The sequence below is a fragment of the Balaenoptera physalus genome, assembly GCF_965194825.1.
Source record: "Balaenoptera physalus genome assembly, chromosome: 11".
NCBI lineage: Eukaryota > Metazoa > Chordata > Mammalia > Artiodactyla > Balaenopteridae > Balaenoptera > Balaenoptera physalus.
In genome coordinates, this window is record NC_138896.1 from 72886228 (window position 1) to 72948292 (window position 62065).

General features: G+C 51.0%; 4 protein-coding genes across 18 annotated transcripts; 1 reads left to right on the forward strand and 3 right to left on the reverse strand.

The window, feature by feature from the left end:
• Window positions 1-18001: 18001 nt before the first annotated feature.
• LSMEM2 (leucine rich single-pass membrane protein 2) lies at window positions 18002-23872 on the forward strand. 4 transcript variants are annotated; one of them, XM_082413151.1, is made up of 4 exons: window positions 18002-19828; window positions 22353-22579; window positions 22672-22857; window positions 22979-23872. In XM_082413151.1, exons 2-4 carry the CDS (start codon window positions 22378-22380, stop codon window positions 23110-23112), a joined length of 522 nt encoding a protein of 173 aa, XP_082269277.1. In that variant the 5' UTR covers window positions 18002-19828; window positions 22353-22377; the 3' UTR covers window positions 23113-23872. The 4 variants fall into 4 exon arrangements, with proteins under 4 accessions (XP_082269277.1, XP_082269276.1, XP_082269278.1 ...); XM_082413150.1 differs by having other exon boundaries at window positions 22363-22579; XM_082413152.1 differs by having other exon boundaries at window positions 22401-22579.
• Window positions 20521-42835, reverse strand: IFRD2 (interferon related developmental regulator 2). 12 transcript variants are annotated; one of them, XR_014250844.1, is made up of 13 exons: window positions 42602-42833; window positions 26321-26440; window positions 26151-26235; window positions 25920-26044; window positions 25678-25835; window positions 25465-25518; window positions 25201-25379; window positions 25008-25113; window positions 24535-24723; window positions 24321-24449; window positions 24146-24241; window positions 23650-24028; window positions 23527-23608 (listed from the first exon to the last, which is right to left on the reverse strand). XR_014250844.1 is itself a non-coding variant. In XM_082413130.1 (12 exons), the coding sequence occupies exons 1-12, from the start codon at window positions 42657-42659 to the stop codon at window positions 20769-20771; spliced, it is 1443 nt and encodes a 480-aa protein (XP_082269256.1). In that variant the 5' UTR covers window positions 42660-42835; the 3' UTR covers window positions 20521-20768. The 12 variants fall into 12 exon arrangements, 11 of the variants coding, with proteins under 11 accessions (XP_082269256.1, XP_082269260.1, XP_082269262.1 ...); XM_082413130.1 differs by lacking the exons at window positions 23527-23608; window positions 23650-24028 and adding an exon at window positions 20521-20912 and having other exon boundaries at window positions 42602-42835; XM_082413134.1 differs by lacking the exons at window positions 23527-23608; window positions 23650-24028 and adding an exon at window positions 20521-20912 and having other exon boundaries at window positions 25465-25515; window positions 42602-42834.
• Window positions 42836-43208: 373 nt separating this feature from the next.
• LOC309638730 (uncharacterized protein) lies at window positions 43209-60673 on the reverse strand. The gene is made up of 12 exons (XM_082415025.1): window positions 60526-60673; window positions 57432-58411; window positions 56850-56939; window positions 51079-52002; window positions 50632-50721; window positions 50137-50450; window positions 49204-49267; window positions 48799-48899; window positions 48388-48419; window positions 44325-45235; window positions 44025-44114; window positions 43209-43908 (listed from the first exon to the last, which is right to left on the reverse strand). The coding sequence occupies exons 2-12, from the start codon at window positions 58359-58361 to the stop codon at window positions 43633-43635; spliced, it is 3822 nt and encodes a 1273-aa protein (XP_082271151.1). The 5' UTR covers window positions 58362-58411; window positions 60526-60673; the 3' UTR covers window positions 43209-43632.
• Window positions 45965-47236, reverse strand: NAA80 (N-alpha-acetyltransferase 80, NatH catalytic subunit). Its single transcript, XM_082413165.1, is given in 2 exon segments — window positions 45965-47200; window positions 47202-47236. Coding segments are annotated over 2 exon segments (1056 nt in total). The 5' UTR covers window positions 47222-47236; the 3' UTR covers window positions 45965-46164.
• Window positions 60674-62065: the final 1392 nt, after the last annotated feature.

Consider the following 62065-nt stretch of genomic DNA (forward strand, 5'->3'; position numbering starts at 1 on the left):
AGAAAGCGGTGTTCCCGGGTTGTAAGTTGGAGGGGCACGTGCCAGAACCAGCACCCAAGGGCTTGTGTCTCCTTCCTTTCTGCCTGTTACCCTTCACCCCCACACATGTCGCAACCCTTGCCAAAGTGCTACACTGAGGGAGGGTGCCGAGGGTACTGTAGTTGGTACGACAGGAAGGCAGGAGGCTGGAGGTGGGAACCCCAGCAGCAGGAGATGTGGAGATCAGGTGACGTTTCAAAGCTCTTGCAGCCCAGAGGATCCACCCTCCTTTGGGTGCACTAGGCTTGGTTGAGCTATAGGAGGGCCTGCCTGGATCTGGAGATTGTGGTCCCATTTCGAGTGGACCAGACACTGCAGGTCCCAGGGGGACTCATTTGCTGGCACATCCTCCCCAGTCCCCTCAGCCCCACGACAACCAGCCTTGAGACACAGCCTGCTGAGGCTCCAGGGATATGACACCAGCCCAGGTCCCCGAGGCTGCCAAAAATCGAGTACACGTCTTTTATTTTCTTTCTTTCTTTTTCTTTAACTGCATTTTTCTTTCATTTTCAGGCAACTTGATGGACCATGTTGTGTCTCTTGCAGGTGTAAAGCGTTGTGATTTAGTCGTACATATGCATATGTCTATTTTTTTAGGATCCTTTTCTTATATAGGTTGTGACAAACTGTTGAACAGAGTCCCCTGTGTTGTAGAGTAGGTCTTTGTGGAGTATGTATTGTATATATGTCCATGTGTACATGGTAATGCCAACCTCCTAAGGTATCCCTCTCCCCCATCTTTCCCCTTTGGTACGCATAAGTTTGTTTTCTAAGTCTCTGAGTCTGTCGCTGTTTTGTGAATCAGTTGATTTGTATCGGTTTTTAGATTCCACATGTAAGTCATATCCCATGCTATTTATCGACCTCCATCTGATTTAATTCACTTAGTTAGATCATCTCGAGGTCCTTCCGTGTTGCTGCAAATGGCAGTATTTCCGTCTTTTGTATGGCTGAGTAGTATTCCATCGTAGATATGTACCACATCTTCTGTATCCAGTCATCTGTCGGGGGACATTTTGCCTGCTTCGGTGTCTCGGTTGTTGTATAGAGTGCTGTCATGCATGTTTGGGTGCGTGTACGTTCTTGAACTATGCTTTTCTCTGGGTGTTTGCCCAGAAGTGTGATTGGGGATCAGATGGTAGTTCTATGTTTCGTTTTTGAAGGAACCTCCCAAGTGTACATCCCAGTGGCTGTACCAGTTACATTCCCCCCAGCAGTGGAGGAGGGTTTGATTTCTCCATGCCCTCTCTGGAATTAATTGTTTGGAGACATTTTCATGATGGCCATTCTGGCTGGTGTCAGGTGATAGATACCTCTTTGCTCTTTTGATTTGCAATTCTCAAGTAATTGGTGATCTTCAGCATCTTTTCATGTTGTTTTTCTTTTTCTTCTTTCCCAACAGTGTGAGTGAAATGTACCTCTTGAAATTGTCTTCTGACAAATCCGGCCTGTTCTGATGTCTTTTCAATTACGTATCCTAGGACATTTCTTGAGCGCAGGTGTTATTTTTTTAAAGCCCTGCAGGCCTTGTGAATGGTAGTGCCCAGAAACACCGGTTTCCAAGTTGTTGTTCCAGGAATCGTCCACAAGGCGGCAGGCTTCTTCGTGCCTATCTCTGGTCCCTCTGGCAACCAGAGCCTTAGCGAAAGAAAGCGGTGTTCCCGGGTTGTAAGTTGGAGGGGCACGTGCCAGAACCAGCACCCAAGGGGTTGTGTCTCCTTCCTTTCTGCCTGTTACCCTTCACCCCCACACATGTCGCAACCCTTGCCAAAGTGCTACACTGAGGGAGGGTGCCGAGGGTACTGTAGTTGGTACGACAGGAAGGCAGGAGGCTGGAGGTGGGAACCCCAGCAGCAGGAGATGTGGAGATCAGGTGACGTTTCAAAGCTCTTGCAGCCCAGAGGATCCACCCTCCTTTGGGTGCACTAGGCTTGGTTGAGCTATAGGAGGGCCTGCCTGGATCTGGAGATTGTGGTCCCATTTCGAGTGGACCAGACACTGCAGGTCCCAGGGGGACTCATTTGCTGGCACATCCTCCCCAGTCCCCTCAGCCCCACGACAACCAGCCTTGAGACACAGCCTGCTGAGGCTCCAGGGATATGACACCAGCCCAGGTCCCCGAGGCTGCCAAAAATCGAGTACACGTCTTTTATTTTCTTTCTTTCTTTTTCTTTAACTGCATTTGTCTTTCATTTTCAAGCAACTTGATGGACCATGTTGTGTCTCTTGCAGGTGTAAAGCGTTGTGATTTAGTCGTACATATGCATATGTCTATTTTTTTAGGATCCTTTTCTTATATAGGTTGTGACAAAGTATTGAACACAGTCCCCTGTGTTGTAGAGTAGGTCTTTGTGGAGTATGTATTGTATATATGTCCATGCATACATGTTAATGCCAACCTCCTAAGGTATCCCTCTCCCCCATCTTTCCCCTTTGGTAAGCATAAGTTTGTTTTCTAAGTCTCTGAGTCTGTCGCTGTTTTGTGAATCAGTTGATTTGTATCAGTTTTTAGATTCCACATGTAAGTCATATCCCATGCTATTTATCGACCTCCATCTGATTTAATTCACTTAGATCATCTCGAGGTCCTTCCGTGTTGCTGCAAATGGCAGTATTTTCGTCTTTTGTATGGCTGAGTAGTATTCCTTCGTAGATATGTACCACATATTCTGTATCCAGTCATCTGTCGGGGGACATTTTGCCGGCTTCGGTGTCTCAGTTGTTGTATAGAGTGCTGTCATGCACGTTTGGGTGCGTGTACGTTCTTGAACTGTGCTTTTCTCTGAGTGTTTGCCCAGAAGTGTGATTGGGGATCAGATGGTAGTTGTATGTTTCGTTTTTGAAGGAACCTCCCAAGTGTACTTCCCAGTGGCTGTACCAGTTACATTCCCCCCAGCAGTGGAGGAGGGTTTGATTTCTCCATGCCCTCTCTGGAATTTATTGTTTGGAGACATTTTCATGATGGGCATTCTGACTGGTGTCAGATGATACCTCTTTGCTCTTTTGATTTGCAATTCTCAAGTAATTGGTGATCTTCAGCATCTTTTCATGTTCTTTTTCTTTTTCTTCTTTCCCAACAGTGTGAGTGAAATGTACCTCTTGAAATTGTCTTCTGACAAATCCGGCCTGTTCTGATGTCTTTTCAATTACGTATCCTAGGACATTTCTTGAGCGCAGGTGTTATTTTTTTAAAGCCCTGCAGGCCTTGTGAATGGTAGTGCCCAGAAACACTGGTTTCCAAGTTGTTGTTCCAGGAATCGTCCACAAGGCGGCAGGCTTCTTCGTGCCTATCTCTGGTCCCTCTGGCAACCAGAGCCTTAGCGAAAGAAAGCGGTGTTCCCGGGTTGTAAGTTGGAGGGGCACGTGCCAGAACCAGCACCCAAGGGCTTGTGTCTCCTTCCTTTCTGCCTGTTACCCTTCACCCCCACACATGTCGCAACCCTTGCCAAAGTGCTACACTGAGGGAGGGTGCCGAGGGTACTGTAGTTGTTACGACAGGAAGGCAGGAGGCTGGAGGTGGGAACCCCAGCAGCAGGAGATGTGGAGATCAGGTGACGTTTCAAAGCTCTTGCAGCCCAGAGGATCCACCCTCCTTTGGGTGCACTAGGCTTGGTTGAGCTATAGGAGGGCCTGCCTGGATCTGGAGATTGTGGTCCCATTTCGAGTGGACCAGACACTGCAGGTCCCAGGGGGACTCATTTGCTGGCACATCCTCCCCAGTCCCCTCAGCCCCACGACAACCAGCCTTGAGACACAGCCTGCTGAGGCTCCAGGGATATGACACCAGCCCAGGTCCCCGAGGCTGCCAAAAATCGAGTACACGTCTTTTATTTTCTTTCTTTCTTTTTCTTTAACTGCATTTGTCTTTCATTTTCAGGCAACTTGATGGACCATGTTGTGTCTCTTGCAGGTGTAAAGCGTTGTGATTTAGTCGTACATATGCATATGTCTATTTTTTTAGGATCCTTTTCTCATATAGGTTGTGACAAAGTGTTGAACAGAGTCCCCTGTGTTGTAGAGTAGGTCTTTGTGGAGTATGTATTGTATATATGTCCATGTATACATGTTAATGCCAACCTCCTAAGGTATCCCTCTCCCCCATCTTTCCCCTTTGGTAAGCATAAGTTTGTTTTCTAAGTCTCTGAGTCTGTCGCTGTTTTGTGAATCAGTTGATTTGTATCAGTTTTTAGATTCCACATGTAAGTCATATCCCATGCTATTTATCGACCTCCATCTGATTTAATTCACTTAGTTAGATCATCTCGAGGTCCTTCCGTGTTGCTGCAAATGGCAGTATTTCCGTCTTTTGTATGGCTGAGTAGTATTCCATCGTAGATATATACCACATCTTCTGTATCCAGTCATCTGTCGGGGGACATTTTGCCTGCTTCGGTGTCTCGGTTGTTGTATAGAGTGCTGTCATGCACGTTTGGGTGCATGTACGTTCTTGAACTATGCTTTTCTCTGGGTGTTTGCCCAGAAGTGTGATTGGGGATCAGATGGTAGTTCTATGTTTCATTTTTGAAGGAACCTCCCAAGTGTACTTCCCAGTGGCTGTACCAGTTACATTCCCCCCAGCAGTGGAGGAGGGTTTGACTTCTCCATGCCCTCTCTGGAATTAATTGTTTGGAGACATTTTCATGATGGCCATTCTGGCTGGTGTCAGGTGATAGATACCTCTTTGCTCTTTTGATTTGCAATTCTCAAGTAATTGGTGATCTTCAGCATCTTTTCATGTTGTTTTTCTTTTTCTTCTTTCCCAACAGTGTGAGTGAAATGTACCTCTTGAAATTGTCTTCTGACAAATCCGGCCTGTTCTGATGTCTTTTCAATTACGTATCCTAGGACATTTCTTGAGCGCAGGTGTTATTTTTTTAAAGCCCTGCAGGCCTTGTGAATGGTAGTGCCCAGAAACACCGGTTTCCAAGTTGTTGTTCCAGGAATCGTCCACAAGGCGGCAGGCTTCTTCGTGCCTATCTCTGGTCCCTCTGGCAACCACAGCCTTAGGAAAGAAAGCGGTGTTCCCGGGTTGTAACTTGGAGGGGCACGTGCCAGAACCAGCACCCAAGGGCTTGTGTCTCCTTCCTTTCTGCCTGTTACCCTTCACCCCCACACATGTCACAACCCTTGCCAAAGTGCTACACTGAGGGAGGGTGCCGAGGGTACTGTAGTTGGTACGACAGGAAGGCAGGAGGCTGGAGGTGGGAACCCCAGCAGCAGGAGATGTGGAGATCAGGTGACGTTTCAAAGCTCTTGCAGCCCAGAGGATCCACCCTCCTTTGGGTGCACTAGGCTTGGTTGAGCTATAGGAGGGCCTGCCTGGATCTGGAGATTGTGGTCCCATTTCGAGTGGACCAGACACTGCAGGTCCCAGGGGGACTCATTTGCTGGCACATCCTCCCCAGTCCCCTCAGCCCCACGACAACCAGCCTTGAGACACAGCCTGCTGAGGCTCCAGGGATATGACACCAGCCCAGGTCCCCGAGGCTGCCAAAAATCGAGTACACGTCTTTTATTTTCTTTCTTTCTTTTTCTTTAACTGCATTTGTCTTTCATTTTCAGGCAACTTGATGGACCATGTTGTGTCTCTTGCAGGTGTAAAGCGTTGTGATTTAGTCGTACATATGCATATGTCTATTTTTTTAGGATCCTTTTCTCATATAGGTTGTGACAAAGTGTTGAACACAGTCCCCTGTGTTGTAGAGTAGGTCTTTGTGGAGTATGTATTGTATATATGTCCATGTATACATGTTAATGCCAACCTCCTAAGGTATCCCTCTCCCCCATCTTTCCCCTTTGGTACGCATAAGTTTGTTTTCTAAGTCTCTGAGTCTGTCGCTGTTTTGTGAATCAGTTGATTTGTATCAGTTTTTAGATTCCACATGTAAGTCATATCCCATGCTATTTATCGACCTCCATCTGATTTAATTCACTTAGTTAGATCATCTCGAGGTCCTTCCGTGTTGCTGCAAATGGCAGTATTTCCGTCTTTTGTATGGCTGAGTAGTATTCCGTCGTAGATATGTACCACATCTTCTGTATCCAGTCATCTGTCGGGGGACATTTTGCCTGCTTCGGTGTCTCGGTTGTTGTATAGAGTGCTGTCATGCACGTTTGGGTGCGTGTACGTTCTTGAACTATGCTTTTCTCTGGGTGTTTGCCCAGAAGTGTGATTGGGGATCAGATGGTAGTTCTATGTTTCGTTTTTGAAGGAACCTCCCAAGTGTACTTCCCAGTGGCTGTACCAGTTACATTCCCCCCAGCAGTGGAGGAGGGTTTGATTTCTCCATGCCCTCTCTGGAATTAATTGTTTGGAGACATTTTCATGATGGCCATTCTGGCTGGTGTCAGGTGATAGATACCTCTTTGCTCTTTTGATTTGCAATTCTCAAGTAATTGGTGATCTTCAGCATCTTTTCATGTTGTTTTTCTTTTTCTTCTTTCCCAACAGTGTGAGTGAAATGTACCTCTTGAAATTGTCTTCTGACAAATCCGGCCTGTTCTGATGTCTTTTCAATTACGTATCCTAGGACATTTCTTGAGCGCAGGTGTTATTTTTTTAAAGCCCTGCAGGCCTTGTGAATGGTAGTGCCCAGAAACACCGGTTTCCAAGTTGTTGTTCCAGGAATCGTCCACAAGGCGGCAGGCTTCTTCGTGCCTGTCTCTGGTCCCTCTGGCAACCAGAGCCTTAGCGAAAGAAAGCGGTGTTCCCGGGTTGTAACTTGGAGGGGCACGTGCCAGAACCAGCACCCAAGGGCTTGTGTCTCCTTCCTTTCTGCCTGTTACCCTTCACCCCCACACATGTTGCAACCCTTGCCAAAGTGCTACACTGAGGGAGGGTGCCGAGGGTACTGTAGTTGGTACGACAGGAAGGCAGGAGGCTGGAGGTGGGAACCCCAGCAGCAGGAGATGTGGAGATCAGGTGACGTTTCAAAGCTTTTGCAGCCCAGAGGATCCACCCTCCTTTGGGTGCACTAGGCTTGGTTGAGCTATAGGGGGGCCTGCCTAGATCTGGAGATTGTGGTCCCATTTCGAGTGGACCAGACACTGCAGGTCCCAGGGGGACTCATTTGCTGGCACATCCTCCCCAGTCCCCTCAGCCCCACGACAACCAGCCTTGAGACACAGCGTGCTGAGGCTCCAGGGATATGACACCAGCCCAGGTCCCCGAGGCTGCCAAAAATCGAGTACACGTCTTTTATTTTCTTTCTTTCTTTTTCTTTAACTGCATTTGTCTTTCATTTTCAGGCAACTTGATGGACCATGTTGTGTCTCTTGCAGGTGTAAAGCGTTGTGATTTAGTCGTACATATGCATATGTCTATTTTTTTAGGATCCTTTTCTCATATAGGTTGTGACAAAGTGTTGAACAGAGTCCCCTGTGTTGTAGAATAGGTCTTTGTGGAGTATGTATTGTATATATGTCCATGTATACATGTTAATGCCAACCTCCTAAGGTATCCCTCTCCCCCATCTTTCCCCTTTGGTAAGCATAAGTTTGTTTTCTAAGTCTCTGAGTCTGTCGCTGTTTTGTGAATCAGTTGATTTGTATCAGTTTTTAGATTCCACATGTAAGTCATATCCCATGCTATTTATCGACCTCCATCTGATTTAATTCACTTAGTTAGATCATCTCGAGGTCCTTCCGTGTTGCTGCAAATGGCAGTATTTCCGTCTTTTGTATGGCTGAGTAGTATTCCATCGTAGATATGTACCACATCTTCTGTATCCAGTCATCTGTCAGGGGACATTTTGCCTGCTTCGGTGTCTCGGTTGTTGTATAGAGTGCTGTCATGCACGTTTGGGTGCGTGTACGTTCTTGAACTATGCTTTTCTCTGGGTGTTTGCCCAGAAGTGTGATTGGGGATCAGATGGTAGTTCTATGTTTCGTTTTTGAAGGAACCTCCCAAGTGTCCTTCTCAGTGGCTGTACCAGTTACATTCCCCCCAGCAGTGTAGGAGGGTTGATTTCTCCATGCCCTCTCTGGAATTAATTGTTTGGAGACATTTTCATGATGGCCATTCTGGCTGGTGTCAGGTGATACCTCTTTGCTCTTTTGATTTGCAATTCTCAAGTAATTGGTGATCTTCAGCATCTTTTCATGTTGTTTTTCTTTTTCTTCTTTCCCAACAGTGTGAGTGAAATGTACCTCTTGAAATTTTCTTCTTACAAATCCGCCCTGTTCTGATGTCTTTTCAATTACGTATCCTAGGACATTTCTTGAGCGCAGGTGTTATTTTTTTAAAGCCCTGCAGGCCTTGTGAATGGTAGTGCCCACAAACACTGGTTTCCAAGTTGTTGTTCCAGGAATCGTCCACAAGGCGGCAGGCTTCTTCGTGCCTATCTCTGGTCCCTCTGGCAACCAGAGCCTTAGCGAAAGAAAGCGGTGTTCCCGGGTTGTAACTTGGAGGGGCACGTGCCAGAACCGGCACCCAAGGGCTTGTGTCTCCTTCCTTTCTGCCTGTTACCCTTCACCGCCACACATGTCACAACCCTTGCCAAAGTGCTACACTGAGGGAGGGTGCCGAGGGTACTGTAGTTGGTACGACAGGAAGGCAGGAGGCTGGAGGTGGGAACCCCAGCAGCAGGAGATGTGGAGATCAGGTGACGTTTCAAAGCTCTTGCAGCCCAGAGGATCCACCCTCCTTTGGGTGCACTAGGCTTGGTTGAGCTATAGGAGGGCCTGCCTGGATCTGGAGATTGTGGTCCCATTTCGAGTGGACCAGACACTGCAGGTCCCAGGGGGACTCATTTGCTGGCACATCCTCCCCAGTCCCCTCAGCCCCACGACAACCAGCCTTGAGACACAGCCTGCTGAGGCTCCAGGGATATGACACCAGCCCAGGTCCCCGAGGCTGCCAAAAATCGAGTACACGTCTTTTATTTTCTTTCTTTCTTTTTCTTTAACTGCATTTGTCTTTCATTTTCAGGCAACTTGATGGACCATGTTGTGTCTCTTGCAGGTGTAAAGCGTTGTGATTTAGTCGTACATATGCATATGTCTATTTTTTTAGGATCCTTTTCTTATATAGGTTGTGACAAAGTGTTGAACAGAGTCCCCTGTGTTGTAGAGTAGGTCTTTGTGGAGTATGTATTGTATATATGTCCATGTATACATGTTAATGCCAACCTCCTAAGGTATCCCTCTCCCCCATCTTTCCCCTTTGGTAAGCATAAGTTTGTTTTCTAAGTCTCTGAGTCTGTCGCTGTTTTGTGAATCAGTTGATTTGTATCAGTTTTTAGATTCCACATGTAAGTCATATCCCATGCTATTTATCGACCTCCATCTGATTTAATTCACTTAGTTAGATCATCTCGAGGTCCTTCCGTGTTGCTGCAAATGGCAGTATTTCCGTCTTTTGTATGGCTGAGTAGTATTCCGTCGTAGATATGTACCACATCTTCTGTATCCAGTCATCTGTCGGGAGACATTTTTCCTGCTTCGGTGTCTCGGTTGTTGTATAGAGTGCTGTCATGCACGTTTGGGTGCGTGTACGTTCTTGAACTATGCTTTTCTCTGGGTGTTTGCCCAGAAGTGTGATTGGGGATCAGATGGTAGTTCTATGTTTCGTTTTTGAAGGAACCTCCCAAGTGTACTTCCCAGTGGCTGTACCAGTTACATTCCCCCCAGCAGTGGAGGAGGGTTTGACTTCTCCATGCCCTCTCTGGAATTAATTGTTTGGAGACATTTTCATGATGGCCATTCTGACTGGTGTCAGATGATACCTCTTTGCTCTTTTGATTTGCAATTCTCAAGTAATTGGTGATCTTCAGCATCTTTTCATGTTGTTTTTCTTTTTCTTCTTTCCCAACAGTGTGAGTGAAATGTACCTCTTGAAATTGTCTTCTGACAAATCCGGCCTGTTCTGATGTCTTTTCAATTACGTATCCTAGGACATTTCTTGAGCGCAGGTGTTATTTTTTTTAAGCCCTGCAGGCCTTGTGAATGGTAGTGCCCACAAACACCGGTTTCCAAGTTGTTGTTCCAGGAATCGTCCACAAGGCGGCAGGATTCTTCGTGCCTATCTCTGGTCCCTCTGGCAACCAGAGCCTTAGCGAAAGAAAGCGGTGTTCCCGGGTTCTAACTTGGAGGGGCACGTGCCAGAACCAGCACCCAAGGGCTTGTGTCTCCTTCCTTTCTGCCTGTTACCCTTCACCCCCACACAAGTCGCAACCCTTGCCAAAGTGCTACACTGAGGGAGGGTGCCGAGGGTACTGTAGTTGGTACGACAGGAAGGCAGGAGGCTGGAGGTGGGAACCCCAGCAGCAGGAGATGTGGAGATCAGGTGACGTTTCAAAGCTCTTGCAGCCCAGAGGATCCACCCTCCTTTGGGTGCACTAGGCTTGGTTGAGCTATAGGAGGGCCTGCCTGGATCTGGAGATTGTGGTCCCATTTTGAGTGGACCAGACACTGCAGGTCCCAGGGGGACTCATTTGCTGGCACATCCTCCCCAGTCCCCTCAGCCCCACGACAACCAGCCTTGAGACACAGCCTGCTGAGGCTCCAGGGATATGACACGAGCCCAGGTCCCCGAGGCTGCCAAAAATCGAGTACACGTCTTTTATTTTCTTTCTTTCTTTTTCTTTAACTGCATTTGTCTTTCATTTTCAGGCAACTTGATGGACCATGTTGTGTCTCTTGCAGGTGTAAAGCGTTGTGATTTAGTCGTACATATGCATATGTCTATTTTTTTAGGATCCTTTTCTCATATAGGTTGTGACAAAGTGTTGAACAGAGTCCCCTGTGTTGTAGAGTAGGTCTTTGTGGAGTATGTATTGTATATATGTCCATGTATACATGTTAATGCCAACCTCCTAAGGTATCCCTCTCCCCCATCTTTCCCCTTTGGTACGCATAAGTTTGTTTTCTAAGTCTCTGAGTCTGTCGCTGTTTTGTGAATCAGTTGATTTGTATCAGTTTTTAGATTCCACATGTAAGTCATATCCCATGCTATTTATCGACCTCCATCTGATTTAATTCACTTAGTTAGATCATCTCGAGGTCCTTCCGTGTTGCTGCAAATGGCAGTATTTCCGTCTTTTGTATGGCTGAGTAGTATTCCATCGTAGATATGTACCACATCTTCTGTATCCAGTCATCTGTCGGGGGGCATTTTGCCTGCTTCGGTGTCTCGGCTGTTGTATAGAGTGCTGTCATGCACGTTTGGGTGCGTGTACGTTCTTGAACTATGCTTTTCTCTGGGTGTTTGCCCAGAAGTGTGATTGGGGATCAGATGGTAGTTCTATGTTTCGTTTTTGAAGGAACCTCCCAAGTGTACTTCCCAGTGGCTGTACCAGTTACATTCCCCCCAGCAGTGGAGGAGGGTTTGATTTCTCCATGCCCTCTCTGGAATTAATTGTTTGGAGACATTTTCATGATGGCCATTCTGGCTGGTGTCAGGTGATAGATACCTCTTTGCTCTTTTGATTTGCAATTCTCAAGTAATTGGTGATCTTCAGCATCTTTTCATGTTGTTTTTCTTTTTCTTCTTTCCCAACAGTGTGAGTGAAATGTACCTCTTGAAATTGTCTTCTGACAAATCCGGCCTGTTCTGATGTCTTTTCAATTACGTATCCTAGGACATTTCTTGAGCGCAGGTGTTATTTTTTTAAAGCCCTGCAGGCCTTGTGAATGGTAGTGCCCAGAAACACCGGTTTCCAAGTGGTTGTTCCAGGAATCGTCCACAAGGCGGCAGGCTTCTTCGTGCCTATCTCTGGTCCCTCTGGCAACCAGAGCCTTAGCGAAAGAAAGCGGTGTTCCCGGGTTGTAACTTGGAGGGGCACGTGCCAGAACCGGCACCCAAGGGCTTGTGTCTCCTTCCTTTCTGCCTGTTACCCTTCACCGCCACACATGTCACAACCCTTGCCAAAGTGCTACACTGAGGGAGGGTGCCGAGGGTACTGTAGTTGGTACGACAGGAAGGCAGGAGGCTGGAGGTGGGAACCCCAGCAGCAGGAGATGTGGAGATCAGGTGACGTTTCAAAGCTCTTGCAGCCCAGAGGATCCACCCTCCTTTGGGTGCACTAGGCTTGGTTGAGCTATAGGAGGGCCTGCCTGGATCTGGAGATTGTGGTCCCATTTCGAGTGGACCAGACACTGCAGGTCCCAGGGGGACTCATTTGCTGGCACATCCTCCCCAGTCCCCTCAGCCCCACGACAACCAGCCTTGAGACACAGCCTGCTGAGGCTCCAGGGATATGACACGAGCCCAGGTCCCCGAGGCTGCCAAAAATCGAGTACACGTCTTTTATTTTCTTTCTTTCTTTTTCTTTAACTGCATTTGTCTTTCATTTTCAGGCAACTTGATGGACCATGTTGTGTCTCTTGCAGGTGTAAAGCGTTGTGATTTAGTCGTACATATGCATATGTCTATTTTTTTAGGATCCTTTTCTCATATAGGTTGTGACAAAGTGTTGAACAGAGTCCCCTGTGTTGTAGAGTAGGTCTTTGTGGAGTATGTATTGTATATATGTCCATGTATACATGTTAATGCCAACCTCCTAAGGTATCCCTCTCCCCCATCTTTCCCCTTTGGTACGCATAAGTTTGTTTTCTAAGTCTCTGAGTCTGTCGCTGTTTTGTGAATCAGTTGATTTGTATCAGTTTTTAGATTCCACATGTAAGTCATATCCCATGCTATTTATCGACCTCCATCTGATTTAATTCACTTAGTTAGATCATCTCGAGGTCCTTCCGTGTTGCTGCAAATGGCAGTATTTCCGTCTTTTGTATGGCTGAGTAGTATTCCATCGTAGATATGTACCACATCTTCTGTATCCAGTCATCTGTCGGGGGGCATTTTGCCTGCTTCGGTGTCTCGGCTGTTGTATAGAGTGCTGTCATGCACGTTTGGGTGCGTGTACGTTCTTGAACTATGCTTTTCTCTGGGTGTTTGCCCAGAAGTGTGATTGGGGATCAGATGGTAGTTCTATGTTTCGTTTTTGAAGGAACCTCCCAAGTGTACTTCCCAGTGGCTGTACCAGTTACATTCCCCCCAGCAGTGGAGGAGGGTTTGATTTCTCCATGCCCTCTCTGGAATTAATTGTTTGGAGACATTTTCATGATGGCCATTCTGGCTGGTGTCAGGTGATAGATACCTCTTTGCTCTTTTGATTTGCAATTCTCAAGTAATTGGTGATCTTCAGCATCTTTTCATGTTGTTTTTCTTTTTCTTCTTTCCCAACAGTGTGAGTGAAATGTACCTCTTGAAATTGTCTTCTGACAAATCCGGCCTGTTCTGATGTCTTTTCAATTACGTATCCTAGGACATTTCTTGAGCGCAGGTGTTATTTTTTTAAAGCCCTGCAGGCCTTGTGAATGGTAGTGCCCAGAAACACCGGTTTCCAAGTGGTTGTTCCAGGAATCGTCCACAAGGCGGCAGGCTTCTTCGTGCCTATCTCTGGTCCCTCTGGCAACCAGAGCCTTAGCGAAAGAAAGCGGTGTTCCCGGGTTGTAACTTGGAGGGGCACGTGCCAGAACCAGCACCCAAGGGCTTGTGTCTCCTTCCTTTCTGCCTGTTACCCTTCACCGCCACACATGTCACAACCCTTGCCAAAGTGCTACACTGAGGGAGGGTGCCGAGGGTACTGTAGTTGGTACGACAGGAAGGCAGGAGGCTGGAGGTGGGAACCCCAGCAGCAGGAGATGTGGAGATCAGGTGACGTTTCAAAGCTCTTGCAGCCCAGAGGATCCACCCTCCTTTGGGTGCACTAGGCTTGGTTGAGCTATAGGAGGGCCTGCCTGGATCTGGAGATTGTGGTCCCATTTCGAGTGGACCAGACACTGCAGGTCCCAGGGGGACTCATTTGCTGGCACATCCTCCCCAGTCCCCTCAGCCCCACGACAACCAGCCTTGAGACACAGCCTGCTGAGGCTCCAGGGATATGACACCAGCCCAGGTCCCCGAGGCTGCCAAAAATCGAGTACACGTCTTTTATTTTCTTTCTTTCTTTTTCTTTAACTGCATTGTTCTTTCATTTTCAAGCAACTTGATGGACCATGTTGTGTCTCTTGCAGGTGTAAAGCGTTGTGATTTAGTCGTACATATGCATATGTCTATTTTTTTAGGATCCTTTTCTTATATAGGTTGTGACAAAGTGTTGAACAGAGTCCCCTGTGTTGTAGAGTAGGTCTTTGTGCAGTATGTATTGTATATATGTTCATGTATACATGTTAATGCCAACCTCCTAATGTATCCCTCTCCCCCATCTTTCCCCTTTGGTAAGCATAAGTTTGTTTTCTAAGTCTCTGAGTCTGTCGCTGTTTTGTGAATCAGTTGATTTGTATCAGTTTTTAGATTCCACATGTAAGTCATATCCCATGCTATTTATCGACCTCCATCTGATTTAATTCACTTAGTTAGATCATCTCGAGGTCCTTCCGTGTTGCTGCAAATGGCAGTATTTCCGTCTTTTGTATGGCTGAGTAGTATTCCATCGTAGATATGTACCACATCTTCTGTATCCAGTCGTCTGTCGGGGGACATTTTGCCTGCTTCGGTGTCTCGGTTGTTGTATAGAGTGCTGTCATGCACGTTTGGGTGCGTGTACGTTTTTCAACTATGCTTTTCTCTGGGTGTTTGCCCAGAAGTGGGATTGGGGGATCAGATGGTAGCTGTCTTTTTCCTTTTTGCAGGAACTTCCGCACTGTTCTCCCCGGTTGTTGTGCCAATGTATATTCCCTCCAGTAGTGCGGGAGGGTTGCGTTTTCTCCACGCCCTGTCCAGCATTTAGTGTTTTGAGACTTTCTGCTGATGGCCGTTCTTACTGGTTGAGGTCTTACCTCGTTGTAATTTTGATTTGTATTTCTCTAATAATTGGTGATGTTGAGCAGTTTTTCATGTGTTTTTTTGCCATCTGTACATTTTGTTTGGAGAATTGTCTAGTTAATTCTTCAGCTTATTTTTTGTTTTGTTGGTGTTTTTATATAGAGCTTCCTGAGCTGTTTCTGTATTTTGGAGGTGAATCCCTTGTGGGTTGCTTCATTTGGACATGTTGATACTTTCTAGCATTTTGACGGTTTTCTTTTTTTGTTTATGGCGTCTTCTGTGCTGAACCATTGAATTTTAATTCTGTCCCATATTTTTGTCTTTACTTTCATTTCTTAAGACGTGGATCCAAAAAATATTTTTGCTATTTATGTCAAACAGTGTTGTGTTTATGTTTTCCTCTAAGTGTGTTAGAGTATTTGACCTTACACTTAGGTCTTTCATTCATTTTGATTTTATTTTTATATATGGTGTTAGAGAATGTTGTAATTTCTTTCTTTTACATGTAGCTTTCTACCACCAGTCATTGAAGAGAGTGTCTTTTTCCATTTTATATTCTTGCCTCCTTGTCGTAGTTTAAGTAACAGTTTTAGGGTGGGTTTATTTCTGGGGTTTCTATACTGGTCCATTGATCTGTATTTTTGTTTTTGTGCCATACCATCCTGTTTTGATTACTGTAGCTTTTTAGCATAATCTGAAGTTAGGGAGTCTGATTCCTCCAGCTCCCATTTTTCTATCTCAGGATTGCTTTGGCTATTTTGTGTCTTTTGTTTGGGACCCAGCCTCAAGCTTTTGCAGTTTTCTCCTGCTATCAGGAGCTGAGGGGTTGATAAAATGCATGGTAAATAGTGATTTCCCTTCTGCAAACTCAGGGTCTGCATTGGTTTACTTCCTGAATGACTCTGCCTTCCAGCTCAGGAAGAGTGCTGGGTTTTTATCTTGTTTTTGTGTAACTTCTTGGACTTCATGATTTACAGGTTTCACCGTATACCTTTTCATTCCTTCTGATACACAAGTAACATGTTTCATCTTAGCCTGGCCTACATGATCTTCATAGTCCCAGTGTGGCTCATGATCTTGGATTGTGTTACCACTCACTTGATAAATTTGGTGGTGCAGATTGGTGGTCAGAAGGCCATCTGTGTGTTTTTTGTCCTTTTTCAGTATACGCTCCATGTCATTCAGGGTACAGCAGTGGGCCAGAATAACTATGATATCCTACCAGGTCAGGGAGAATGTTAATCCCAGCCTGATAAATTTGTCCCTAAGCTTTTCAGGGTTCTCTGAGAACCTGCCAGATCGCTCCTTACAGATTTCTAGGTCCGGCAGTGAGAAGGGGACATGCTGCACTCTAGCAATTCTCCATTCTCATCAGTTACTTCCCAGATGTCGTAAAAGCCTAGTGGGGCAAAAGTGGGGGCTACCTTTGAGCCTGATTGGAGCCCCACTGGGGAAAGCACCTGGGTTCTGATTTGGGGGTTTCTGATTTGACGGGGTAAGGTGGGGGTCCGGGCCTGAAGACAGGGAAGGGGAAGAAATGGGAGACCGAAAAGATGGCTCGGTGTGCTGACGGCTAGTGGTGGTTGAAAGAGGGGTCTGGCTCCAAACCTTCTGGGAGAGACACAGAAATAGAAGCTAAACACATACGACAGGAATCCCTCAGAGCAGAGTTTTGACAGAGTTTTATAATGGCCTGTGCTTATGGGACTTCTCCCATTTTGGGGACTGTTTACAAAACAGGTCCAGTTGTAAAATGGTGTTAAAGTTAAGGGATTCATTCTGTGGCCACTTCGCCTGGTCGCCCAAGGCATATTGGGGCCAGGCTGTGTTGAAAGAGAAAAGCAGCTTATTCCTTTTTAAACCGCCTAATTTAAATTGTCCCCACTTTTTAAGAATGCAACCCCGAGGATAGTCTTTGAGGAGTCCCTGGGTGTTTTTCATGTTTACATATAAATTTGGGGCTAACAACTGGAGATCCCGGGGGCCAGATGGAGCTGAGGCCTAGCGTTACAACCAAGGGGGGTCACAGAATTTCCTCCCCAGAGTTCGTGACACAAAGAAGGAGTCCCCAGGATGAAAGGAACAGGAGTGTAGGTGTAAGAATCAAGGGAGAGGTAAAGGGAGGAGGGATAGAAAAGACCGAAAGAGAGAGATTGCCATTTCAACCTGCCCCCAGCAGGTGTCTATGTAGGCACCAGTCTGCGCACCTTCAGAAAGGGCCAGTGAAGGAGGCAGCACCCTGTCCACTGCCCACTGGGGTGATTAATCCTGGGAAACAACCATTTGTACGTCTCTGTGGGATTCTGATCCACAGGTGGGACTTCTATGCATGCGTACACTTTGTACATCATACGTAGGACTCTAACCCACAGGTAGGATTTGCACCCACAGGTTTTTATAGAAATCTGCCTTGGCCCGTTCCTGATGGGACTTCTCTTGGTAGCAGGAAAATAAAGGTGAGGATATTGTGATGATTGGACTTGCAAAAACTACAGGATATGAGGGTTGAACCTCTATCACTCTCAGAAATCTCCTGTCCGGGAGAGCCTGCTGGACCAAGATCTGCACTGCTTGAGGCGAGCCTCTCCCACCTCTGTTTGTCATCCATCAAGGTGAGTCGTTGTTGGCCAGAGGGAGCATGGTCTCACAAGCTGAGAGGAGTGCTGCTGTAGCTGCCCGATGTCCACTCTCTTGGAACAAGAGGACAGAGAAAGGGGAAGTAGAGAGCTATCAGGAGAGGGAAAGGGAAAACCATGAGGGAAAAAGAACAAAGGGGAGGGGGAAAGCGTTGCCTGAATGATGGTACTGAGACTCTCAGGGGCCAGGAAGGCAGACTTACCAAACGTGATTATGCTGAAACGAGGTTCAGGCGGCAGCTGGTCACCTACGGGGAAACTGCGTTTGTTGGTTCCAGAGGTGCCTGGATTCTCTCCCAGGGAGGGGGCAGAAGTCCCCATAGGTGTCTGGTGGAGTTGCCACCAAGTACATTACCGACCCAGATTCTTGGACTCTTCAGTGAACAGAAATTGATAAGAGGGCAGACGAGAAATTCAGGCAAGGCTTTATTGGGACTCATGCTGCAGCACAAGGGAGCAGAAACAAACAACAGGTTGCCTTGCTTGCTCCCTGAAGCGGGGGTGGGGGGTGGGTTGGTCCTTTAAATGGGGTGAGGGTAGGGTCAGATCCATGGTTCAGGCGGTAGGGGTGGCGTGGGCAGGAATCGTGAGAAGTGCACTCCTTTTGCTCCCAACACTTCAGAAGTGGCAGTTGGGTTTTTGGTCTTTTTGTATCTTGTTCATAATTTGCCCCAGTTGCAGGTGCGTAGTTATTTTTAGTCCCTTATAGTTTCTTGTATTCTGTTGCTCCAGGAGTTGTTTGTCCAGGTGTAAGCACTGCAGCAAAAGGTGCCAGGTCCCACCCTGTCTCACTAGTTCTTGCTGTGTGGCCTTGGACACCTTCCTGGAAGTCTCAAAACCTATTTATTTTAAGGATGCTGTGGTGAGGATTAAAGGTGGTTTCCATGTGACTGAGTGGATTCTGTAGGGCCTTTGGGGATACTGACATGCATAGTACAGTTAACCCTTGAATAACACCAGCTTGAGCTGTATAGGATCCACTTACATGTGATTTTTTTCAATAAATAGTACTACAGTACTACAGGATCCCTGGTTTGTTGAATCTGCAGATGCGGAACCATGGTTACAGAGGGTGGGTGAACTGTAAAGTTATATGTGGATTTTCCATTGCACAGAGGGTTGGGATCCCTAACTCCTAGTTATTCAAGGGTCAACTGTATATTCTGGATGATATAATTTCTGGGCTAAATGCTATGAAAAAAATAAAATTGGGTGATGTAGAAAAGAACGTGAGCAGAAGGCCTCACTGAGGGGGTGACATTTGAGCTAAATGACAGGGAGCCAGCCATGGGAACATCTAGGGAAGAGCATTCCAGGTGGGAACAGCCAGTGCAAAGGCCCTGAGGTGGGAACAAGCTTGCGTTTGAGGAATATCAAGAAGGATACAGCAGAGTGATGGATTTCAGATGTTTAAGAAGTAGCTCCTATTGTCTTGCTTTGTCCCATTTGGGAAGGAGGGGCACAGGGGTCCAACAGCAGAGGGTGGGTCCTAAGCTGGACCACTCCCTCTCTTTAAGGGCAGGTGGTGCCATGCATCCTCACATGAACTTGTGTGACCTCTGTTCCCTTATGGAGAGAGGAAGGAGGATCAAAACTTTGCATTGGGCTAAGTGCTTCAGACATGTGCTTATATTTCCATTCTCATGTGCACTGTGCCAGGTAGGAACCATTGTTATTCCTGCTTTACAGATGAGAAAACTGAGGTCTGAAAGGGAGCATTCCTTTACCCAAAGTTGTAAACTTAGTAATAGAAGTATCAACCTTCAACCTATGTTCCTCCACTGACCAGCATGGGTACCTGCAGGTATTGGGGGTGTCTCTGTCCCCTGTGGGGGCTCTCAGAGCCCTCAGGGCACTGGGCTCCAGTTGTTCATCACTCCTAATCCGTGATGCCAGCAGATCAGTGGTGGGTGCTTGTCCCACATTTGCTAGATGAACCCGCTGTGGGTAGGGGTCTTCAGGGGGTGGAGGGGTGGAGATGCACAGGGCTCCCTTGCATGGTCTTGCCATGTGGGACATCACTGGAGGTGAGCCTGAGGAGGCTTGTCTGGATGAAGACACCAAGGCCCTGCAGACATGAGTAGCAGGGTTCCCAGGGTACATGCACTACTGGAGGTGTGCTCTTGCCTGGGCTCCATCACCAGGTAGCTCGTCTAGGCTGGTCCATGTGGGTCACTCTGCTCCTTCCCATGGCTGGGAGGTGCCCCCTCTAAATATAGCCCAGTGTGCTGAGCTCACGCCTATTTTCAGCCCAGGTTGGGAGGCAGCCAGGCCTTCCCCAGGCTCTCAGCGGAGCCACTGCTGCCTCTATCTGGTCCTGGTACTAGGCACTCCCATCGACCCCCTGCCTGCCCAACACCCACCATGCCAGAGGAGGCCCAAGAAGGTAGGAAATGACTGTGAGGGAGGGTAAGGCCCCAATGCTGTGACCCTGTGGACCACGGAGAAACCTGGCCCCTTTCCTACTGACCTCACTTCCTTGACTAGTCATCAGTCACCGTGTCCTAGCTCGAGTAAAGGGACTGGCCCCCTATGCGTGAAGGAAGGGCCTACCATGCCCCGAACGCCTCCTCACCTCATACCTGTAACCCCTGCTGAGGACAGCAGGGAGGGGTTGGGGGCAGGGGAGGGTCAACTACAGGTTGTGCCCAAGTGGGTGTGGGCTGGGCAGGCTGGCCAGTTAAGCTCTTCCTTAAGGGAGGGCACTGGGATTGGGGGCCGGCAGTGGTTTTGCAAAGCATTTGGGCACATGACCCAGGGACTGGGAGTGGATAGGCTTCTGGCCTCCAGTGTGGGCCTGTGTGGCCCCAACTGGCTAAAGGTTGGGGTCCCTTGGCCTGGCCAGACTGACTTCTAGTTAAAGACTTCGGTGGCCACTTTCCTAATTGACTCACTGCATGCAAGAAGTATGGAAGCTCAGAGGGGCCAGAGCAGGGACCTGGGAAGCTTCAGGTACAGTGCTAGCCAGGATGCAGGACCAGCTGCACCAAGGCTCCAGCTTGGCCCAACTGGTCAACTCCCCCCATCACATTTTCGACATTTTATACTGAATGGGAGGGGCCTGGCCCTGGGTGTGGGAGTGTTTGCTTCCTTTTGAGGTCTTTTTTTTTTTTTTTAATATTTATTTTTGGCTGAGTTGGGTCTTCGTTGCTGCGCGCGGGCTTTTCTCTAGTTGCGGCGAGCGGGGGCTACTCTTCGTTGCGGAGTGCGGGCTTCTCATTGCGGTGGCTTCTCTTGTTGCAGAGCACGGGCTCCAAGTGCCCGGGCTTCAGTAGTTGTGGCTCACAGGCTCTAGAGCGCAGGCTCAGTAGTTGTGGCGCACGGGCTTAGCTGCTCCGCGGCATGTGGGATCTTCCCGGACTAGGGCTCGAACTCGTGTCCCCTGCATTGGCAAGCGGATTCTTAACCACTGAGCCACCAGGGAAGTCCCCTTTTGAGGTCTTAAGGATGACATTTACTATGTGTTCTTCCTGGTAACAGAAAGAACCCAAGATCAATTTAAAAGTGTGGGAAAAACACAGCCAAGTGCACAGAATTTAATACGAACCCCAATCCACCACCACCCAGACCTAACGGACAGACAGCACTGGTTTTTGTTTTACACATTTTTGAGCATGTCAAAGGTCAGTTTCAAGCAAATCATGAAGGTTACGGTACTATTCTGAAAGTGTTAGACCCAGAGAGTCCAATCACCCTTGCTTCTATCAGGAGGTATCCTGCCAATGCCCCTGAATTTGTTATCTAGCTTCCAGCTAGGCATCTGGAGATCTTAAGGGGCCAAGAATTTTTTTTTTTAATTTGGCTGCATCGGGTCTTAGTTGCAGCATGTGGGATATAGTTCCCTGACCAGGGATCGAACCCAGGCCCCCTGCATTGGAAGCTCAGAGTCTTAGCCACTGCCACCAGGGAAGTCCCAAAGGGGCCAAGACTTCAAGGGGAGGGGGGAAGCACCACCAGAAGAAAATATAATTTTTAGAGATCACAAAATAAATACTTCACTGGGTCCAAAAATAAGTAATTAAAATCACAAGAATGGTACACAGCCCCAGTGACTAAATGGGCAGAGGCTGTGAACTAGGAAGCCACACAGATATTGGTCAGGCTCTCCAAGCAAAGACCCCCAACAAAATTGGTCAAGAAAGGCCTTTTCTCATCTCCCAACTTAGCAAATATATATGTGCACACTTATGTATATAAAATTTTTTTCTATGGAGATGCCTATTGGTGGCGACATTTTACTCTTTTGGAGGCTGTGGACAACTATTCCAGAGAACAATGTGATGACAGCTTAAAAGAAAAAGTCCCTGCTGTTTGACCTAGTAATTCTGCTTCTGGGAATCCATCCTTAATAACTATTGGGAAACTGGGGGAAAGCCTTAATACTCAATGATGCATGTCCTTTTCTAGGGGTTTTTAATTTAGGAAGGGGATTGGAAACAACCTAAATGCCCAGGCAGCCTCGAAGAGATGCCTGAGGGGAGACCTCAAAGGCAAGTGGAACAGTTTGCTAACAAAGGTGGGTCTCCTCTCATGATGAGTGAGAACAGCAGGGTTCACAGCAGAATCACACTTAGTATGTAAAAGGAGGCAGAGCTGAGGCCAGGAGCAAAAGGCAAAAAGCTGGCCAGAATAGGGCTGCTTCTGCTGGGTACCGGGAGAAGGCCCCAGGCACAGGGTCTGCAGGGAAAACTGATAGCAGAAGCAGGAATGAACTTCATGGGGTGTGGGTTGAGTTCTCCAAGCCTGATAAATTCTCTAGAAACGAGCAAGCAGAGGGGAATGCCTGAAAGTCCCTGAGGTGCTGGGAAGGAAACAAATGTAAGTCAAGCAGCACCCCCTGCTATTGTGGGTGAAACAGGCGTATGCAGTTTTCACGTTGTCTTGGTTCCAAATCACGGGTCACTCCTGAGTTGGTTTTAGGGGATCAGGAGCCAAATGCCCCTTCTACCTCTTCTGAGCCCCTGCTGCCGCTGGACACCATCTAGAAGGGAGGGCATGACCCGCTGGCTGAATCAGCCCCACGCTGCCCCTGCAGACACTGTGGCACCAACAAGGAGCAGGGCACCACTGGCTCCTAATCATGTGCAGGAGGTTCGCCTACACCGGGTGGAGTCCATCAGCGATCTGCACAGTGGAGGTGAGAGGGTGCAGGGGAGTGGGACCCATGGACTGGGAGAAGGGAGGAAAGCAGGCGCACCTGCGGCCCTCCTGATCCCGTTTGCCCTGCAGGTTCACTGTGGCCCTACCTGGCCGAGGAGGCGCAGCCATGGGATGAGCTGCTGGGCATCCTGCCTCCATCGATGTGCGCCCAGACCGGCTGCAGCCCCGCGCACAGCCGCGGCAGCTTCCTGCTGCTGCTGGCGCTGCTGGTGCTCACCTGCCTGGCACTGGCTGTCCTGGCCGTCTACCTGAGTGGTAAGGAGGGCGCAGGAAGCCAGTGGAATGGAGAGACCGAGGCAGTGAAGGGCTGGGAGGGTCGGGTGTTGTGGTATGGCATGTGGTCTGATAATCCCCCATTACCGCCCACCTGTCTTAGTGCTGCAGAGCGAATCCCTACGCGTGCTGGTGCACACACTGCGAACGCAGGAGGAAATGCTGCTCAAACTCCGGCTCGCCAGCCTCAGCCAGCTGCGGAGGCTCAACTCGACTGAGGCCCGAGCACCCAGTTGAGATGCCACTTGGACCTGGGGCCTGGGGGTATGTGTAGGGGGGAATAAAGTGGCCATTGGTAGCTTTCCCCTCTCCCACTACTGCTCCACATTACTTCCTTGGTGAGGTTTTCATATAAGAGCCTGATCTGACCCCGCAGCTGCCTGCCTTTTCTTGCCTTCTCCAGATAGCAGGTTCAGAAGTCTAAAAATAGCTGCCCACCCTGGTCACCCAAACTCTGCCAGGCCTCCCAGTGGGGGGTCCAGCCTCAGCTCTCAAAAGACAGGCTGGGCTCTGAGTAGGGGGAGGAGGGCCCCTGGGGAGAGATTAATTTGGAGGGCAAAGGTGAGATGGAGATAGATAGGGAGGCCCAGCTGGGCCCAAGCCTGGGTTGGTGGATAGGGAGGGCAGGCAGAAACACCCAGAAGCCAGGGCCACCGAAGGCTGCACATTGTTTAATTAATTATCTCTAAAATCTTTAAAATTCAGCATATAAATCCACTCCAGGTAGCCTCACCTCCCCACATGTTGTAGTGGCAGTTGTCCAGATACTATCACCACCCCCGCCCCAAAAGTGGGTCATCCCAGGGGAGCAAGGCCTGAGAAAGGGACAGCCCTCTTCTGCCTGCCCCACAGCCCTGAGACAGGGCAGGAAGTGGCCACAGGGCTGGCGCAGGGGCAAAGCACAAAGGTCCCAAGTGGCCTGGCCTCCAGCCACCCACCCCCATGTCTGTTTTTGGTTTTGTCATTAAAAAAATAAAGCGACAATGCCTGGCAGGGACCAGGTGTTGCACTGTGTCTTCTGTTAAAAATATGGGCAAGGATGTGGACAGTCTCCTCTTCGGCTGATCCTGCCTCACAGGATGTCTGCCCGCTTGTCCCGCACACGGCTGCGCGCCTTGGTCCTGGCTTTGAAGGCAGCAGCGTTGTACAGGTGCTGGGGTGGGACAAAGAGTGAGGGTCTAGTGAGCTGGGAGGAGGCAGCCCAGGGCTTCTCCTCCAGCCCCTGCAGAGCTCCAGGCCACAGGAATGGAGGGAAGACAAAGGTGCAAACCTTCTCAAAACGTGAGATCTTGCAGGCCTTCAGGGCAGTGGCATCCAGCACCAGCACAGGGCCCAGACCAAAGATGTCACGGAGTAGCTCGTTGTTCTGGGGGCAAAGAAGGCAGTGAGCTCAGGCCAGTCTGAAACAGCCAAGCGGGGTACCCCTTCGCCATCCGCCTCCCCACCTGGAGGTGGTGGTGCATGCCGGAACCCAGCGCGTCCTTGAAGGCAGCGTAGACCCGGCGCCGAGCCCAGCTGTCCACATAGAGCACCTCGAGCCCAAAGCGGACTGTCTCCTCCTCACACTCGCCGCCCTGCAGGGTAGAGGGGCTGTGACTGGGCTTGGCGGCTATGCCTGGGGGTGCACCCTCGCTAGGACGCATCCCTTGTCACACGTACCTCGACAAAGTGCAGCACGGACCGGAAGGTAGAGCGTTGGCGCCGGCGGTCAGCCTTGGCCCGATACTTGTTGCTGTCAGTGGCCAGAGTGCGCAGCGTGCTGCAGAGGGCCTCCATGTCCTCGTAAACAAAGTCCTCCTGCAGTGGGAGCGATGGAGGACGTGGGAGCAGAAGCCTGAGCTCTGCTGGCTTTTAACACAGTGGGGTCGCCCAAATCCTTCCTTTCACCAAGAAAGTCATTTTCTTCTCTGCCTGACCCTCCTCTGCATCCCTTCTTGGCCCCTGCCTGCACCAGACACCTCCGCTAAGGGGCCCCATCAGAGCACCTGGCCTCTGAGTCTGTGTTGGGGCTACTTCCCCTCCATAATGACCTAAGGCTACCTTGTTTTCTGTGGCATCCCTGCACCCAGCCTGAGATGGGCAGGTGGTGTCAGCAGGCACCCTCCCCTGCGCCCCCCCGCCATCTCTCACACCTCAAGGTCCCGGGTGAGCTCAAAGAGCAATGCGATGGTCTCGCCGGCAGCCATCCGCAGGTTCACACTTTCACTGGACAAGAGCTGGGGCAGCCGGGGCAGCTGCCTGGGGAAGTGGCAGGCTGAGCCATGTGTGTGGGCTGGCGGCCTCTTCACCCTTCCCCTCCCACTCCCTGTGGGCAGTCAACCCTACCTGTCCAGGATGTGGCTGATATGGGCGCTGGGGCAGATGGTGAGTAGCAAGGCCCAGGCCTGCAGGGCAGCACAGAGCAAGCCCTGCAGGCTGACAGGGACCACAGGGGCTGTGGAGCCACCCACACCACAGGACCGGCTGAAAACGCCTTCCAAGCAGGTGAGGCAGGAGACCAGGTCCTAGAGGCATAAGGAGGCAGGGGAGTGGCTCAGGGGCAGAGCTAGGGCCTACGTGCTCTACTGCCTGTGCCTGAAGGCCACTTACCTGGACATCGGTGGCAGCCACGTAGCAGCCCAGGCCAAGAGCAGAAGCGCACTGCTGGGAGGAGGGCAAAGCCAGGCCGTGGTCAGAGGGTGAGCCTGGGTTCCCAGCCACGGGGCTCACCCTCGGAGCAGGGGAGCCTGGAGGCAGGTGGAACCCATGTCTCTGCTTAGGGATTAGGTGAAGGAAGGGTGTCACAGGGCAAGGAACACTCACGTGGAGCCGGACAGCAGGGCTAGCTGTGCTGTCACTGAGCACAGAGACCAGCAGGGGCTGCAGGCTGTGGAATAACTCCTCACCCTTGGGTCCAGGGCCCAGCTGAACGCACAGCAGGCCTAGCACAGCAGCGGCAAGGGCCTGTTCCTCGCCCTTCCCTGCAGGGATGCCTTCCAGTCAGTCAATGCAGCAAGGGCCAGTACCCAGCCAGTTCAGGCCCCCTGTGCGCCCCCAGGCCCAACCTTTCTTGAGGCACTTTTCCAAGGCATCAGCCACTGTGAGGCGGCGCTCCAGCAAGAAGTCGGAGAGTAGGTGCGCTGCTAGGGCCAGACGCAGGCTCTCGAGAGCACCCTGCCGGGTCTTGGCACTGGGGGAGGAAGAAAGGGGTTTGGTGGGCCAATCCTACCTGGGTCACATTTGGCATGGGCTAAGCAGGGACACAGGGGAAGGGATTGGTTGGAAGTCAGGGGTACCTCTTGTCTGTGAGGCAGTCCACATATTCCTTCAACTTCTCCTCAAGGTCTTCCTGCTGGCCCTGCTCATCCACGGCATCCCCCCCTGCAAGGCCAGCTCGTCATCCCCGCTTCTTGCCCTAGCCCACGGAGCCCCACTGAGTCCCTGCCATATTCCCACCCACTCTCACCAAAGCTTTCCTCTGCTGCGGTGCTAAGAAGGCTGGGACATTCACTGGTGGTGCTGCGGGCCTCGCTGGCTGCCTCATCCTCACTGGAACCTGAGTCAGCTTGCGTACTGCTCCGGGCACCTGGGGAGGGTGGAATGGGGCACATGGTCTGCCTTCATTGATGAGTGATGGCTTTGGTTACCTCACCCGGCCTCATGACCCCACAAGACAGAATGCTGCCCTTCTCAAGGCTGAAGTGGGAGGCACAGAGGCTGATGCCAGGGACTCTGAGCCAGGAAGCAAGAGAAAGGGAAAGAAGTCTATCTGCTGGGGAGAGTCACACGCCAGGCCCAACCTAGGATATCCTGGCAGGCTTGGTGAGCAGATCCTCCCTGAGACTAGAGCTTGCTTTAAGAAGGAGACTTAGAGGTGGGCAGAGGCGGAAGGGACTGCACAGGCCCCACCTAGGCCTGTGGCTCAGCCTGGAGTGGGGCATATCCAGGCGCATCCTGGGGGAGCTCAACCACCAGCCCAGATTACTCCCCAAAAGGGCCAGGGCAAGGGTCAGGGAAGTCTGACAGAACCGGGGTTCAAATCCCAGCTCTACATCTTAACAGGGGTGTAACCAGGTCAGGTGCCTAGTCTTCAAAGGCTCAGTTTCTCTGTTGCAAAAGAGATGAGAAGCACCTATTCTGGGTAAGTGAAGACAATGACTAGACAAGTGACGAGCTACGGCTCTTCGGTGGGCCAACAAGCTCTTCAGGTCACCCATCAGCACTGGGGGCAGAGGCCCAGCTCCTAGTGGATGTAGGTGAGTGCCCCAGGCCTCAAGCATACTGTCTCCTGAGCCCCCCTTGGTCCACTCCAGGCCTTCAGCCCTGGGTGGATGGACACACAGGCTCCTCCTGACCCTGGGAAGTGCAGAAAGCTGAGTTGCCCCTGATGAGCCCTTGAAAACAGGTGAACACAGGGGACTGTGAGGGTCAGCAGGGCTGGAACACTTATGTGTAAGGGCAGCTGCTGCAGCAGGAGCCCCAGACAGGTTCTGGTCACCAGGCTGGCCCTGCTTCCAGGAACTACGTACATACTCCCTTGTGCCTGCCAGACAAAGTCCAGCACATGCTGCTCACTCCTCTCTCACTACCCTGGCTGACCAAAGCAGCCCAGCCTTCCCTCATTTGTTTCACCATGCCATGGTCCCTCCAGATATCAGGCCCTCGCCCAGTGTATTGCCTCTAAATGGTGCTCTCCTCTTTACCTTCTCAAGACTCACCCAGAAGCCCCTCCCTTGAGGCTTCCTTGGTTCCTGTCTGGGACTGACACCACTCTGTGAACTCGTCTCCCAGCACTAGGCCTTCTGGAGTATTGCTACTTTCTTCAACGTCCCCTTGTAACCAAGCAGGACCCTATGGGGTCTTCCTGGGATAGACCCCTCCACCATATCCTCTGTTGTAGCTCATCTCTGAAGTTCCTAGATAACAGTATCAGATGCACATTTCCTGAGTTGTTTTACAGGTGCTAAAACCACCACCAAATGGAAGAAGTTAACTATGTGATGACCGTGAGCACGTAGACCCTAGACCTACTGGCACCTAAGGATTGATAATGTTAACACCGTGACACTGCCCTGTTACCTCACCATCAACCAATCAGAGAATTGTGCACGAGCTGATCACATTCGCTGGGACCCCTCTCCCTCACCTCGCCTTTAAAAATGCTTTACAGGGACTTCCCTGGTGGCGCAGTGGTTAAGAATCCACCTGCCAATGCAGGGGACACAGGTTCGAGCCCTGGTCAGGGAAGATCTCACATGCTGCGGAGCACCTAATCCCGTGCGCCACAACTACTGAAGGCCACGCGCCCTACAGCCCGTGCTCTGCAACAAGAGAAGCCACCACAATGAGAAGCCCCCGCTCGCCGCAACTAGAGAAAGCCAGCGCGCGGTAACGAAGGCCCAGTGCAGCCAAAAAAAAAAAAAAAAAAGTGCTTTACAGAAACCCTTCGGGGAGTTCGGGGTTTTTGAGCACCAGCCACGGCTTCTCCTTTTATTGGCGCCTTACAATAAACATTGCACTTTCCTTCACCATAACCCAGTGTCAATGATAGGGACAGAGTAAAAGGACAAAGCAAGTAATTAAATAGTTAATCCCAGTAAGGGATTATAAGTAAAGAAAAAAGTATGGGAGACCCCTGTAAGTTAATGATCACTCAAGAAAGCAGGTTTGCTTAACCACAAACCCATGCAACAGAAGCATGAGACATGCTCCAAAACAACACAACAATGGTGGAATGTGACCCACATCCTGCCCAGTGAGTTCCATAAATTAATGATTCCCAGGACACGCTCCTCTGCATGCACTAAAAACAAAAATATAAGGAAAGGTTGACGTTATACTAAAACTTGAAATGAATTCATATTTTATTATACATTACTGCCTTTTTGCTCATTTCCATTGCACCATGACAGTCCTGCTTTGACCATGTAATGACAAGAAAATTCCCCACGTGGAGAAGGAGCTGATGATGAAAGATTGATGTCTACTCAAGAATGAGGAAGCAGGTGGTCTTCTCCCCCCCCACTCTCCCTTTGATTATAAAACTGTAGCCCACTAACTTGTACCCAATTAATTTGGCTATATTTGGTAAATATGAGGTTTATTTTAAAGAAAAATTTTTTTCACACCTACAAAAAATTATGTTTTAATAAATATTAAATTTTAGTTTTGCTAATTGAGGTCAGTATCTACTGTCTAAAACTCACTTTTCAAGACAGGATTAAGATGGCAGAGGAGTAGGACAGGGAGCTCACCCTCTCCTACAAAGACATTAAAAATACACCTACAAGTGGAATGATTCACACACACCTACTGAATGCCGGAGGAACACCTCAGACTTCCGAAAGGGCAAGAAAACCTCCACGTAACCGGGAAGGACAAAAGGGAAAAAAAAAGGGAATTTCCTTGCAGTCCAGTGGTTAGGACTCCACGTTTCCACTGCGGGGGCGGGGGGGGGGGGGTCATGGGTTCCATCCCTCTTCGAAGAACTAAGATTCCGAGGCAGTGAGACCCAGCTTAAAAAAGGAAAAAAAAGGCGGGGTGGGGAAGGAATCTAGACACTAGGAATCTAGTGCCCCAGGGAAGGAGCAGTGAAGGTAAAATATTCCAGCACCCTGGGAAGCCTGATCACTGACAGGGACATTAGCCTAGACAAAGGGGAAGGTCCAGACCCTAAGAGGACAGTGCAGCAACCTGTTTGCAATGGCAAAAAGGAGAGTAATCTGCACATAAGGTAGGCACCTCCACCCTGTGCACCACCCTGTGCACCAGAGCCTGAGACGCTCCTCTGCTGGTGGGGGCGGGGTGCTGAATATCAGGCTTCAGAGGTCAGACCAGGGTTGGCTGTGTGGAGACAGCTTGAAGAGGCTGGACTGTGGCAAATGAGGGTGTACTCCTAAGAAGCCTAGGTCCGGACTTCCCTGGTGGCGCAGTGGTTAAGAATCCTCCTGCCAATGCAGGGGACACGGGTTTGAGCCCTGGTCCAGGAAGATCCCACATGCCGCGGAGCAACTAAACCCACGCGCCACTGAAGCCCATGCACTCAGAGCCTGTGCTCTGCAACAAGAGAAGCCACCACAGTGAAAAGCCTGCACACCTCAACAAAGAGTAGCTCCCTCTCGCTGCAACTAGAGAAAGCCCGAGCATAGCAACGAAGACCCAACGTAGCCAAAAAAACAAAAACAAAAATAAAAAAAAGCAGCAGCAGCCTAGGTCCGCCAGAGAGGGAAGGCACAATTACTGGGTGGGCGGTGGGGTGGGGGGGGCCACAGTATGGGAAGAGGGGTGGGAAAAATTAGGGGGCTGGGATTAACATTTACACATTAATATATAGAAAATGGATAATCAACAAGGACCTACTGTAGAGCACAGGGAACTCTACTCAGACCCTATATCTGAAAAGAATCTGAAAAAAGGAACTTTCCTGGTGGTCCAGAAGTTAAGACTCCATGCCCCAAACACAGGAGGGCCGGGGTTCGATCCCTGGTCCGTGAACTAGATACTGCATGCCACAACTAAGACCCGGCGCAGCCACATAAATAAATATTAAAAAAAAAAAAAAAAGAATCTGAAAAAGAGCAGATATATGTAAATGTGTAACAGAATGACATTGCTGTACACCTAAGACAAACACAATATGGTAAATCAACTATATGCCAAAATAAAAGAAAAATTGAAAGAAAGAAAGAAAGGAAGAAATAAAGAAAAGGAAAGGAAAGAAAAGGAAAGAAGGAAGGAAGAAAGAAAGAGAGAAAGAAATCCCTACTCTATTCCCCTCAGGCCTCAGGGACCTAGGCTGGAGTCACATCCATGGAGCTTAAGCAGGTTGGGTCCAAAGGCAGGACCGTTGTGGGCCTGAGCGAGCTGGGGAGGATGTGCCAGCAGATGAGCCCTCTTGGACCTGGAGTGCCTGATCCCTTCTGGATGAGACAAAATCTCCAGATCGAGGCAGGTCCTCCTACAGCTAAACCAAACATAGTGCACCCAAAGGATGGTGGACCCTCTGGGCTAGAAGAGCTTTGAAAAGTCACCTGGGGGCTTCCCTGGTGGCACAGTGGTTGAGAATCCGCCTGCCAGTGCAGGGGACACGGATTCGATCCCTGGTCTGGGAAGATCCCACATGCCGTGGAGCAACTAAGCCCGTGCGCCACAACTACTGAGCCCGCGTGCCGCAACTACTGAAGCCCATGCGCCTAGCGCCTGTGCTCCACCACGAGGGAAGCCACCGCAATGGGAAGCCCATGCACTGCAACGAAGAACAGCCCCCGCTCACCGCAACTAGAGGAAGCCTGCACGCAGCAACGAAGACCCAACACGGCCAAAAACAAATAAATAAAATTTAAAAATTTAAAAAAAAAAAGGAAAAGAAAAGTCACCTGGGCTGCATGTCTCCTGATGGTGGAGCTCCCACCTCCATCCTCCTTCCATAGAGTCCCCCACCAAAGTACGCTCAATACCCTCAGCATTGTGGTTTTACAGGGGTTGCGATTTGTCTGGAGGGTGAAGGGTAAGAAGGAAGAAGTAAGGAGACACAAGCCCTCGGGTGTTTCTTCTGGCACATTCTACTCTCAGTTACAACCCAGGAACAGGACTTCCTTTAATTAAGGCTCTGGTTGCCCTAAGACCCAAAGTTGGGCATGCATAACCCTGCCACCATGTGGCAGTTAAGAGTAACAACAACTCTAAAACCAGTGCTTCTGGATACTTAATATTCACAAGGCCTGCGGGGCTGTAAATAAATGATACCTGCCCTGGAGAAATGTCTGGGAGTAAGTAATCAAAACAGAATTCAAAACAGGGCTGACTTTCAAAACCCAATTTTAAGAGGTACATTTTACTCTCACTGTTTCAAAAAAAAAAAAGCACACAAAAACATACTCAGCATTGCTAATTATTAGAGAAATGCAAATCAAAACTACAAGGAGGTATCACCTCACACCAGTCAGAATGGCCATCCTCAAAAAGTCTACAAACAGTAAATGCTGGACAGGGCGTGAAGAAAAGGGAACCCTCCTACACTGTTGGGGGGAATGTAAAAGGGTACAGCCAGTATGGAGAGCAGCAGCAAAGTTCCTCAAAAAACGAAAAATGAGCAATCATATGATCCGGCAATCCCACTTTTGGGCAAATACCCAGAGAAAACCATAGTTCCAAATGGCTCATGCACCCCTATGTGCACTGCAACAGTATATACAATAACCAAGACAAGGAAGCAACCAAAATGCCCATCGATAAATGAATGGATAAAGAAGATGTGGTACATATATACAATGTAATATTAGCCACAAAAAAGGACAAAATAATGCTATTTGCAGCAACAAGAAGGACCTAGAGATGATCACAGTAAGTCAGACAAAGAATCAAAAAAACTTATGATATCACTTATATGTGGAATCTAAAAATTGATACAAATGAACTAATTTACAAAACAGAAACAGACTCATAGATTTAGAAAAGAAACTTATGGGTAATTCCCCATGGGTCCAGTGGTTAGGGCTCTGAGCTGTCACTGCCAAGGTCCGAGTTCTATCCGTGGTCACGGAACTAAGATCCCAGAAGCCGCGCAGCATGGCCAAAAAAAAACAAGAAAAGCAAAGAAACTCATGGTTACCAAAGGGGATAGAGGGCAAGGAGGGATAAATTTGCAGGTTGGGATTAACATATACACACGAATGCATATAAAACAGACAATCGACAAGGACCTACTGTAGAGCACAGGGAACTCTACTCAACATTCTCTCATAAACTATATGGGAAAATAATTTGAAAAAGAATATATATATATATAACATTCTCTTTTTTGTACATGTGAAACAAACACTGTAAATCAACTATATGTCAATAAAAATTTAAAGAAAAAATCAATAACAGGAAAAAAAAACTGTAAAAAACACAAACATGTGGAGGTTAAACAATATTTTACTAAACAACCAGTGGATCACTGAAAAAATCAAAGAGGAATTCAAAAAATACCTAGAGATTTCTGACGACAATGCTATGAAACTGGAAATCTATTAAAAGAAAAAAAACTGTAAAAAACACAAATACATGGAGGCTGAACAGTGCGCTACTAAATAACCAAGAGATCACTGAAGAAATCAAAGAAGAATAAAAAAATACATAGAAACAAATGACAATGAAAACAGGATGACCCAAAACCTATGGGACACAGCAAAAGCAGTTCTAAGAGGGAAGTTTACAGCAATTCAATCTCACCTCAAGAAATAAGAAAAATCTCAAATAAACAATCTAACCCTACACTTAAAACAGCTAGAGAAAGAAGAACAGAGAAAACCCAAAGTCAGTAGAAGGACAGAAATCATAAAGATCAGGGCAGAAATAAATGAAATAGAAATGAAGAAAACAATAGCAAATATCAATAAAACTAAAAGCTGGTTCTTTGAGAAGATAAACAAAATTGATAAACCCTTAGCCAGACTCACCAAGAAAAAAAGGGAGAGGATGCAAATCAATAAAATTAGAAATGAAAAGGGAGAAATCACAACTGACACCGCAGAAATACAAAGAATTATAAGAGACTAGTACAAACAACTATATGCCAATAAAATGAACAACCATGAAGAAAAGGACAAATTCTTGTAAAGGTTCAATATTCCAAGACTGAACCAGGAAGAGTTAGAAATATAAACAGACTTATCACAAGTAACGTAATTGAAACTGTGATTAAAAATCTTCCAACAAACAAAAGTCCAGGACCAGATGGCTTCACAGGTGAATTCTATCAAACATTTAGAGAAGAGCTAACACCCATCCTTCTCAAACTCTTCCAAAAAATTGCAGAGGAAGGAACATTCCCAAACTCATTCTATGAGGCCACCGTCACCCTGATACCAAAACCAGACAAAGATACTATCAAAAAAGAAAATTACAGACCAATATCACTGATGAATATAGATGCAAAAATCCTCAACAAAATACTAGCAAACAGAATCCAACAACACATTAAAAGGATCAAACACCACGATCAAGTGGGATTTATCCCAGGGATGCAAGGATTCTTCAATATACACAAATCAATCAATGTGATACACCATATTAACAAATTGAAGAATAAAAACCATAAGATCATCTCAATAGATGCAGAAAAAGCTTTTGACAAAATTCAACACCCATTTATGATAAAAACTCTCCAGAAAGTCGGCATAGAGGGAACCTACCTCAACATAATAAAGGCCATATATGACAAACCCACAGCAAACATCATTCTCAATGGTGAAAAACTGAAAGCATTTCCTCTAAGATCAGGAACGAGACAAGGATGTCCACTCTCACCACTATTATTCAACATAGTTTTGGAAGTCCTAGCCACGGCAATCAGAGAAGAAAAAGAAATAAGGAATACAAATTGGAAAAGAAGAAGTAAAACTGTCACTGATCGCAGGTGACATGATACTGTAGAGAATCCTAAAGATATCACCAAAAAACTACTAGAGCTAATCAATGAATTCGGTAAAGTTGCAGGATACAAAATTAATGCACAGAAATCTCTTGCATTCCTATACACGAACAATGAAAGATCAGAATGGGAAATAAAGGAAACAATCCCATTTACCATTGCAACAAAAAGAATAAAATACCTAGGAATAAACCTGCCTAAGGAGACAAAAGACCTGTACTCAGAAAACTATAAAACACTGATGAAAGAAATCAAAGATGACATAAACAGATGAAGAAATATACCATGTTCTTGGACTGGAAGAATCAATACTGTGAAAATGACTACACTACCCAAAGCAATTTACAGATTCAATGTGATCCCTATCAAACTACCAATGGCATTCTTCACAGAATTAGAACAAAAAATTTTACAATTCGTATGGAAACACAAAAGACCCCAAACAGCCAAAGCAATCTTGATAAAGAAAAACGGAATTGGAGGAATCAGGCTCCCCAACTTCAAACTATACCACAAAGCTACAGTAATCAAGACAGTATGGTACTGGCACAAAAGCAGAAATATAGATCAATGGTACAGTATAGAATGCCCAGAGATGAACCCATACACATATGGTCACTTAATTTACGACAAAGGAGGCAAGAACATACAAGGGAGAAAAGACAGCCTCTTCAATAAGTGGTGCTGGGAAAACTGGACAGCTACATGTAAAAGAATGAAATTAGAACACTCCTTAACACCATACACAAAAATAAACTCTAAATGGATTAAAGACCTAAATGTAAGACCAGAAACTATAAAACTCTTAGAGGAAAACATAGGAAAAACACTCTTTAACATAAACCACAGCAAGATCTTTTTTGACCCACCTCCTAGAGTAATGGAAATAAAAACAAAAATAAACAAATGGGACTTAATTAAACTTAAGCTTTTGCACAGCAAAGGAACCATAAACAAGACAAAAAGACAACCCTCAGAATGGAGAAAGTATTTGCAAATGAAACAAAAGACAAAGGATTAATCTTCAAAATATACAAACAGCTCATGCAGCTCAACATCTAAAAAACAAACAATCTAATTTAAAAATGGGCGGAGGACCTAAAGAGACATTTCACCAAGGAAGACATACAGATGGCCAAGAGGCACATGAAAAGAGGCTCAACATCACTAATTATTAGAGAAATGAAAATCTAAACTACAATGAAGTATCACCTCACACCAGTTAGAATGGGCATCATCAAAAAATCTAAAAACAATAAATGCTGGAGAGGGTGTGGTGAAAAGGGAACCCTCTTGCACTGTTGGTGGCAATGTAAATTGATACAGCCACTATGGAGAACAGTATGGAGGTTCCTTAAAAAACTAAAAATAGAACTACCATATGACCCAGGAATCCCACTACTGGGCATATACCCTGAGAAAATCATACGTCAAAAAGATACATGTACCACAATGTTCACTGCAGCACTATTTACAATAGGCAGGACATGGAACCAACCTAAATGTCCATCAACAGATGAATGGATAAAGAAAATGCACCACATATATACAATGGAATATTACTCAGCCATAAAAAGAAGTGAAATTGAGTTATTTGTAGTGAGGTGGATGGACCTAGAGTCTGTCATACAGAGTGAAGTAAGTCAGAAAGAGAAAAACAAATACAATGTGCTAGCGCATATATGGAATCTGAAAAAAAAAAAAAGAAAAAAAATGGTACTGATGAACCTATTTGCAGGGCAGGAATAAAGATGTAGACATAGAGAATGGACTTGAGGACACAGGGTGGGAGGGGGAAGCTGGCACAAAGTGAGAGTAGGATCAACATATATACATTACCGAATGTAAAATAGTTAGCTAGTGGGAAGCACAGGGAGATCACCTCCATGTTTTGTGATGACCTAGAGGGGTGGGATAGGGAGGGTTGGGGGGAGGCTCAAGAGGGAGGAGATATGGGGATACATGTATGCATATGGCTGATTCACTTTGGTGTACAACAGAAACTAACACAGTATTGGGAAACAATATACTCCAATAAAGATCTATTTAAAAAAATATATATCTAAAGAGAAATGACAACGAAAACACCACATCCAAAACGTATGGGATGCCACAAAAGCAGTTCTAAGAGGGAAGTTTACAGTGATAAATTTGCTACCTCTGGAAACAAGTAAAATCTCAAATAAAGCAACATAACCTACATCTAAAGCAACTAGACAAAAAAGACAAACAAAACCCAAAATTAGTAGAAGGAAAGAAACCATAAAGATCAGAACAGAAATAAATGAAATAGAGACAAAGAAAACAATAGGAAAGATAAAGGAAACTAAAAGCTGGCTCTCTGAGAAGATAAACATAATTGATAAACCTTTAGCCAGACTCATCAAGAAAAAGAGGGAGAGGATTCAAATCAATAAAATTAGAAATGAAAAATGAGAAGTTACAATGGACACCATAGAAATAAAAGGGTCATAACTGACTACTACAAACAACTATATGCCAATAAAATGGACAACCTAGAAGAAATGGACAAATTCTGGGGAATTCCCTGGCAGTCCAGTGGTTAGGACTCTGCACTTCTACTTCCAGGGGCCCAGGTTCAATCCCTGATGGGGGAACTAAGATTCCACAACATGTAGGGTGTGGTTATAAATATACACTTAAAAAAATTTGTTTTAATTAAAATAAAAAAGAAATTAACAAATTCGTAGAAATATACCACCTTACAAGTCTGAACCAGGAAGAATCAGAAAATATAAACAGACCAATCACAAGTAATGAAATTGAAACTGTGATTAAAATACTTCCAACAAACAGGAATTCCCTGGTGGCGTGGTGGTTAAGAATCCGCCTGCCAATGCAGGGGACACAGGTTCGAGCCCTAGTCTGGGAAGATCCCATATATCGCGGAACACCCCACATCCAAAGACAAAGGAGATGCCACAGTGAGACGGTAGGAGGGGCGCAACCACGGTAAAATCAAATCCCATAACTGATGGGTGGGTGACTCACAGACTGAACACTTATACCACAGAAGTCCACCCATTGGAGTGAAGGTTCTGAGCCCCACGTCAGGCTTCCCAACCTGGGGGTCCGGCAACGGGAGGAGGAATTCCTAGAGAATCAGACTTTGAACGCTAGTGGGATTTGATTGCAGGACTTCGACAGGACTTGGGGAAACAGAGACTCCACTCTTCGAGGGCACACACAATATTTGCAAACGAATCAACGGACAAAGGATTAATCTCCAAAATATATAAACCCAGAGAAAACCGTAATTCAAAAAGACACATGCACCCCAATGTTCACTGCAGCACTGTTTACAATAGCCAGGTCATGAAAGCAACCTAAATGCCCACTGACAGACGAATGGATAAAGAAGATGTGGTACATATATATCATGCAATATTACTCAGTCACAAAAAGGAACAACATTAGGTCATTTGTTGAGACGTGGATGGATCTAGAGACTGTCATACAGAGTGAAATAAGTCAGAAAGAGAAAAACAAATATCGTATATTAACGCATATATGTGGAACCTAGAAAAATGGCACAGATGAACCGGTTTGCAGGACAGAAATTGAGACACAGAAGTAGAGAAAAAACGTAGGGACACCAAGGGGGGAATGTGGCAGGGGGCTGGGGGTGGTGGTGTGATGAACTGGGTGATTGGGATTGACATGTATACACTGATGTGTATAAAACTGATGACTAATAAGAATCTGCTGTATAAAAAAATAAAATTAAAAAATTAAAAAAAAAATTACAGTAAAAAAAAAAAAGAATCAAATAATGGCCTTTGCAGCAACATGGATGGATCTATAGATTATCATACTAAGTGAAGGAAGTCAGACAGAGAAAGACAATTTATCATATGACCTCCCTTATATGTGGATCTTATTTTAAAAATGATACCAAATGAACTAATTTACAAAACAGAAACAGACTCACAGATCTCAAAATTAAACTTATGGTTACCAAAGGGGAAAAGTAAGGGAGAAGGATAAATCAGGAACTTGGGATTAACACATACACATCACTATATATAAGGTAGATAATCAGCAAGGTCCTACTGTAAAATACAGAGAACTCTACTCAATATTCTGTGATAACCTATCTGAGAAAAGAATCTGAAAAAGAATGAATATATGTATATGTATAACTAAATCACTTTGGTGTACACCTGAAACACAACATCGTAAATCAACTATACTCCAGTATAAAATTTTGTAACGTTAAAAAAAACTCCCAAAAAACTCTCACTTTTCAAATAGCTCTTTGTTGCTATGTTATATTATTGTAAAGGTTAATTAAGTTATTAAAAAGATATTCTAAGCTTGTTTCTAAAGCTGATCACTGTAATCTATCCTTGGATGAAAATTAGATGCCCATAATCTATAACCAGGGGATTATACATACTAGGGAAAAAAAATCATTTAGGGCTTCCCTGGTGGCACAGTGGTTAAGAATCTGCCTGCCAATGCAGGGGACACAGGTTCGAGCCCTGGTCCGGGAAGATCCCACATGCCGCAGAGCAACTAAGCCCATGCGCCACAACTACTGAGCCTGCGCTCTAGAGCCCACGAGCCACAACTACTGAGACTGCATGCCACAACTACTGAAGCCTATGAGCCTAGAGTCCGTGCTCCACAACAAGAGAAGCCACCGCAATGAGAAGCCCGCACACTGCAACGAAAGGGTAGCCCCCGCTCGCTGAAACTAGAGAAAGCCCACATGCAGCAACAAAAATCCAATGCAGCCAAAAATAAATAAATTTAAATAAATAAATTTTAAAAAAAAGAAACAATAAGAGTTCATGTGTTTTTTTCAATGTCCGATTTAAGTCTGGCAGAAGTTGGGAAGTTTTTCTGAGGATTCTAAGCTTTCCACAAAGAAGTTTACTTGGTTAATGATCTCACCAGGGGGGATTTACAAATCTTATTCAACTGCTGCACCCCAGAGAAAGAACAGCATATAATACTGGCAGCCTGAGACCAACAGGGCCACACAGTACACCGCTTGGGGAACAAAGCTGTCCCCGAGGCAGACCCATAGTGGAATTACTAACTAACTAAGGCCCCTGCGCCACGACTACTGAGCCTGCGCTCTAGAGCCCGCAAGCTACAACTACTGAAGCCCGCACACCACAACTACTGAAGCCCTCGCATCTAGAGCTCGTGCTCCGCAGCAAGAGAAGCCACTGAAATGAGAAGCGTGTGCACCACAACGAAGAGTAGCCCCAGCTCTCTGCAACTAGAGAAAGCCCACGTGCAGCAACGAAGACCCAACGCAGCCAAATAAATAAATAAATACATTTTAAAAATAAATAAATAAATAAATACATGGTAAAAAGCAATGGCCGGTCCTCAGACACCTGTAAGCGACTTGCTCCAATTGGCTTATTCAGTTTTCAATAATAGAAATATAACCTAAAAGACTAAATGCACCCAAAGAAATATACAAAAGGCCCAAATGATGGCAGTAACTTGGTCCTCTGAAAAACCACTAAAGGGGAGGCTGGGCTTTCTGGACCAATCTGGCCACGGTAAACCACAGGGCCCGTGGGTACCGAGACAAAACCAGTGTACCCTACATGGACAAGGGGGCACTGAAGGAAAAATTGTGATCGATGTGCCCTTTGCAAATAGCCAGTGCACTGGCAGAGGGAATGCCCCAGATGCCAGAAAGCGACAGGGATCCCTCGGCCTTTGATGGTTTTACAATCGAAAGACTGAGGGGGGCCCAAGGCCAAAAGGGGATCCGCCTAGAGATACCATCTACATAACTAGTGTGGAGCCTCAAACTTCGGGTGGTAATTGACATGGCGAGCCACTTGATAAAATTTCTCATAAACACCAGTGCAACCCTTTCAGTCTTAACCCAAGACTGAAAGCCTTAACAACCATAGGAAATATGTAATGGGAGTGTCAAGAAAGAGACAGGGGCACACTTTCCTGGAACCCCTTTTGTGCAACATCAATGGCCAGTCGTTTTTACATTCCTTTTTGTTTGTGCCTGATTGTCCTCTCTCTTTAATGGAAGGGACTTATTAACTAGATTAGAGGCCACTCTGTTTCTCGAGGCACAAGGAAGCCACCCTTATCACTAAATGATATTAACAAAAAATAAAGAAAAACAGAGTAAATCTATAACTAAAATAAAAGTCTCAATAAACCCCAAAGTATAAAACATTAAGGTTCCGGGCCCAAAAGCAAACAGATTGAGGCCTCAAGTATCTGCCTTTCAGATTTGTAAAATGTTTTGAAAAAATGGTTTGGGTCTCCAAGATCGTGGCTACAATCTCTTTTAATAACTCTTCTAATGCTTATTGCTGTATTTCTTTTTTTTTTTTTAAATAAACTTATTTATTTTATTTATGTATTTATTTTTTTGGCTGTGCTGGGTCTTCATTGCTGCATGCGGGCTTTCTCTAGTTGCAGAGAGCGGGGGCTGCTCTTCATTGTGGTGCGCAGGCTTCTCATTGTGGTGGCTTCTCTTGTTGCGGAGCACGGGCTCTAGGCGTGTGGGCTTCAGTAGTTGTGGCTCATGGGCTCTAGAGCACAGGCTCAGTAGTTGTGGTGCACGGGCTTAGTTGCTCCTTGGCATGTGGGATCTTCCCAGACCAGGGACTGAACCTGTGATCCCTGCCTTGGCAGGCGGATTCTTAACCACTGCACCACCAAGGAAGTCCCTGCTGTATTTCTTTCAATTTGTATCTTTTATAAACTCATCTTCCGATGCTCAACGTCCACAAGGACTAAAGAATAATGCTAACCAGAGGGGCATTGGCTTCTGGTTCTCCTAACAGAGAAGGGACAGTCAGCCAGGTGTTTTACTTCTTCCCCAGGCAGGCCTACATCCCATCTCAGCAGAAAGTAGTTAATGATAGGTTGTCGCCCCTTACCCCACTTTAAGCATAAAGGGTAAACACCTGGAGGGGGGAATGATACGGACAGAGTAAAAGGACAAAGCAAGTAATTAAATAGTTAATCCCAGTAAGTGATTATAAGTAAAGAAAAAAGTATGGGAGACCCCTGAAAGTTAATGATCACTCAAGAAAGCAGGTTTGCTTAACCACAAAACCATGCAACAGAAGCATGAGACATGCCACAAAACAACAAAACAATGGTGGAATGAGACCCACATCCTGCCCAGTGAGCTCAGGTTAATGATTCCTAGGACATACGTGCACTAAAAACAAACATATAAGGAAAGGATGACATTATACTAAAACTTGAAATGATTTATCATATGTTAGTGTATGTTACTGCCTTTTTGCTCATTTCCATTGCGCCATGACAGTCCTGGTTTGACCATGTAGGGACAAGAAAACTCCCCACCCGACTTGGAAAAGGAATTGATGATGGAAGCTTGACGTCTCCTCAATAATGAGGAAGAAGGTGGTCTTCTCACCCTCCCCATTCTTCCTTTGATTATAAAACTACAGCTCACCATGTTCTCCAGATGGCACCCTCTCACCCACCTCCTTGTAAGCCTCTCAAGTGTCCTACTCTAATAAGTCACTTCTTATCTAACACTTTGCCTCTCACTGAATTCTTTCTGCTCTAATGAACGGGAGCTACTCGGACCACGCACCCCCCCACCCCAATGCATTTCTGCGGTTTCATCAGTAGATTGGCTTTACTCCTCCGGGGCAAGCCGACCCACGTTTGGTTCAGTAACACCCTCACCCAAGCCCCACTGAAGTGGCGGCCAGGTCTGAGCTGTGCCTAAAAGGCACCCCATCCCTACACAGTAAACATATGTGTTTACTGCACCAGGACATGCTCCTCTGGTCGACCTGATAAGCGACTCTCTGGACTGCCTCAGGCTCCAGGGCGCTCATCAACCTTCCGCGCTCATCAACCTTCTAGGTCCAGGCAGTCAAGGCCCAAATTTTGCAGCTTCCCCATCACCCCCTCTCTCAGTTCTCCGGGATAGCCCAGGCCTCTGGCCAACTTCCTAGTCCAGTCCAGGCAAGGATCAGGGCTTGGGGAGGGGGCTGGCTTTCTGCTCCGTCTGGCCTGTTTGTCCATCACAACAGACAACTTGGGTAGAGAGGCAATGAGGAAACCAACCAAGGCCGGGAGGTGCGGACCAGGTGAGGGCGGGGAGCGAGGTCTCCGGGCAAGCGGGCAGCGCACTAAGGTTAGGCGCACACGTGGCCGCTGATTCCTTGGGCATGTGCCGGTCACGGGGAGAGTTTGCGGGTGGCAGCACCGGACTGGTCGAGGCAGGAGTCTCTACCCCAGGACTCTTAGGGACACCGACGGGAACTCACACAGAGCCCCAGCTCAACGTTCCTCAGTTGCCCAGAGCCCCCCACTTACCTCCTCCGCTGCGCTGGCCGCCTCTGCGGGGCGCGCTGCCTTTTCGGGCGCGGGGCATGCCGGGAATCGGGCGCGGCGGGGCGCGGGGTCAGAGACCCGGCGGGCGGGGGCTCCAGACCAGCGAGTCGCCGGCCAATACGCTGAGTTGAGACTCGGGCAGACGACGGGAGCCACACGCCGCGCGCGCCACCATCTTCGCGAGGCGCCCCGCCCTGCCAAACGTGTCGAAGCGCCCCGCCCTGCTAAATGGGTGGCCGGGAAGGCGAGTTCCTGGTCTCTCGGTTCATGGAACCTCTCCATGCGGCCGAAACTACTATTCCCAGGGTGCTGAGCGCGGATTAACGCCCCTCCCCGGCTGGGCGCAGAGCACCTTGGGAATTGTAGTCAGCTTCAGGGACCCACAAGCCCACGACGCTCTAGCTCAACTATGCACCCACAATGCCTTGCGGTGTTCCTCCCCCAACCCCACCTCGCCCAACACGTGTAGTCGTTAACTCTGTAGCTGCCCACGACGCAGGACCGGCATCTCTGGGCACTTGCAGCCGGACGCTCGCGACAGGAAGAGGGTGGGTTTGGTAGAATTGGGGAACAGTCAAACCTCAGGCAGTGAAAGAAAAAGTAACTTTATGATGAAAGCAGATTACAGACAACAGCTTAGCCCTTACAGATCTTAGCCAAGATCTCCTTGGGGCCCACCTGCCCCTGGACGGGTCTCCTGTGACCTCTCCATGGACGCAGTGAGGTGTAGAACAGAGCCCTGGGCTGGCAACCTTAACCTTCTGGAACACCGACTCTTCCTGGGGCTGCTTTCTTGTCAGGAGGGATCAGGTGATGTCAGAGGGCCTCTAGTTTTAAAACAGTATGTTTTTTTCTGGCCTCTTCCACTCCCCAGGGATCCCATGGGAAGTGGGGTGTGTGCATGGGAGAAGTGATGGTAAGCTAAATAGAACAAGAGTGGGACAAAGTCCTCCCTCCAGGACGGGAAAGATGGCAGCAGGAACATGAAGGTCAGACGCACGTGACTCCTGGCTTTATGTTGCTTCTTCAGGCCCAAGCTCAGGCCTGGGCTCCTGGCAGGTAGGGCCAGCCCAGCCCCAGTAACAACGGCAGCTGAAGGACTCCCAATCTCCAGGGCTGCCATCTGGCTCCAGGTGCAGAAAGACTTCCAGTTGTCCTGGGTCTTGCCAAGCACATCGGCCATGGCCATGGCACCGCTGGTGACTGCAGGCCATGGCTGCCCTGGTCACGTTGATCACATAAGGGCCCAGGGTGCTCACTAGGTAGTCATGGAGATGCCAGCACTCCTCCTGAGGAGAGGGAAGGGATGTATCAATGCTTCTGCTCCATGGCCCTGACATGGTCTTTCCCCATCTCTGGGACCCCAGCATGGGCTGTGTGGCAGGCTGGAGGGGGCAATGATCACCTCAGACCTGGAGAAGCTCAGGTCCCCCCAGAGCACCACGCCGGCTGCCCCCAGTGCGGCGCTCACACCAATGGTCTGCACAAGTTCATCCTGGAGGCAGAGAGCTGCTAAGCCAGGGCTGGGCTGGCCAGCTCCATCTGGCCCTACCTCCATCTTCAAGAACTTTCATGGCTCACTGCCATGATCCGATTCCACCCCTAGAGGAGGGCCCCTTGGCCCTGAGCCTCTGAGTGGCTTCTCAGGCCCTCAGAGAATGTCATGCCTCCCCAGTCAGGCCCCTAGACTTCAGTTTTCACTCACCTGGGACAGGAACCTCCCAGAGCTCCGGTGTGTGAGGCGGGCATAGGCCAGGACAGGCAGGGGATGTGGGTGCCCAGCGAGGGCCACACGGAAGGCCTCCTCCAGGCGGTATCGGACAAATGCCTGGTGGTGAGCAGGTGGTAACCTGGGTGGGAGGTATATGCTGGGGAAGAGGGCGCTGGAGGCGGCCCAGAGCCAATACAGTTGGGTGTTGCGGGCAAGGGTGGCTGCATGGCAGTGGCCCGTGTAATTGGAAGCTGTACCATGCCAGCCATTGCCACAGGCAGGGAAGTGATAGAAGCCCCAGAGCCCATGGGGCTGCAGTGCCCGGCCTAGCCGCAGTGTGTCCTCCATCAGTGCACGGGCTGCCTGTTCAAAGCCGATACGGGCCTTGTAGAGCTGCTCCTGGGGGTCCAGGTTGGGGAATAACCGCTGTGCCCAAGCCCAGGAGGCTGTCTGATAGACCTGGCGGCGGCCCCAGTTCCCAGCCCAGAGTGGACACCATTCCTCCCAGTCCAGTACTGCCAGGCCAGCAAAGCCAGGTTGCAGGCTGCGGCGGATCTGATAGGCAGCCCATGCCAGGTGGCGGTCAAGGGGCACAGCCTGGGGGATGCCCCCATTGTGAGCTGTGTCCCTCGGCCCAAGGTAGGGATAGAAGCCAAGCTGGTTCTTGTAGAAGATGGTGACATTCTGGCCGTGGAAACGCTGGCCACGGTTGGCTGCAATGCCCAGGGCCTCTAGTGGCAGGTGCACGCCAAAGCGGGCCTTACAGTGTGCTGAGGGCACGTTCCACAGCACCAAGAAGGGGTGTTCAGGGGCTTGCAGCAGGGGCTGGCCACACCCCAAGCACAGGGCCACCCCTAGCACCAGGGCCAGGCCTAGCTGCATGGTCATGCCCCAGGGATGGAAACCTGCAGGAGAGAGGGGGTGTGAGCTTAGACTCCATGGCCATGGCCACACCTTCCACACAGCAGAGAAAGCTGGGAAAACTCCACCAGCTCCTCCTCACAAGAAAGGGAGGTACGTAAAGCCTGGTTCCCAAGGGGTCTCATAGGCCTCTCAGAGCAGCCACAACCCAAGCTGGTTTGGGCAGCTCCCCTTCTGTATTGTCCATCTCTGCCATGGCACCACCGTGCCCTCTGACACCTCCCCCACCTACAGCTTTCATAAGTCCCCTTCTTTCCTCTGCCCATTTTGTTTCCTGCCCCAAGAACACTCAGCCCCCACCTTGCCTGGCTTAATTTCTACTCAGCACTCAGGTCTCTGCTATGACATCACCTGCCCTGGGAGGTCTCCCAGATCTCCAAGTGGAGTGAGGGCACTTTAGCTCCCACTGTCCCAGCATGGATCCTGCCACAGTATGCCCTGCCCTGTCCCTTGGGTTGAGACCCTATCTGTCTAGTTCCCCACTGCCTGTGCCCAATCCAGGGCCTGTAACACAGCAGGTGCTCAGTGAATGGTGATGAGTGAATGTCTCCTTGTCCCCTGGGCCTGGCAGAATGAGAGAGGTAAAAGGCAGGTGTCTCTCCACCCATGGCCCTAAGGCCGAGGTGGATCTGAGGACCCCTGCAGGGACAGAGGACCTAAGACAAGGCTGGGAGATGAGGGTGGGGGTCAACAAATACACTGTCACAACCACACCCAACAGAAGCCTTTATTCAGCCACACTGAGAGCTCTGAGCCACAGCCATGGCGCCATCTCCACTGGCACTCAGGAAACATGCCTAGGCTGAAGCTGCCCTCAGGGGCTAGAAGCTGAGGGATGGCCAGTGGGCTGAGGCTGGTACTGTCCTGGGCAGTCAACTGACCCAGAAAGACAGCATCTTGCCCTGGGTAGCCCTCAGATGTCTTTCTCCATCCAGAATATGGGGCGTCTTCTCAGGTCTTGGTATTGAGTCTCCAGCAGGCTTTGTGGAGGGGGCCCTCCTGGAGGTGGGGGTAGGGTGGTCAAGGGCTCAGGCAGGGGTGGGGGTGGCGGCAATGATGACCCCTTGGGGGCTCTTGGGGCAGCTTGGGCAGTCAGGATAGGGGCCTTGCAGGGTGGCCGGGGAAAGGGGGCCCTGGGGAAGGCATTGAGCAGGGTGGCAGGCAGCCGCTGACTGGTGAAGACCAGGCCTTGCACAGGCTCACCCAGCTGGTAGCCCAGGTGGGCGTAAAAGTGCAGCTGGTCATGGGTGGTGAGGTGTAGCCGGCGGAAGCCCCGGGCCTGAGCAAAGGCTTCGAGGCCCTCCATGAGGCGGCGGCCAAAGCCACGGCCCCTCAAGGCTCGGGCCACCACCACCGTCTCCACTAGGAGGCTCTGGGGCCGGTCCAGCACCCGTGACAGGCGGGCATGGCCCACCACAATGGGGGCTGCCTCTGGCGTGGGACGGGGGCTCAGCAGCATCAAGCAGAGAGGGAAGGCATCTGAGGACTGGCCCAAGGAGTGCAGGCGGGAGGTGCGGCTGCGGGGCCACTGCTCATTGATGAGGTCGGCACAGGCATCCAGGAGCTCAGGTCGGCAGTGCACAGGCTCCAGGGTCAGCTCAGCCAGGTTGGGGGCTGGGGTCTCCTCTGGCTGGCGTGCGGGATCCAGGGTCAGCTCAGTTGAGCCAGGACTGAGGGTCATCTCTGGATGGCATGCAGAACCCAGGGTCAACTCAGCTAGCCTGGGGCTCAGGGTCAGATCTGGCTGGTGTGTAGGATCCAGGATCAGCTTGGCCAGGTTGGATCTCAGGGTCACCTCTGGCTGGCATGCAGGATCCAGAGTCAGTTGGGCTGGGGTGGTACTCAGGATCAGAGCCACCTGGTGTATAGGGTCTAGGGTAGGGGTCAGCTTGGCTGGGCCAGGGCTCAGAGTCAGCTCTTGCCTACATGTGGGATCCAGGCTCAGCTGCCAGGCTGGGAGCCAAGGTCATCTCCTGCTGGGTTACAGGTGGCTCAGTGGCAGGCTGGGGGTTAAGGCCACAGTCTTCAGGCAGTGGTATCTCCTGAGACCAGAAGGGTGCTCCTCCTGTGGACAACAGCCATGCTGGGCTGTGCCAGAAGGGAGGATGGGGCTGGGGCAGGGAGTGGCTGACAGAGTGCTAAGGAGGGCCACACATCCTGGAACTGGTGGGCTGCACCTTGTCCTCATACTCACCTGATGGCACAGGTGACCTGGAGGATCCCATCCCCTATACCTGGGGGACCTGACTCAGGTGGAGAGCAGAGGGGATGGGTCCTGGGTGCTCTACCTTACACTGTATGGAGGCTGAGGGCTAAAGGCTAGGGCAGAACTCAAGAGTCCAGGCCCCAGCCTGCTCTGGCTACCGCTTTGTCTTCCCCAGGAGAGTAGATCCAGCCCTACACCATTGCAGCTGGCTGGCCATCAGAAAGAGCATACAAACTAGACACCACGACCCCCTGCTTAAACGCTGTATTCCCTTCGGGGAACATAGCTTCCCTAGGAACTCCCCTGTCCCACCCTTCTCCCTACTCCAGGTCCCAGCCTTTTTGACCACCTGGGCCATGCCTGCCACCTAACCGATATTGGGGTGCCATTCACCCACCCATCAGGCTCAAATTTCCCCTCCCTGGACTGCCTTCCCTACCAGGGGCACAGAGTCCATGGCTCCCTCCCCAACACTGCCCAGCTCAGGACACTTTGACTGGGCATGGACCCAACTGCCCCTCAGAAAGGGCCCGGCTCACACAGCAGTGTGGCTCCTGCAGGCCTGGTTCCCCACTGGCCTGTTTCGTAGCCACCCTAGCTAGATAAGAACCACAGCTTCCTTCCTACATCCACAGGGGTGTCCAACGGCTACCAGGTTGGGGGCTCAGACCTCCTGACCCCGAACTCCATTGTGTGCCCATCCTACCCCAGGCTCTGCTGGCAGGAGGGTCAATGCTGGGGGATTTCTAGCGATAGGTGGCCGCTGGGCCCCACCCTTTTACTCACCTGTTCCATAGAGGATGACTTGGCTCCCCTTCCCCCCCTCCCCAGGAAGGGCCCGTGAGCTTGAGGCCAATTCTACACTGATCAGTAACAGGTAGCCCCCTCCCCTCATACCACATCCCACTCAGAGGGCTATAAGCCCCTCACCTGCATCAGCCACCTCCGCAGCAACTGCACCTCTGGACCAGGAGAGAGGAAACCCCAGGATCCGCCCCTGAGCCTGGAGCCCCCGACTTCCCCCTCAGGCTCAACCCCTTCTGTGCCGACCCCACCCACTGTGGGTGGGGCTCCCGGGTCCACAGAGAGAGGCGGCAGTCTCTCCTGCCTCAGTTTCCCCCTTCCTCCCACTGGGTGACAAACCGTGGAGTTTGGGGGTGGGGGCTTCGGGAACTTGACTCTGGGCGGCTGTGGCTCGGCATGCTCTGGGAGGGAACGACAGACGCAATGAGGGCGTGCGGGGCGGCTTAGTCACTTGAGAACTGTACGCGCGGAGCGGACGGGGAGAGCGGGGGACAATGAGGAGGAATACGCCGCGCATGGGGAGGGGGCAGTACTGACATGCTGACGCCTGGCTCCGGGACGCTCCGTGTCCTCGCTCTGCACGGATCTGTATCTCGCTGTCTCTGGCTCGGACCCCTCCGGCCCCCGGCGCTCGCCCCCTAGCGCTGCGGCGGACGCACTGCAGCCGTCACGGCCCGCGGCACACCACCAGGTCCCGGGTCTTCGGGGCGGCCAGCCCCCGTCCCCGGCCCCTCGCGTCATAACACGGACCCGACGCAGACTGGATCTCTGCCCTGGCTCTACCTCTGCCCCTCCCGCCCTTGCTTATCCAGGCCCAGCTCCCAGAGAGCGCGAACCGAGCGCCGGCTCCGTTACGGGTGGGCTGGGCTTCCATCTCGCCCCGCCTCGCCCCGCCCCAGACTCAGATAGGTCTCCCCCCAATTCAGCTTTGTCTCGGCTCACGTCAGCCTCCTGCCCAGTGTGGAAACGGTCAGGTGGAGCTTCCTCCTGAAATTTGGGCCCTACCCTGAGAAGCAGCCGCCCTCGGACAGACATCAAATCTGAGCGAGAGAAAAGAATTTTCCTGTGCCCTCTGGATCCCAGCGCCTGCACGTTTTAAGCGCTCAATAAACAGCTCTTGAAGTTAGAATCATGTTTGCTTTATTTGTGAGGCTGTTACCTCTGAACGGATTCAGGTTGCAGTGCAGGGCTGATTACCGGCGACATATAGTAGAAGCCAAAGGGCTCCATCGCTATAGAGGTAGAGGTAGAGGGTGGAGATTCAAACCCAGATTCACCTGGGTTTGAATCTCAGCTGCTCTATTTTCTGGCTGCAACCTTGGGTAAAGTGCTTACCCTCCCTGTGTGTGCCTCAGTTTCCTCATAGCGTCGTGTTAGGACTGCACAATTAAGTTAGACTACTTAAAATGCCTAGCACATGACTTGGAAAGAGTAGGCACCCAGTGAATGTCAGCTCTTTCTTTCTTTCTTCCTTCCTTCCTTCCTCCCTTCCTTTCTTTCTTTCAGCATGCGGGATCTTAGTTCCCTGACCAGGGATCGAACCCCCGCCCCCTGCAGTAGAAGCGCGGAGTCTTAACCACTGGACCGCCAGGGAAATCCAGAACGTCAGTTCTTGTGATTGCTGCAGTTTAAAGACTGGCTCAATGTCTCTGGAGGAAATATTTTTAACTCCGCTGGGTGGGTGCCCGAGGCTCAAACTCCTTATGCAACTATCTTGGTCTGTAAGCAAGTGTGAATGTGCTGGCATATGCTCATGACAGTGCCTGAGTGTACTTCTGACTGTGACCATGGCTCATGTGACTGTGCCTGTACTTGAGAAAGCTGTAGCCAGGTCCAGATTGCATTAGGTACTCAATGTGTGCATGTGCCAATCACCACATGCCCCACTGCTCACACCATGTTCCTGTCCACCCACGGTAGCAGCGACATTTGAACTCCACAGCCATCCGCAACCGATCCTTGAGTGAGAGGGCACCTCGGAGGGTCAGGGGCCCACCACCAGGCGTGGACTCGATGGAGAAACTGGTGGGGCTGAGGATGAGGCGGGCTTCAGGGTGACTGGGGCGCCGGGCACAACGGCCATGGCCAGAGCACAGGACTTGACTGCACAGAAGAGCCCCGCTGGTCACATTCAGGATGAAGGGCCCCAGTGTCATGTCAACATACTCCTTGATGGCCTGGCAGGATTCCTAGGTGGGAGGGGGAGCGTCAGGACACCACGGCCATGCACGGGTCCACCTAGGGCATTGAGGCACTCACCTGCTGGTCAGCCAGGACTGCAGGGGTAAAGGGTGGGCCAGGGTCTCCCCAGTCAGCCTGGCAGCCCCACTCCTGCCCCCACCCTCACCCCCATCCTGGGCTTGAGCTCACCTTGGTTCTTGTGTTCTCCCAGCTCACCCAGAGCACCACTCCTGCTGCCCCCTGGGCTGCACTCTCCCCCAGGCTGTGCTCCAGCTCCTCCTGGGGAAAGGACAGCATAGCTCTGTGGGGCCTCCCTCTGTCCCCACAGCAGACTGCTGTAACACTATTGCATGGGACAAATAATTCATAGCCTGCTCTAGCTCTGGCGGCCAGAGGCAAGCCTGCCCTCACTCTAGCCTGTGAGTGCCATGCAGGCAGGGATGATTTCTTTCTGAAGAATGCTGAATTGTCTGTGCCTAGCACAGAACTTGGCACACAGTAGGTGCTCAAAGAATGTGGGAGGGAATGGATGAAAGTGCCCCAAGGCTAAAGTGCCCCAGGGCTGTGTGGCCTCACTTACTGGACTAATGCCTGACAAGGTAGGTTACAAGGTGGGCGGGGTCACAGGAGTCTCACCAGGGGCAGAAAGCGGTTAGTCATGTCGTAGAAGATCTGGACGTAGGGCAGCACTGGCAGATCAGGGTACCCTGCACCCACGGCCAAACGGAATGCCTCACCCACACGGTGCTGCACAAACATCTGTGCCTTCTTCGTGCCCTCCAGTGCTGCGGGCAGGTAGATGCTGGGGTAGAGGGCACGGCTCTGGCCCCACAGCCACTCCAGCTGGTCATTCTGGGCACGGATGCCTGGTGGGCACTGGCCGGTGTAGTTGGGATTTTTAAAGTCATAGTTATAGCAGTCAGGGAAGCCATAGAAGCCCCAGAGGCCACGAGGCCGCAGTGCTTGTCCCAGCCTGAGGGTGCCTGCCATCCAGGCCCGGGCAGCCCCCTCGAACTGGTCCTGAGCTGCTGCCTCCACCCAAGGAGCTGGCCAGTCAGGGTGCTGCCCCTGTACCAGTGCCCGTGAACGCTGCCGGTAAATGTCCTTGGTGTCCCAGTTGAAGGCCCAGCGTGGGCGCCATGCCTCCCAGTCAATAACTGCCAGCCCTGAGAAGTTGGATGCAGGTATGGCAGCCAGGATGTCCTGGAATGTGCGGACCAGGTGGACAGCCAGGCTGGCATTCTGGGGCAGGCCACCGAATACGGGCTCCCCAGCAGATGTGTAGTAAGGGTAGGTACCCAGCTGGGAGCTGTAGAAAATGTTCATGTCAGGGCCACGGAAGGTCTGCCCCGGGTTGGCCACCACATCAAAGACACTGATGTCCACGTCCACGCCATGCCTCTCTAGACACCACTGGGTGTTTGCATTCCAGATGGTGGCGAAGGGCCGGTTGGGTACCACGGGGTCCCTGGAGCCTTTGGCCATGCCGAGCAAGTTCAGGAAGAGGGTGCAGATGGGAAGCAGGTGGGCTGCCATGGCACAGGGCAGGTCTAGGGAAACCTGGCCAGGGGAGGCAGAGCTGAAAGCAGTCCTTGAACTCTCTGACCCCTACTGAGGGCAGGCAGGCCAAGTCCCTTATTAATCCACCTCTGTTCTGGCTTCAGGTAAATATTGACCTGCAGGGCTCGGGGAAGTCAGAGGGCAAAGGAGAGGCATTGAGGGGAACATGGCCACTAGAGGGCACACCCGAGTTGCCTCTTGGGCCGACCTCTGCCCTCTGTCTCCCACAGGTCTTGTCCTGGCTTGCCCACCCCCTTCCCCAAGGGCCACAGAAGCCATGACATCTGTCTTGAGAAAAGTGGCTGAGAGCCAGGCCCTCAGCCCCCAGGCTGGCCGACTGATGGAGGCGGGGGCTTCCCTGTCTCTTCCCCCAGGAATCCTGGCCACGCATGCAGGAGGGGATGCTCAGTGACGCAGGAAAGGTCAGTCCAGCCCTCCTGTACGCCCGCCAATCTGCCCACTTGTCCCTGCTGACCTCAGGGCTGAAAGGCCTCATTCTCCAAACTTCCTGACCTCAGGGTGAGGGCCTATGCAGGGATCAGCAAGATTCTGTTCCTTAACTCTGGCCTCAGCTGCACCGAGACTCTTGGAGGAAGAAGCTGCTGCTGCAAACCCTGAGCTTTTGTAGGGGTCACCCCACCCAGTCTGGGGGCGGGCTGAGGGGCGGGCCCTGGGTTAGAGGGCTGTGCCAGATGGCAGAGCCACCTCTGCACTCCTGGCAAAGTGCCCTTGGTAGGAGGTGGGGCTAGGCCGGAAGTGGCCCCTCCCACTCTGTCAGCACTGGGGCTGGACTTTGTGGCTTTACTTGGGATGATGTGGGGATGGAGGCAGTGCATGGGGGCTGTCTGGGTGGCAGATCCGACTGGGCAGCCCTGTCTGTGATACTGGAGTCTGGGTGCCTTCCCCACGTGGCTGCATTATGACACCTATGGGCCCTAGGCACTTTCACCTTTGTGGACCCATTCCTCAAAAAAACATTTTAAGGGAATGGTTAGGACTCTGTGCTTCCACTGCAGGGGGCACGGGTTCGATCCATGGTTGGGGAACTAAGATCCCGCATGCTGCGCGGCCAAAAAAATACATATTTTTAAAAAAATATATTTTACGACTATATTGGCATAAGGACAGATATAATCCAGACTGAATTCATTATTTTATATTCATTATTCCTATATTTTTTCTTCTGATTAAAAAAGATTAAAATTAAAACATTTTTGTGGGCCCGTATAAGTATTGTGGCCCTGTGCCTACCGGTGTGCCTAGTGGATAAGTCATTCCTCCTTTAGGGACCTGTGTCTGAAAGGCACCGTGTTCCTGAAGTCAGGGCTGCGTTGTCACCCTTTGTATATGTGCTGGATCAGTGACTGTGTGTGTATAAAGCTCCAGTCAGTGGACATTTGGGACTCTCCACAAACTCCAGTAGTGTGTATGTGCAAGTGTGGGACCCAGTGCCTGAGACTTGGTGTGTGTGAGACCCTGTTGTCTTATGACCATGAGACCCCATGTTTGTGTGACTACGGGTATGAGCATGAGTGTATCAGTGATGACGCGCTTGTTCATTCCTTTGTGATTTTGCTTGTTTGCTGATTCAGACGCTAGCAACTGAGACCTGCTAGGTGCTCAGGCCCAGACTTGCCTGCCAGAGTGGGATGAAGGAAACATCATATTCCTGGCCCAGGTGAAAGCACTGCCTGGGCCTACAGCCCAGTCTGAACCTGAGCTCATGGCCAGGTCACAGCTGCGTGGGTCAGGTCACAGGTATGTCTGGATAACCTGTGTGTTGGCAGGTTACAGATGTGGGCGGGGTAGCTAACAGGTGTGCATGGGTCACATCTGTGTAGGGGAGGTCACAGCTGTGTGTGGGGTCACAGTTGGGTAGGGGAAGTCACAGGTGTTGGGGAGATAGGTCACAGCTCCTCCTTCCTTGCCCTCCCTCTGCTGGCTCCACCATCTTATGGCCTTATTGATCTACACCTGAATCTTCTCTCCAGCCGGCCTCTCCCCACCTTGGTCACAAGCAGCCAGGACCCCTCCCCTACCCCCACCATGTGATTTGACATCTCCCTCCCAGTGCTACCACCCCACCTCCTCTCTATTCTCTGCCATCAGCAGCCAGAGGGATGAAGGATCACTTTACAACCTGAATCAATATCGATTTGGTGAGGATTGCTTCTCCAGGCTCTAACCACACCATCCCCTTGCCTGCATGCCTCTCTGGGGAGCACTCTCCACTGTCCAACATCTGACTTGGTCTTGGCATCCGAAGTGCATCTCCCTTTATGCCATCATACCCCTGAGGATGGCAGTCTTTGCTGGTGTGGTTCATGGGTGCATCCCCAGCACCCAGCCCAGCCCTGGCACATGTGTGTGCTCAGTGTGTTCACTGAACAGGTAAGATAGTCACCATCATCAGACAAAATCAGGCCTGGTGCCACTCTAGGGCCACCTGCAGCATACCCCCCTGTCACACCCTAGCCTCAAACTCTGTGTCTCCATTTGTGTTCTGTCTTCCTCCAGCCTTTGCCCATGCTTTGTTCCCAGCATCAAGTTTCCCCCTCACCTTTCAAAACTCAGTGTAGGGACTCTCAATGTAGGGACTTCCCTGGCGGTCCAGGAGTTAGGAAACCGTGCTTCCACTGCAGGGGGCAGTGGTTCAATCCCTGGTCAGGGAACTAAGATCCCATGTGCCGTGCGTGGTGCGCCACCCCCCAAAAAAAACCCAACCCAACCTCAATGTAGAAAGCACTTCCTTGAGGCTACTTCCCGAGTCCTTGTGGCTGGGGTGCCCTCCTCACTGCTCGACAGTTTCTTGAGTCTATCTCCCCAGAGCCGGTGTTATCTGAGGGCAGGGGTTCAGTCATCACTGATAGGGACAGGAGGAATCCAGGTGTGGGTCCAATGGCTGAGGGGAGGGGCAGGGCCCCACCCAGAATAACTCACTTCAGAAGCAGAGGAAGTGAAGCAGGTCAGAGCTGGTATGACTGCTCTGGCTGCTACTTCTCTCTCCTGGGACAGCTGGGGACAAGCTATGCTCTCCCATGGCCATTACAGGGCTGACTGTTGAGGATGCCTCCCCCTCACCCCATCATGCATCTCTGCAGTGCGACAGGGACTGGACCTCATGATTCAGATCCCAATGCCCTGCTTGCCTCCCTCTGACCATACCCAGTGGAGGACTCTGAGCCAGATGGGGAGAAGTGCGTGTGGCTGAAGTCCACTGTCCTTCGGACTGGGGAGTGGAGGAGACGCCCTTGCCTGTGAGAACAGCAGGGAGGAGTGATTTGGCTACCTGCCCAGCCAGGGAAGATCAAACATCCGCTTTCCCCTTTCTCCTTGGGTGGGCAAGACGAGGCGACTGGCACCAGCCCAGCTGGGGATACAGTACCAAGTAGGAGAAGCACAATGAGTCCCATCCCTCACAGACGATTGTACCCAACTGTTTTCCAATCAATATGGATAAAGCAAGGTCCTTGGTGTTGGGGTAGACTGTGAGTCCCTCCACTCCCAGTGGCCCCTGCCCTAGCAGGACAGCTAGAGTGGGAAGCTCTGGCCTGCAGATCCCAGTGAATGCATTTTACAGATGAGAAGTTCCCAGCAGAGAGTCTCACAGAGACAGAACTGAGCTCAAACCTTATATGGAAGACCCTGAAATCTCTCTCACATGCCCTGGCCCAGGCACAGACAGTCCAAGCAAAGAAGCAGTTGTTTCACATTTAATTTACAAAAGAGACCCCAAAATAATAATAATAAACTATTCAGGGGCAGGGGAGTAGGGTCAGGTCCTCCCCCGCCCAGCTGTGCCCCTCTTCCTCTCTGGCAGGGAGAGAAGGGGCCTCCCACGGGACTGTCCCTCCCCCTTAGAACAGGGGGTGGGAGCTGGTACGGACACCCTACTGGGCATCCCATGGGGCTCTGCCCCTTCAGACTCTGGTTTGTCCACCTCTTGTGGGCTCCTACATGCCTGGCAGAGCCCTTGTGGCAGAGGCCAGCTTGCCTGGCAGCTGCGTGAGAGACCCTTACAAAGTCCAGGTGAGGGCCAGGGCGGCCACAGCCAGCAGGCTGGTGAGGTGGGACCCAGACCAGGCCCCACTGGCACCCCCAGCTGCCCGCCTGCGGTCCCACTGGCATTGCTCGCCGCCCCAGCCTAAGTAGCACTGGCAGCGAAAGTGCGTCTGCAGGTGGTTGCGGTCGGCCCAACTGAGTTCCCCTTCTGGTCGCAGCTGCGGCTCACCAGGTGCGTGGCTAGGCACTAGGCGGAAGCTGCTGGCACTGAGGTGCAGGAAGGTATTAGCACCGGGGTCACGGCGCACACAGCGCCCGTGGCCATGGCACTGGGCCCAGCTGCAATACTGGGCAGCCCAGGACACATTGACGACGTAGGGTACCAGCAACCGAGTCAGGTAATCCTTGAGGTACTGGCAGGTCTCCTGGGGGCAGAGGTCAGGGATCAGGGTCAGCTGTCTTAGCCCACAGGCCCAGATGGAAACTCTGTCTACACTGTGGTGACTGTACCTTCTTTTAACAATGCACACACACACACACACACACACACACACACACACACGCATGCCTGAGCCCTCACTGTTCCTATTCCTTCAAAGAAGGGGGTGGGGGCAGGGACTGGAACCCAGCAGGGCAGATGGGGCAGGGTGGAACTCAACAGCTGGTCAGGACAGCAAATCCCCCTTCCTGGGAGAAGGGGAGGGACTCTGTCTTCTCTGTTGGGACTGGGGCTCCTTGGGTGGGAGACAGATGAGGGGACCACTTTGAGGTTTGCAGCCAAAAGCACAGACGCTCTGCCTGTCCCTGCAGACTCAGCTCCAGTAGGCTGGGTGGATCTTACTTACCATGCTGGTGGTGTACCCCGCATCACCCCAGAGGATGACACCAGCTGCACCCAGGGCTGCACTCTCGCCAATGGTGGAGATGAGATCCATCTGCGTGGGAAGGAGATGGTCACTGGGGAAGACTGAGACCACAAGGTGAGAAGGACAGACAGGGTGGGCAGGCCCTAGCCTGTTCAGACCTGCTAACCTCCCCCAGCCCAGTCCTCTCCTTCTCACCCCTAGGCAGCAGCTGTTTCACTTTCTCCTTAAATGTTTAAGCCGTTTCCACCCCCACTTCCGGCCTCCCATTCCCAAGCCAAGGGCCCACTTGAGCCTAGTATGTATCTATCAGGATGGACCACAAAGTCAGAATACTAGGCCCAAGTCCCTGCTCTGCCTGGATTTGCTGAGAAGTTCTGGGTAAATTTCTCAGCATCTCTGGCCCTCAATTTTCATATCCACAAAATGGAGATAACAATGCCACCCTTTCATAGGGTTACAGAGAGAATGAGGTGAGGAGATGTAGAGTAGCCAGTAAACTTGGGGGCAGGAGGCCTGCAGTGGTTTCCCAAGGACGAAGGCAGGGCCCTGGGAGGCACATACCTCGCTAAGCCCTGTGAGTCCGCGGCTATAGGTGGGCCTCGTGAAGACGTAGACCGGGAGCGCGTGGTTGGCATGGTGGGTGTGAGCCACGCGAAGGGCCTCCTGAACACGAAAGCTGACAAAGTTGCGGCCATGAGTGGAGGAAGCGAGCGTCTCTTCCAGGTAGACAGAGGGGAAGAGGGCCGTGCTCTCGGCCCACAACCAGGCCAGCTGGTCATTTCGGGAGACCTCAACATCAGGGCAGCGGCCTGTATAGGTCTCCCAGTTCTGCACATAATCATGGTTGTAACAGTCGGGGAAGAGGTAGAAGCCCCACAGGTGCCGAGGCCGAAATGCCTTGACAAATCGCAGTGTCTCCAGCATGAACTGGCGTGCAGCGAACTCAAACTCATACTGCGCCTGCTTCACTATGCGGTCTGGTGGCCAGTCAGGGTGGCGACTGGCCACCAACTGGCGTGATAATCGGCGGTACACATCCTTGTCCTGCCAGTTGCGTACCCACACTGGCCGCCAGTCCTCCCAGTCGATGACTGCCAGCCCTGCAGGCTCCTGTGTACGAATGTAGCGTTCCACATGTCCCTTCAGCATCTCCAGGTGTACCCAGAGGCTGCCATTCTGTGGCACGCCACCATACACAGACCTCGCCACTGAATCGAAGTGTGGATACATGCCCAGCCGGTCACGGTAGAAGATGGTGATGTTCTGGTTCACGAAACCCTCATTAGGTGAGGCCTGCACATCAAAGGCCTTCATGTCCTTTGGGTCCAGTGGCACCTTGTGGCGTGGGCCACAGTCTTGTGTGGGCACGTCCCATGCTACCACAAAGGGCCGGCCCGTGAAGATGGGTGGTGCTGTGGGCTTCAGCTCCGTGGCCCATGCCACCGCCAACACCAGGGCCAGTGTGATGGCAGGGCCCAGGCCTGCCCACATGCTGGGGGCTGCAGGAAGACAGTGTCACCTGCCTGGCACTAGCTCAGGAACTGGGGGAAAGGTGGGAGACAGCAAATCAGTCTATAGAATCCTGGAGGTGTCCACCCCAAACCCATCCATACTCCCAAAGCCCATGCTGTGTAGGGCACTGTGCCCAGGGTTGTTCAGACCCTGTTATTGGCTATAACAGGTCTGAGAGACCACAGACCACTGAGAGGCAGGCAAGACACCCCCCGAACTCACTGCCAGGAGCACAGGGCTCCTTCCTGGAGCAGGTAGCCTACGGCTGGGCAGGAACTTGTTAGGTCTGTGACCCCTCTGAGAACTGGACGAATTGAGCTATAGACTCACTGCCCAGGGACTCACACATGGCTGAATACCACCCAGGACAAGGTTTCTGAGAGCCCCAAACCGAGGCCCACTTTACCCTGTGAAGTACTCTTGGTCCTGAGAAACCATAGCATTTGGGTAAGGCAAGGCACAGCTGATGAAGCAGCTAGGAAGCTGTAACACAGCCCCAGAGGTGGTATCTTTTTTAGCACCCGCCCAGCAGCAGAGTGAGGCTAACAGACTTTGTCTCAGCGCAGACACTCTCCCAAGCTTGGTGGAGGCCCCGCGGGGACAAAGGGGTGGTGGATCTCCCACGGTGGCGCTGGCAGACCGGCATTTCCTCTACAGCTACCAGGAATGATCGCGCCCGCGGGCCAAGCGGTCCGGGGTAAAGCCCACTCCACCTGGCCTTTGTCCGGGACCCCGCCCCCGCCCCGCACGTGGGGGCTGAACCCGGCCCAAAGTTGGGGGGGGGTCCTGGGCCGCCTCCCTGGGGGTTCAGAACAGAGCCCGCGGAGAGGGCCGCCAGGCTCGCACTGCCCTCCCTCACCTCGCGCAGGGAGCCGCCGGGACCTGCGCCAGGGCCATCGCCATCCCCGCCCCAGCCCGGCCCGCTCCGGCAGCTCTACCAGGCACTGCCCCGGTTCGGCGCCTCTACTGGCTCCGCCCCCCCAGCCCGCGGGCCCTTTAAGAATTCAGCGCGGAGGCGGGCCCTGCGCAGGATTTGCGGCGGGGGCGGAAAGGTGTGCCTGACTTTCGGGCAGCCAGTGCTGCGTTTTGGGCTCCAAGGTCCCCAGATCCTCTGCCGAGGAATGTGGCCATCAATCTGGGACCGTGAGACCCCTCCAAATGGGGCTTTCTTGTGGAGTCTCAGCCGTGAGGGCCAGTCAGCCCCAAATTCCCCCCCGCAGCCTGCGACCGGTGGTACAGTCCTCCCTGCTCTGCGACGCGGCCAGCCGCTTAAAGGGACAGCATAAAGGACCGGGGTCGGGGAGGGAATAAAGGAGGTGGCGTTCCGTCACCCGGCCAGAAGGAGGTGCTGTGGGACCCAGAGGCCTTGGCCGGGGGTAGTAGTGAATCTGGCTCAGCATCCCTGAGCGTAGTCTCCAGTCCTGGGGCCCCTTTGTATGGAAAGGGGGACGGTGACCAGAGCCGATCTCCGGTTTCGCAGGACAGTAATGTGCCGCCCCCTACGGATCAGGGCTCCCTTCCCCCGACCCTGGTCTGAAGGGAATCCCCGCCCCCTGCCAGACTTGGGGAGGGGGCCTAGCACCCGCGTCTTAGCTCTTCCAGGACTGGGTGGAGGCAGTGGTTGTCCTGGCAACACGAGCTGTGGGTCGCAGCTAGGCCCGCCCGGCTGGGGCCAGTAAGCCCAGCGGGCCCTGGGGATAGGGCGTCCCCCTGCCCCCGACCTGCATCAGGCACAGGCCAATCCCTGGGCTCCCATCGCCTCCTCTCCAGTCTCTGGGGGGCCTGTGGGAGCCCCCAAGGCTTCCTTTCAACTCTGAGGAAGCTGCCACCCTTGCAGAAGTTCCTGGCCAGACGGCAGAGAAAGCCGGCCCGGCCAGAGGGTTTCCCCTGGGCCTCTCTGCCCAGTATCCTAAGTCCTTTCGTCCTGCCAGCCCCTCCCTCTGGGGAGCAGGCTTGGAGCTGGAATGGGGGGAGTATTCCTTGCCTCTTCCTAGATACGCTCCCCCGGGATCCTCAGCTCCCCAAAGGGCCCGGGTCTGTATGGCCAGCCCATTCCCCGCCCGCGCGCCTGGGAGGAGAGGCAGGGAGCGCTGCTGTGAGCGCATGTACCAGGGTGCAGACCAGTCTTCTGCCCTGGGCTCACCTGTGTGGGAGTCCGTCGGCCCAGTAGGTCGGCGGCCTCCCTCCTTCCCGGGGTAAGTCTCCAGACAAGCTACTCGCACCAGCTGCTGCCCTCCGGGCAGCCCGCCGGCAACTTGATAAACCCCATCCCTCCCACCCACTCCCGCCTCCCGCCCCGGCCCTTTCTCCTCACTTCCTGCTGCCCCTCAGAGAGGAAAGGGCCAGGAACATGCGCGGGGGAGGGGACCGCCTTGACCGTTTCCCTCCGGCATGCCCTGCTGGCTGGCTGCCCGCCCCACCCTTCCCCTGAGTAGGCCCTGGCCCAGCAAACTGCACCAGGTGACAGGAAGGCTGGGGGACCTGGTTCAGGTGCCAGCCTCCCCCGTGCTGGCAGCTTCCTTAACACTGAAAGCTTTTCTCCCCAACCTGCCCTTAAGATTGAGGCCCATCCTCAAATCCAGCAGGTTGTGAGTGGAGAGGCCCTGGTGGTGGTGCTTCAGGGAGTCAAACTACTTGGGGGATGTTTGGCAGATGATCCCCCAAAGCAGGTGGTGAAGAAGAGAACCAGCCCTGGGGTCGGGGTGTTGGGGGAACTTACAGGAGCTGAGTCAATTTTTTTCCACTGAGAGCGGAAGCATCCCAAGTGTGACAGAGTGGACAATGTGTTGATGTGGGTGACTGTTGGGGGAGGGGCAGGGCCTGGGAGGGTTCTGCAGGGTGCTCTCCTGCCAGAGGATGTTCCTGGGTGGATTTCACTAAGATGCTGCAGAGTAAGGGGCTCCTTACCACATGGGTGAGGAAAGGGGTGTATTCCTGTGGGAAGGGGGTGCCCATAACGTGGCTGGCTCCCGGGAGGGCTGCAGCAGGGTCCCAGCAGACCCCTCCAGAGGTACAAATATGCACACCCTCAAATCACCCTGAGCCTTCCCGCCCCCCGATCCTACCAGCCCACCTTCTTCATGCCCAGGCCCTCTCTCCTAACAGAAGGCTGTGTAAGACTGGGGGACTGGGGGAGATGGGCACATATCCTAGAATCTACCCTGATGACCAAGGAGTCCAGGACATGGCATAGGAGGGTGGTGTCCCTGGACCACTGTGCTGGCTCCACAAGGGACACAGGCCTTAAAAGCTCCAACGCTCGGGGCCCCTGGGGAAACAAAGGCCAGACCAGACTGTCCCAGGGCAGGGACACTTCCTCAGGAAGGAAGGAAGTGAGCACAGCCCAGTAGGAGGGAGTGGGGAAGCACAGCCATGACCCCCATTGTTTCCAGCTTTGGGGTCAGCTAGGGCAGGCCCAGCACAGGGAGTTCCCCCACACTGGGACAGTGGTGATGGGATGCCACCCGGCATGGCAGAACCGTGGCCCTGGGGCAGTCAGTGGGAGGGACAGTGGAGGACAATAGGGCCTTATGCCTGGCATCTTATTGGGAAAACGGGAAGGTGCCCAAAGAAGAACTGCAAGTCCAGGCTGCAGAGGGTGATCCTGCTCCACACTTGACAAGTTTAAACCTCCAAAAGACAGGTAGGCCAACTTCCCAGACCCAGCAGCCTGTGTCCCTGAA

What these genes read in the sequence shown, in the direction of transcription:
- LOC309638730 (XM_082415025.1), bottom strand. Translation starts at nt 58,361, where the DNA reads ATGTGGGCAGGCCTGGGCCCTGCCATCACACTGGCCCTGGTGTTGGCG. An exon ending in CCGGAGCCAGGCGTCAGCAT is followed by an intron (nt 48,420 to 48,798) that starts GTCAGTACTGCC and finishes CTCCTGGTCCAG; the next exon opens with AGGTGCAGTTGCTGCGGAGG. An exon ending in TGCGGAGGTGGCTGATGCAG is followed by an intron (nt 45,236 to 48,387) that starts GTGAGGGGCTTA and finishes TCTCTCCTGCAG; the next exon opens with GTTTCCATCCCTGGGGCATG.
- LSMEM2 (XM_082413150.1), top strand. Translation starts at nt 19,544, where the DNA reads ATGCACTACTGGAGGTGTGCTCTTGCCTGGGCTCCATCACCAGGTAGC. An exon ending in GCCAGAGGAGGCCCAAGAAG is followed by an intron (nt 19,829 to 22,362) that starts GTAGGAAATGAC and finishes AGTTGGTTTTAG; the next exon opens with GGGATCAGGAGCCAAATGCC. An exon ending in CAGCGATCTGCACAGTGGAG is followed by an intron (nt 22,580 to 22,671) that starts GTGAGAGGGTGC and finishes TTTGCCCTGCAG; the next exon opens with GTTCACTGTGGCCCTACCTG.
- IFRD2 (XM_082413130.1), bottom strand. Translation starts at nt 42,659, where the DNA reads ATGCCCCGCGCCCGAAAAGGCAGCGCGCCCCGCAGAGGCGGCCAGCGC. An exon ending in CGCAGCAGAGGAAAGCTTTG is followed by an intron (nt 26,236 to 26,320) that starts GTGAGAGTGGGT and finishes CTGGCCTTGCAG; the next exon opens with GGGGGGATGCCGTGGATGAG. An exon ending in GCCCTGCTGTCCGGCTCCAC is followed by an intron (nt 25,519 to 25,677) that starts GTGAGTGTTCCT and finishes CCCTCCTCCCAG; the next exon opens with CAGTGCGCTTCTGCTCTTGG.